This window comes from Anoplolepis gracilipes, chromosome 4 (genome assembly GCF_047496725.1).
Source record: "Anoplolepis gracilipes chromosome 4, ASM4749672v1, whole genome shotgun sequence".
NCBI classification, from domain to species: domain Eukaryota; kingdom Metazoa; phylum Arthropoda; class Insecta; order Hymenoptera; family Formicidae; genus Anoplolepis; species Anoplolepis gracilipes.
Window position 1 is genome coordinate 15,973,543 of NC_132973.1, and position 61,825 is coordinate 16,035,367.

At 35.4% G+C, this 61,825-nt stretch overlaps 4 protein-coding genes and 2 pseudogenes across 5 annotated transcripts; 4 read left to right on the top strand and 2 right to left on the bottom strand.

Annotated features, from left to right (window-relative positions):
- Positions 1-20,770: 20,770 nt before the first annotated feature.
- LOC140665139 (uncharacterized) lies at positions 20,771-25,377 on the top strand. Of its 2 annotated transcripts, XM_072890891.1 has the most exons (9): positions 20,771-20,980; positions 21,112-21,503; positions 23,281-23,423; positions 23,513-23,585; positions 23,668-23,851; positions 24,061-24,347; positions 24,525-24,685; positions 24,743-24,867; positions 24,954-25,377. In XM_072890891.1, the coding sequence occupies exons 3-8, from the start codon at positions 23,404-23,406 to the stop codon at positions 24,840-24,842; spliced, it is 825 nt and encodes a 274-aa protein (XP_072746992.1). In that variant the 5' UTR covers positions 20,771-20,980; positions 21,112-21,503; positions 23,281-23,403; the 3' UTR covers positions 24,843-24,867; positions 24,954-25,377. The 2 variants fall into 2 exon arrangements, with proteins under 2 accessions (XP_072746992.1, XP_072746993.1); XM_072890892.1 differs by lacking the exon at positions 20,771-20,980 and having other exon boundaries at positions 21,064-21,503.
- A 6,171-nt stretch (positions 25,378-31,548) lies between these two features.
- LOC140665138 (uncharacterized) lies at positions 31,549-33,505 on the top strand (annotated as a pseudogene).
- A 1,547-nt stretch (positions 33,506-35,052) lies between these two features.
- LOC140664551 (protein FAM200C-like) lies at positions 35,053-37,452 on the top strand (annotated as a pseudogene).
- A 5,473-nt stretch (positions 37,453-42,925) lies between these two features.
- LOC140664552 (uncharacterized) lies at positions 42,926-43,561 on the bottom strand. Its single transcript, XM_072889726.1, has one exon. It carries the CDS (start codon positions 43,559-43,561, stop codon positions 42,926-42,928), a length of 636 nt encoding a protein of 211 aa, XP_072745827.1.
- A 9,025-nt stretch (positions 43,562-52,586) lies between these two features.
- LOC140665120 (uncharacterized) lies at positions 52,587-53,565 on the top strand. Its single transcript, XM_072890857.1, has one exon. The coding sequence runs from the start codon at positions 52,587-52,589 to the stop codon at positions 53,406-53,408; it is 822 nt and encodes a 273-aa protein (XP_072746958.1). The 3' UTR covers positions 53,409-53,565.
- A 994-nt stretch (positions 53,566-54,559) lies between these two features.
- Positions 54,560-56,669, bottom strand: LOC140664553 (uncharacterized). The gene is made up of 2 exons (XM_072889727.1): positions 56,596-56,669; positions 54,560-56,342 (listed from the first exon to the last, which is right to left on the bottom strand). The coding sequence occupies exons 1-2, from the start codon at positions 56,667-56,669 to the stop codon at positions 55,427-55,429; spliced, it is 990 nt and encodes a 329-aa protein (XP_072745828.1). The 3' UTR covers positions 54,560-55,426.
- Between the last annotated feature and the right edge of the window lie 5,156 nt (positions 56,670-61,825).

Here is a 61,825-nt window from a genome sequence, read left to right on the forward strand (position 1 = left end):
GTCAAGGATTCTAACGTTATCCCAATCAAAATCATGGTCAAATTCTCTTCTGTGGTTAATGATTATCGAAGTTGTGTTAGTATTATGATGTATATGTCTTTTATGCTCTGTAATTCTAGTTTTTAACTTACGGGAAGTTTGACCAACATATGAGACGTCACAATGGCTACACTTAATTTTATATATGACGTTAGTTTTTAATTCTGTTGGAATATTATCTTTGTGAGCTCTAATTAATTTGTTCATTTTGTTAAGACTATGGTGAGCAAGTTTCATTCTTGAATTTTTCGTTAAACCTTGTACATAAGGTATCGTGAAATAAACCGGTTTCACGTCCTTTGGTGTATCATTTGTGAGGGTTTTGTTGTTAATGATATATTTTAAACGCGACCGAATAACATTAAAAATCAGTTTTAATGGGTAATTATTATCTAAAAGAACTCTAATAATCATGTCTAAATTTTTACTGTGATATTTGGAATTTGAGAGGAAAATTGCTCTGTCTACTAACCCGATGATTGTGCCCCGTTTCTGGTGGAGAGGGTGATGTGAGAAATAGTTGAGATATCTCCCTGAAAAGGTAGGTTTATGATACCAATCAAATAGTAAAATATTATTAACAGTCTTAAATGTTATGTCAAGGAAATTGATTGTGTGGTCCTTCTCTACTTCAATAGTGAACTATATTCTGTCATGTTGAGAATTAAAAGTATTAAGTGTGTAATTTATAGAGTCAGAGGGAACCGCCATAATTATGTCATCAACAAATCTAAAATAAAACGAAGGATTAAAATGTAGTGTGTTCAGAGCTTTCTTCTCTAAGTCTTGTAAAACTATGTCAGCTATAATAGGAGATAGTGGTGAGCCCATGGGAGTCCCAAATGTTTGTCTATATGTGACCTTGTTAAATGTGAAATCCATGCAGTTTAAAATTAACCTAATACCGTTTAAAAACTCAGCTTCAGGTATATCACAGTTATTGTTTAAATATTCCCATCTATTTGAAATGCAGTCAATCGCTAAATTCGTAGGAATGTTTGTGAAGAGTGAGATCACATCCAACGAAATAAATTTCATATTCTCATCTAAGTGGGTGTTATTCAGCTTATTAACAATATCAAAGCTATTCTTCACATAACTAGGAAGAGTCGGAAAATTATTAACCATGATCTTATGTAAATAAATGGCTAAAGAGTGTAGTGGGCTATTTATGGAAGATACTATTAGTCTGTACGGTGTATTCGGTTTATGGATTTTAGGTAAAACCTAAACCGTAAGCACGTGGTAATGTGCCATCAGTGAATAATAACGATTTATACGTGGCTGTTGAGATGTGCCCGCTATTCTTCCATCTGACTAATAAGTCTCTAAGATTTGAAATTTCTTTATTGGATCTTTCTTAACGATACTATATGTTGATTCATCCGCAAGTAAATTTTTTACTTTAGTAACATATTCGTTTTTATCGAGGGCCACTGTCACATTTCCCTTATCAGCTCTTGTAAGAATTACATTTTTATTGTTATTTAGGAATTGTATTGTGGAGGAATATGAATTATTTAACCAATCATCAAAATCACTCTTAGGATAAGAATAAGATGGGATAGTTTTTATGATGTCTCTGGAGAAATTTCTCATGTGTATTCTCTCATCTACAGGAAGTTTATTTATGCTATTCTCAACATTTTTTATAAATTCAATCGTTAATGACGTTTTGTTGGTAAAAGGAAAACTGAAATTTGATCCTAGTTGTAAAAAACATTGAATATCATGGGAAATAGGTGTTCCTGAGAGGTTGATGAACCATTTATCTTTGATCTTATTTAAACTAGGTTGTAAGTTTTTATAATTAGTGGATTCAATGTGAACTGTCGTGGTCTTGTTTGTCTGTCTTTTGTTGTAGAGATTATTATGTAAAATTAGGCTATAATCAGGTCGAGTTCTTTGGTAAACATTGTGACGTTGTAGTTTTGAAAACAATAATAATGTATAGGCTCAATATTGTCATTTTTTCGTTGTTTTGTCAACATATACCTAAACTTTTTGTCAAATCTCTTTGTTTGTTTTTTTAAATATGAAAATAATGGTCGACTCTGCATGTTAAAGAAATTATTACATATAACCATTGGTCCTAACCTAACCAAGGCCTCATATATTTTCATTGAGATAAGAAATATTCTATCAATAGATCGTCTTAGGAAAGAGTACGAATCTCTTAGTTCGATGTTTAATATTCTTTTAAAAATTGTGTTTTTTGCCCTATTAAAGTGATGTAATGATCTAATGTTATTTAGGTTACATTTGAATTTCGATAATAACCTTTCAATATGTGGTGGGAATACATTGTGAGTTATACAATTCTTAAAGAATTTTATCCTAATTTTATGTATCATGATGAGTCGTCGAAGACTAATCCATGACTTAAGTAGTTTTACAGTTCTATCATTAAAACTATATTTAATATAAGCGAAGAACGAACAATTATTAACACGCATTTTCAGCCTGCGTACAGATAAATAAATAATTAAAGTCAGTGCTCTCTTAAATATAAAATAAGAATAATATAATCGGCAATAAAGAGCAGGTAAGAGTCATGTAGAATCGGAATGAATAATAAATAATACGAATTAATAATTAACCATTGTTAGGTGTAAATTATAATTAAAAATTACATAATTTTTGAAAAAATATGTTAACCAAATACGTATAGTTGCATGAAATAAAATGCTACAACTTTTAACATAATTAAAACTTAAAGTTATAAATAAGAATACATCTAATTAATTTTAATGCGGACGTTTCGAGCTCAAATCTGAGTCTTCTTCAGCGCGATATTTAAATTATAATAATAAAAATTTTTTACATAAAATCATCAATAATCTATACATAAACTACGCCTTCGACTAACTCGCATAAAAACATCTCCGATGAGTATGTATTAGTGTTTATCAGAGAGCGGAGTCAACATTAGATTGAAATCACTGACCTGGTAATATTGTTAGTGGAAATACAATGTTCGTTTTTATGCGAGTTAGTCGAAGGCGTAGTTATAAGTTTATGTATAGATTACTGATGATTTTATGTAAAAAATTTTTATTATTATAATTGGTTAATTATTAATTCGTATTATTTATTATTCATTCCGATTCTACATGACTCTTACCTGCTCTTTATTGCCGATTATATTATTCTTATTTTATATTTAAGAGAGCACTGACTTTAATTATTTATTAATATATTAGTAAATATAAATAATATATATTATAATATAATATTGTATTATATAATAATAAAAAATTTTAAAAATGGAACGAAATAGTATTTATGAAAATCTATGTCCGGCAAAAAGGTAAATAATAATACAAGAAAAATATAATTTGACTTAAAATTGAAAAAAAATGAAAAAGGAAATTAAAAATTATAATTAATTGTATTAATATGATTAAATCATAAAATAAAATAATTTAATAAAAAATTTTATATAACAGAGGCCAAATTATTGAATTGCATCAAGCTGGACACAATGCTTCTAAAATTGCGCAAATTATGGACATCGATTGGAGAACAGTCTTATTATGGATAAGAAAGTATGAAGAAGGTGGTATAAATAATTTAAAAGATCATCGAAAAAATAACGCTCGTTCACAAAAAAAACAACACTGGAACAAAATGCAGAAATTATTCAAACAATCGATCAAAATCCATTTAAAGCAGCCGATACAGTATTACGTAACATGGATTTAAATATTTTTACAAGCACAGTAAGGCGCCGATTACATGCTGCACATGTCCATGCACGTCCTGCAGTAAAAAAGATAGCATTAATACGGAATATCGAATGCGGAGGATGCGATTCGTAAGAGAACATTTAGATATGCCTCAAGAAGAGTGGAATACTATTGTATAGATGGACGAGAAAGTTTTTTCATCCGCAGAAGATGGCCGATATCTCGTTTGGCGTCCAGATAAACAACGTTTGAATCCGAAATATGTTATTCCATCAGGATATAGTGGAAGAATCACAATCGGATTTTGGGGAAGTATGACTACTAGAGGATTATTAGAACTCACAGAAATAACATCAAGAATAGATGCTGAAGAGTACGTTGAAATATTACAAGAAGTATTAAAACCCGGCATCAGACGCGTTTACCCAGAAGAACAATATCCAGTTATAAGAATAGTACATGATAACAGCGCCGTACATTCTTCAAGATTGATGCAAGAATAGTTCGCTGTGAATCCGGATATTTAGCAGATTCCATGGCTAGCAAAATCTCTGGATTTGAATCCAATAGAGAATGTTTGGAGCCAAATGAAGTCATCATAGATATCTGGTCAATTAAGAACGAGAGAATTGGTAAGAGATCATGTGCATCAAGTTTGGAATCAATTATCGGTGTGACAGGATTATACACAGAATTTAATAAATTCAATGCGAAGACGATGTGAATTAGTTATTCAAAATAATAGATATTGGATACCATATTAGTAAGTATATAAAATATTTTAAAAAATTAATAAAAATAAATATGTCATCTATATATTAATATCTAAATGTTCTCTTGCAAATCACATCCTACGTATTCAATGTTCCAGTGTTAATGCTATCTTTTTTACTGCAGGACGTGCATGGACATGTGCAGCATGTAAGCGGCGCCTTACTGTGCTTGCAGAAATATTTAAATCCATGTTATACTGTATTGGCTTAAATGGATTTTCATCGATTGTTCGAATAATTTCTGCATTTTGTTCCAGTGTTGTTTTTTTTGTGAACGAGCGTTATTTTTTCGGTGATCTTTTAAATTATTTATACCACCTTCTTCATACTTTCTTATCCATAATAAGACTGTTCTCCGATCGATGTCAATAATTCGCGCAATTTAAGCGTTTTATCAAAATATTTAAATCAATGTTACATTCATGTTAATAAATCCATATTAATGTTATATCCATGTTAATAAATAAATTAAAATAAATAAAATAATTATATATATTTATATGTTAAATTAAATTATATCAGAAAAATTATTAAATTATTATCAGAATTAATAATTATTAATAATAATAATTATAAATAATAATATTAAATTATAATAATAATTATAATTATAATAATTATAATTATAATATATAATTATAATATATAATTATATATTTAATAATTATTAATTATTAATTATTATTAATAAATTATTATTAATTAATATTATAAATTAAGTACTATTTGAAAATTTATAATATATTCTTTACTTTTAATCTTATTTTAACATGTCAAACAGATGATGTCGAATATGTTCGGTCGAAATGTGAGCTACCCGTTAGATTCTTTGAGACAACGTGGTCAATTTTCTAATAACCAACAAAATAATGCGTGAATATTTAGAGACTTGTTAAATATATCTCGATATATGATCAAATTCAGTGAGCAGGTATTAATGACGCCCTGTGTAAGTTGCAAGACAAAGCAAACTTCACATGGCTTTGCAACTTTCCACACGAAGCGTGGTGGACGGGGTGGGTGCGGGAGGGGGGCCGAAGGCCTATGTGTGTGTGTGTATGTTATGAAAATATTTCTTGGCCCATATATTTATATTAATCCATGCAAAATTCAAAGCACGCGTTACTTAGGAGTGTACATACCTTCTACAAGATATATCAAGGTTGTCATTGGCGAAGTGTTCCTTAAAGTAATTTTTTTTACATGTATGTAAAATATCACTCCGTTTACGAGATTGATTTAATACACCTAAATAAATAAACCCGCTTTATTAAATATATATGAGGTGTGAAAATTATGTCCTATTTATGAAACTTTCTTTGATAATAACTTTTTAAGAAATAATGAACGACGGCTAAAACCTTTTGAACGTTACTCAGGACAGTGACTTTGACAACATATGTCAAGATCAAGGTCATTGGAGCTGCCTCCCCTATAATAAATAATTACATAAAGTTTAATAAGATTACATTTTTAATCTTTATTAGGCTGTAAATAAATTTGGAGAACTCAAATTATTTTGTCATACTGCAAGCGATGTACCGAATTACGTCCCCAAGAAGATTCTTTTCGGAAACTTTATATAGAAATTTGTTAAAAGAATTTGTACTTACTCGAATTAATTTGAGCCATTTTTTAAATATTGATTAAAACCGATTAATATTGATTGCTGGACAATCTTAGGTATATTTTATTTAGATACATTAAACATACGCATCACCAATTTATGTGAAAAATTGAATTTGGCGTATTATTAATAGTGTAAATAACTAGGCGGATTTGTGTATGATAGCTGAGACGATTTGATTGGCTGACACGGTTTAGTGCACAGTTACGCTAACGTAAGTTACGCCGCATGTGACGGCACCCTAAGGCTCAGTTCCACAACTTACTAATCGGAGTTTATAACGCTATCTTCATTGCTTTCTAATAAGTTCTGAAAAACGAAACAAAAAAGTTTAAACTTCGGTTAAAATAGGTTGTAGAACTGGGCCTAAAAGAAAATAGCTACCGAATCACGGGACGAGTACGGAAGATAGGCAGGGGCGGCATAACTCACCATCCGACATATGTGTGTATGAGAGAGAGGAGCATCCGAAATGGCCACGGTTAAATTTGACCACGTTCGAAACGGCCACGTTCGAAACGACCACGTTCGGAATGGCCACACGTTCGTAATGGCCACGTTCGAAACGGCCACGTTCGTAATGGCCACATTCGGAACAGCCACGTTCGAAACGGCCACATTCGTAATGGCCACGTTCGGAATGGCCACACGTTCGTAATGGCCACGTTCGAAACGGCCATGTTCGTAATAGTCACGTTTGAAACGGCCACGTTCGTAATGGCCACGTTCGAAACGGCCACGTTCGTAATGGCCACGTTCGTAATGGCCACGTTCGTAATGGCCACGTTCGAAACGGCCATGTTCGTAATGGCCATGTTTGAAACGGCCACGTTCGTAATGGCCACGTTCGGAATGGCCACATTCGAAACGGCCACGTTCGGAATGGCCACATGTTCGTAATGGCTACGTTCGAAACGGCCACGTTTGTAATGACCACGTTCGGAATGGCCACGTTCGGAATGGTCACGTTCGGAATGGTCATGTTCGGAATGGCCATACGTTCGGAATGACCACACGTTCGAAACGGCCACGTTTGTAATGGCTACGTTCGGAATGGTCACAGTCCCGATTGACTACGTTAATATTGACGTATGTGCAATGTACGTTGCAAGACAAAGCAAAGTTCACAGGGGTTTGCAACTTTCTAAGCGAAGTGTGGTGGCCGAAGGTCTCCCCTTGGACCCCCCCCCGCGCGTGTGTGTGTGTGTGGTCAATATTTACGTGGTCAATCGGGACCGTGGTCAATATTAATATGATCAATATTAACGTGGTAAATCGGGACTGTGGCCGTTCCGAACGTGTGGTCATTCCGAACGTGTGGCCATTCCGAACGTGATCGTTTCGAACGTGGCCGTTTCGAACGTGGTCAAATTTAACCGTGGCCATTTCGAACGTGGGCAAATTTTATCCAGTCATGAGAGAGAGAAAGAGAGAGAAAATTGTATGTGTGTGTGTATGTATATGTGTAAGAGAGAAACCGTGCATATCATCGCATATATTTAATTGCAACAAACGTTCCTTAATCACCGAATCGGATAGTGAGTTACGTCGCTTTTGTCTACTTTCCGTATTTAGCCCGTGATTCGGTAACTATTTTCTTTTATAATTTAAAAAGTAAGCTTTGGACAAAATTTTTGTAAAAGAAAAATCGTCTCAGAATTAACTCAGGAATACGTCTTTGCAAGGACATCTAGGTGGTTTTGAATTACCCTGTACATATATATGTATATATATCCCGTAAAGGTTGAATCAACGTTCGTAAGCAGGTAGAGCGCATTAAACTGAACAGAAAAGTCCTTTACCATTTTGCGATTTTCGTAATAATTATTAAAATATTAATTAAAAATGCTCAGCGAATGAGTGCGCACTTTTTGCGGCTAGACTATAGGTCGTACGTTTTAGGTGTTCCAGCGGCAAATGTCACGCGGATTGCATGCCAACGAAAAACAACCATAATTTCGTTACTGTGCAACCCGCGTGACACTTTGCCGCTGGAACGCTTAAAATCTTGTTTCCATGCACGCGTTTTCGCGCGTTATTGCGCGCGTTTTCACGTGTTCCACCAAAGTGCGTACTTTTCTTTACAAGCGCAATGACGCGTAACGCGCGTCATGTTGTGTTTTATCGAATTGTGTTTTGTTTTGTGTTTTGTCGGCACGTCACATTATATGAAAGCTAATATTAATAATGTCAATAAGTAACAGTAATAATTCTAGAAAACGACGAATCGATAAATGAACTAATTATAAATTCAGTCTGACTTCGTAGTTCTTTGTGGGATTTAAATAACAAGTTTTACAAAGATAATGCATACAAGAAAAAATTATGGACTGAAATAGCCTATGAATTAAAAGTAAATGGTAAAAAAATAATACATAATTAAAATAAATAATTTATTAAAATTATCTATTAATTATATATATATATTTTAATTATACATTATATATTATATATAATTATATATTAAAAATTGGTTTATATGTGTGTATAACATAACAAGAATCAAGAATATTATTTTATAGAAGATTTTTTAAAAACTCGATGGAAGACTCTTAGAGATATTTCCGGGAGAATAAAAATTTAATAACAAGAAGTGGACAAGCAGCTACAAAAATTTCAATTTGGCCTTTATGGGAGAGCATGACATTTCTAAAACATGTATCGCAACTGTGGCAGTAAGCATATTATTTTTTACATTATTATCTTTAATAATTAAATTGTTACTTTTATTACTTAAAACCTGTAATAAATTTGTAATATAATTCATCTTTTTTTATTAGAATAATACGAATATTTAATATGAGACAGAAAAAATTATACAGTCAACTTTGCCAAATAAAACCAGGGTAAATATGCATAAAAGGTTACATCTCACGGATTTTATCGCTACTTAAATACATTGTAGGGGGGGTCCTGAGTAATTCCCCGCAAGAATTAAGTGGGGGACGGCATTGGTTTAGGAGATATAACAAAATGAAATTTCATATTTTTCATGCTGTTCCTTCGGTTTTATAAACAGATAATACCAACAGTGAGGTTTGTTTACATCCTATTAATGTGTGCGACACGGAAAAAGTTTTTGTTTACATTATTTGAGGGATATCTATACTGTTGAATGAACCACTTGATATTATTTTTAATTAATGATATATATTTTCAATATTTTCATAACATACACACACACACACACACACACACACACAGGGGGGTACAAGATGGAAGACACTCGCCTCGTCCACTTTGCTTCGCGTGGAAAGTTGCAAACCCATGTAAACTTTGCCTTATCTTGCAACGTACATGCGAAGCGAGGTGGACGGGGTGGGTGCAGGAAAGGGGGCCGAAGGCCCTCCCTTGCACGTACGTGCGTGCGTGCGTGTGTACGTGCGTGTGCGTGTGCATGTGCGTGTGCGTGAGCGTGTGCGTGTGCGTGTGTGTGTATTATAAAAATATATATCAAGACAAAGCAACAAATACAATAATTATCGCATTTCGAAATAAAACATTTTTTATTTATAACTTTTATTTATAACTAACAAACAACGAGCGGCGGCTAAAATCTTTTGAACGTTACTCAGAACAGTGACCTTGACAATACATGACTTCTGAAAGGACTGACTTTATGTAAATATTTACCATAAAATATTACTTAATGAATTTTTTCAAGAACATTGTTTGCTCCGCTTTAAATCGTCATAATTTTCCATTTTAAGTCGGAAGAAAGCCCTATGCAAATGTAGAGCGAAATCGCAGGTGACAACCTTAATCTAGAAATTTACCAAATTAAAATCTCTCTAGGTGCAGCTAAAAAATTATCAGAATTAGAATCACAATCTTGTTCGTCAAATTCTTTACAAAAAGAACATGAAGTTAAATCGACAATAAAAAAATCCATTTGGAAAGCGCTCTTCAGAGAAAACTGCGCCTAGTTCATTTAAAAAATCTAAAGGTTATTTATATAAAATATTATTTTGCAAATGCAAAAATATATATATTTAAAAATATAATTTTTGAATATTTTAAATTTAAATTTAGCTAATCATGAATATGATCCAGTGGAAGAAGTTATATTAGATTATGTCAAGAATAAACCGACTGCAAGATCTTCTTTAAATAATGAATATTCTTCTGAAGAATATTTTTATTTATCAATTGCTCGCGATATACAAAATTTTAGTTTATTATCCCGATTACGCATGAGACAAAAAATTTTAAACGCACTTGAAGAAATTTTAGAAAATGAAAATATTAATTAAAGTTAATTTTTACATTGTTAATATTGGGTTGTCCGGAAAGTTCGTGCCGATTTTTGATAGGTAGCGTAAGGACAGGTCTGAATATATCAGAACGATTGAAAACAAATGACATGCGTACATATCGTAAAAGACGGTACTTCAGGCATATTTGGAAAAAAATTTGGTTACGATACGTTAATTTTTGTTAGTTTTATACGCCTTTGAATATGGAAGAAAACAAAGTGCATTTTAGGCATTTAATGCTTTTCTTTTACCGGAAAGGCAAAAATGCCACACAAGCGGCAAACAAGATATGCGCTGTTTATGGTGAAAGTGCTGTAGCTGAAAGAACTGTGCGGAAGTGATTTGCTAGGTTTAAAGCTGGTGATTTCAACCTTAAAGATCAAGAAAGCCCGGGTAGGCCCTCCACCACAGATGAAGATTAGATTAAAACACTGATCAAGAATAACCTACGCTATACGACACGTAAATTAGCACAAATGTTAAATATGTCAAAATCCACCATTCACGAGCATTTTGTGAAGCTTGGCTACATAAACCGTTTTGATGTATGGATTCCCCACGATTTAACGAAGAAAAATCTGATGGATTGCATTTTCATTTGCGACTCGCTCTATAAACGTAACGAGGAGACACCATTTTTGAAGCAAGTAGTGACGGGGGATGAAAAATAGATCATTTATAATAATGTTGAGCGAAAAAGATCTTGGGAAAAGCGGAATGAACCACCTTTAGCCACCCCAAAAGCCGGTCTTCATCCAAAGAAGGTCATGCTCTGTGTCTGGTGGGATTGGAAAGGGATCCTGTATTATGAGCTTTTACCAAACAACGAGACGATAAATTCAGAGAAATATTGCTCCCAATTAGACGAATTAAAGACAGCAATTGAACAAAAACGTCCAGAAATAGCGAATTGGAAGGACGTCGTGTTTCATCAGGACAATGCGCGGCCTCATGTGTCTTTGATAACTCGACAAAAGTTGTTGGAGCTCGGTTGGGATATTCTACCCCATCCACCATATTCACCAGACCTCGCGCCCTCTGATTTCCACCTATTTCGGTCATTACAAAATTCCCTTAATGGAAAAAACTTCAACTCTTTGGTCAAGATAAAAAATCACTAGAAAAGTTTTTCGCTGAAAAACCTGAGAGATTCTGGAAGGACGGAATTTTCAAGTTGCCTGAAAGATGGAGAAAGGTTGTAGAACAGACTGACACCTATATAATTTAATAAATGTATACTAAAATTTAAATCTCCTGCGTTTCAATTTTCCTTCAAAATCGGCACGAACTTTCCGGACAACCCAAATATATAAATTAGATTAATATTTAAATGTTAAAATAAAAAAATATATTAAGTTATATATAAAATTTTTTGAATAATTTATATAATTATAAATACTAAAAAAAACACTAATAAACACTTAAATTAATAAAGTTTATTAAACGTTTTAATTATTTGTTTGCTGTAAATACTAATTTTTTTGATATTCTGGTAATTTGTCCCACTGCCATGAAACACTACCTTCTTTCATAAAATAATTTTTATAAATATTTCAAATATCTTTGGCCATTTGCATTGAATTTCCCTCTTGAATATCTGCGTTTGGATTAAGATTTTGTAGTGCAAGAGAATCATTTTCTACACGCCATTGTCCCCTTTGTATATTTCCATTTTGATCTCTATCAACAAAATATGGTGCAAAATATCTTCTTTGTCCTAATGCCAGCTGAAGCTCATTATTGCGAAGCCAATTGTGAAGAGCACTACAACATTGTACAATATTTTGTACAGTTTCAATAGATGCAATTATTGGTTTTCTGAAAATACGCATTCTTGATGCCATTACTCCAAACGTATTTTTAATACACATTCGAGCTCTGCTCAATTTATAATTAAAAATTATTTGACTTGGTGTTAAATAAACATCGGGATAAGGCTGTATTAAGTTTTTTAATAATAGAAATGCAGCGTCTCCAAAAAATACGAATGGAACTCTAGTATTTGATTTATGAAAAACAGCTGGTGGAGGTAATGGTAATTTTTTTTCAATAATGTCTCTTCCAAATCTGATGATTAAAAAATACCACCATCGTTCTCTTTTCCGGCTGATCCAATGCTTACATATGTAAATCTATATTGCGCATCGCAAACTGTGAGAAGCACGATACTAAATGTTCCTTTATAATTATAAAAAATAGAGCCTGTATTTTTGAAACACTGTACAACTATATGTTTTCCATTGATAGCTCCAACACAATTTTCGAAATTCCAAATATCTCCGAAGTCTTGAGCTATGCTAGCCCATTCTTCTTTTTTTAATATAGGTAATACTTCTGGCTATAGAACATCCCATATTGCTTTTGTAGTTTCCGCAATGATTTTTGATGTAGTTCCAGCAAACACAGACACATAACTGTAACATTGCAACTGTAACAACTGTCACAATATAACAAAAAGTAACAAGTAATATAACGTGTTCGTTACATTTAACATTCACGTTAGTTATAATTTTCCACTCATAGAAATTTGCAGTTATATAACATTGTTACGTCCAGGCCCGTGGAAAGGATGGGTCAGAGGAAGGGCGTAACAGAAACTGTTCTGATGTCAAAAGTCTTACCGACGAGTGACTCGGTCGAGCGAGCTGAAGGTTAGCAAAGCAGGTAAACGACAGAGTGTCATTATTACACTGTTTATGCGAACGCTCGCTCGGTGGTCCCTTTTTAGTCAGAGAATCGAATCTCTTTTACATGGGACGGGACCAAGTGTGATCTTTCGCGGAGAGAGTGAGGAAGTTAAATAAATTTGCCGATCATTTAATATTTCGATTTACATTTATTCGATTAACTCCTAACGTTATACATGATTCTTTTATATTATTTTTCTACTAGCGGTCTTAGATTTAAGTGTGTGCGTGCGTGCGTGCGTGCGTGCGTGCGTGCGTGCGTGCGTGCGTGCGTGCGTGCGTGCGTGCGTGCGTGCGTGCGTGCGTGCGTGCGTGCGTGCGTGCGTGCGTGCGTGCGTGCGTGCGTGCGTGCGTGCGTGCGTGCGTGCGTGCGTGCGTGAGTGCGTGCGTGCGTGCGTGCGTGCGTGCGTGCGTGCGTGCGTGCGTGCGTGCGTGCGTGCGTGCGTGCGTGCGAGCGTGCGTGTATGTGTGGATCGCGGGTGTTACATTGGTACAGAGGGCGCCAACCAGAAGAGAAGGGGAACGAGTGCAATTATAAGATTTTACTCTGGTTAGTATTAATTACAATAGGTTATCAGAAAATAATAAAAATTTGTGAAAGGTGTGAAGAGTGTTACGTTGCGATTTCGAAGTCTTCGAAATCTATTAAGGAAAGGAGAGTGGAAGAAGACATAGAGGAAAGTTCGGATTTTAGAGAGGGGAGCGTGGTGGTATCGGAATCTGCTGGGGAGTACTCAAGAGGAGAGTGGGGAAGTTTGATCGTGTGATTTGATGAACTATCCGAGGATTATTGACGAAGAATTATTTAAGATAAGGGTTGGAGGAGTCGACGGCGTTGAGTCATCGGATATGTCGATGGCCGAAGATGAAAGGGGTACGGGAGAATATGAGAGGGAAAAAAAATCTATTTCGGGGTAGTAGTGTGTCGGAGGAAAATGCGTCTTTAAAGGAGTAGAGTAGCGTGGGTACTGAGGGGAAGAAGGGAGAGAGTCAGAACTACTATTATCGAGCAAGAGTGCTTCGTCCGATCGATGGTCCCGGCGGATTTGCGAAGAACGGCGGGTCGGTGCGACTTTAGGCACTTAATAAAAAAATGAACAATTTTGAATGTATGTACAGGGAAGAAATAACGACGGCAACAGAGAAGAAAGTAGACTTACTACTTAAGTTCAAGTTGAGTAGTCGTTGAGCTGCTGGTTGAGTCGTGGTTCGGCTGCGGCTCCTGTACTTCGTTCGGAGCATGGTCGACATTTCGCACTGACTCTAATTATTTAGGTTTTATGCAGAACTCTTGATATGCGAAGTGAATTGTTAGAATCAGCGAACGACCGAAATGAGTCAAGGTATAATGGAGCGAGAGTTAATGGTGCCGAATGAATCTAATGTTGGACTACGGACTGGATCGAAATTAATGTGTCTGTGCGCGGGTATTTCCTTTTTATATTAAATCTTGAGAGCGTGTTAACAATTTTGGGCGGGAGTACTTTTGAGATTTCGACGTGTGAAAAGCTGTCGTTTGGTGAGATCCTTCTCCTCCTTATTTTTGATTGTTGCTGATTGGTGAGCTTTGTACGGCCTCTTAGGAAAAGAGAACTGGTAAAAAGTGACGATTTTTGCCCATCAACCGGCACCTAAAATTCATATAGATTATCGTTGATAGTGCCCTGCAGAATGCAAAAATAATTTTTTAAAGCCTAAAAACCGATGGGAATTTGGCGAGATTCAAAAACAAAGTACGATATTATACTGTAACAGATGTTCGAATATCTTATGCGATGTTAGAAATGCTATTTCTATAGTTCAAACCGTTCCCGCGCATTCTATGCCGCACGCGGCGAGCAGCGTTATCGTCGGACGCCGTCGGCTGTGATCGGGTTTTTCCGGCGCTTCGATCGCGGAACTTTCGCACTCACGTCTCGCCTGCCAGAACGTTATCAGATACCGCATGGTGAAGATATATAGTTTATATATTGTTAGACTCTTGTGTGTTAAGAAGGAAATAAAATTACATAGTAAACATTTGAGAGGAAAGCAATATTCATTTTCCTCAACCACGCAGCCTTGAAGCAATCTTTCCGCCGCTGAATGTGGAGGGTACAAGACTCGGCGTCTCAAACACGCGCCAATAACATGTGCATAAGATATTCGAACATCTGTTACAGTGTAATATCGTACTTTGTTTTTGAATCTCGCCAAGTTCCCATCGGTTTTCAGACTTTAAAAAAATATTTTTGTATTTTGCAGGGCACTAGCAACGATAATCTATATCAATTTTAGGCGTCGGTTGATGGGCAAAAATCGCCACTTTTTACCGGCCCTCCTTTGGAGATTCTTCATTTGTTTATCTCTTGAGATTATGCAGCTGTGTTTGTTGTTCATTTATTTAGAGGATCTCGCTATCGATCCCTTCCGGTCGTTTCTTTGGACATCAATTTCAATGTTTAAAACATTTTTTCGTCGCGCGACTCTTTTATGACTGGTCGGACGATTATTGTTTCATCTTTATAGGAGGTGAAAACGTGGAGCCGACAGGACGTAGCGGCATCATTTGTTTGTTTCTTAAGATTATGCTGCTGTGTAGTTCTATTTCGTTATTCTAGAGAATTTCGCTATTGATCCCTTCCGGTATTTATTTAGACATCATTTTTAGTATGTTTAAACATTATTTGATAATAACGGTTCTTTTTATTACGTGACCCATTTTTTATGACTGATCGGACGATTATTGCTTCGTTTTCGTGGGACGGAAAAACGTGGAGCCGACAGGACGTAACAACACAAATGTAGCATATTACTAAAATGTTACATAACTATTAAAGTAGTGTTACAGTAGTAACAGAAAGGTTATATAACAATTATATGAATTACTAAAATGTCATATAACAGAAATATTCAAAATTGTGATGCTAAAATATATAGCTTCAGTCTTTTATAATTTGCACTAGATGAGAGTATACATATATTAATATCACATTTTATTTTCTCATCTTCTTTTCACTAAGTCATAAATAATAAACCGCATTTCAATATACAGGGTGAACCATTTTAATCCATCCGAATATCTTGAAAACCAAGCCCGGGAGAGAAAAATGTTTCAGACAAAAGTTGTATGGTTTTGAGAGGGCCATAAGATGGTACCATTGGTTTGACCTTCAAAAGTCATTTGAAGGTCACTTCAAGTTTTTTAAATGGAACACCCTATATATTTTTACATATTCTTGTAGCTCATCTCGAGAGCTTTCCAAAACACTTATGACAAAGTATTTTTCATTAAGTATTTTTTGAGTTATAAGGCTTCAAAGTTGCAGTATTTGCAGTGTCCATCTGCAAATTCAAACCGTTATTTTGTCCCTTTATAAAAAGCATTTCAGAGATAAGTTTTTTAAATATATTACTATCTATTCGGCCAATGAACGAGCAAATTAAACTAGGTGTTCGTCAAAATAGTAAAAATTTATTGTAATAAATTACATTCAAGTGATAAACGTTTCGACTGTACGCAGTCTTTTTCAATACATTATAAAACTAATACCAAATGCTGTTATTCTGTATGACGGGAAACAATTTCAAAAAAACTTATAAAATTACATATCTAAACGTCAATTGTCTAAGACACCGCGATTCGCACGCAAGGACTATAATCTTTTTATCAACATCGCAAGTTATTGATGAATGGTCATTCCCTCGTTGGTTGAAGGCGAAAAATTCAATTCATTCTTCAACTACAGTCTAAGTCTAATTGGTTGTGTAAAAATTGCGAATTCTATAAGATATCAAAATTACGTTAACGTTATTGTATGAAGTCAAAAATTCTTTCAAAAATGACCAATTAATTACCGTTTTTTTTTTTTAAATTCCAGTTTAAAACTTACTTGTATGTTAAATGTATTATCTACACGTTTTCTTGTTAAAAAGAGACATCTCTCCCAACCTAACCTCCAACAAACTCCACGTTATACTGTGTAATAATCTAAAGGTCGAGGTATAACCTTTATTATATTTAGACATAACAACATTAACCGAAATTATTTCTGTGTTACAAACAAGTTGTTATTTGTTTTTTAATTTTTCTAAGATGTCAAAATAAGCTTCGTTTAACAGTTCCGTATCTTTATTTAAATTTACGCCCTTTTGTTGCTCCTTAATATGCAACATCTCCGAAATGAGTCTCTTATGATAATTAGCCTCATAATCCAAAATTTTGATATCATCCCAGTTAAATGTATGTTTTTCATTTAGAATATGTTCTAAAATTACCGAGTGTTTATTTGAAGTCAATTTTATGTTGTTGATATGTTCTTTTATTCATGTCCGTAATTGTCTTTTTGTCTGTCCTACATAAGACGCGTTACATCCATTGCAACTTATCTTATATATGACATTGGAGTTCATCATGCCGAGATTTTTATCTTTTTGTAATTTACTTTTAATTAACTTTTATAATTTTGTCTAATTTATTAAAACATCGGTACCCTATTAATAAATCAGATTTTTTAATCGTGGAAACTAACTTTTCGGAAACATTTTGGACATATGGAATCACAAAAATTTTTTTCGCTATTTCGTCATTGTTATTATCAGGGTGTTTTGTTGGTTTTACTTGGTTTATATTATTAAGTTTGTTGGAAATGAGACTCTCAATTCTTCTATTAGTCATTCTAAATATCATATCTAGAGGGTAACCGTTGCTTAGTAATATATTGATAATCAATTCAATATTCTTTTGATGAAATTGAGGATGTGACAATAACAGGGCTCTATCTACCAAATTATAAATAATGCCTATTTTTTGGCAGAACGGATGACTCGAAAAGAAAGATAAGACTCTGTTTGAAAAAGTTTTTTGTGAAACCAGTCGATGTAGATTGTATCGTTTTTTATCTTAATAGATAGATCCAAAAAACTTAAGCAACGGTCAACCTCACATTCTACTGTGAATTTTAAACGATCGTGATAACTATTGAACGCGTTTCCAATTTCGGAGACCGAATCTGATGGAACGGTCATTATAATGTCATCAACATATCTGTAGTACAAAGATGTGTGTAACTTTAACGAGTTAAATACTGATGTTTCCAAGTTCTGCATGACCAGATCCGCAATCATGGGTGATAATGGGGATCCCATGGGGCTCCCACATGTTTGTTTGTAAATTTTGTTGTTGAAAGTGAAATATGTCGATGTTAAGACAAAATTAACTGTAAAAATGAATTCATCATGTGGCAAGGTAGTGTGGGTTTCTATGTAGTTCCATATTTTGTTGATGCTGTTGATCGCAAGATCCAATGGTACATTTGTAAATAGTGAAACTACATCTAAAGAAATCCAAACATCCTTACTATCAATTATACTGCCTGAAAGTTCACTGTATAATTCAAAACTGTTGTTCACATGGCTTTTTGCTTTCAGCACGCTGTTTAGAAGTATTTTATGTATGAACAAAGCTAATGAATATAATGCTGTATTAATGGACGAGACAATGATCCTAACTGGAATATCTTCTTTGTGTATCTTAGGGAGACCATAGGCTTTTGGTAATAAGGAATCGCTAGAATGTAGCCGATAATATTCCGTTTTTGAGATCAAGTCTTTTTTTAGCCAATTTTTTAACAAATTGTTTAAATCTTTCTCTATTTTTACGCACGGATTGTTTTTAATTACCGAATAACTATTTTTATCTTCTAGAATTGTCTCAACTTTTTTGATATAATCTGTTTTATTTAATGCAACCGTAACATTGCTTTTGTCCGCGCGAGTAAACATAATGTTCGGGTTATCGAAACAAAATTTATTTGCTATTTTTTACATGTCAAGTAATTTCTGTTGTGTTGTCTTTTTTGCTTTTGTTATGCAAAAATTTATTAAATTGAGGAATGGCAATGTTACGTATTGTCGGTAGATTTAATACATTATTTCTTTTTTCCCCGCTTTCAATATCTTTTATGAATTCATGGATAGCTGTTTTTTGTTTTTATGTGGGAATCAAAAATTGCTTCCCAACTGTAGGAGATTGGAAACATTTGGAGGAATTTCTACGTTTGTTCAGATTGATAAACCAGGTATTGTTATAAATAAGTAAATAAGAAAGAGGCAATAGGAGCGAGAAGATGTGAATCAAATTATAAGTTTTTTATATAGGTGATGTGTCGCAGGTATATTGACATTAAGTACATTAGTAACATTCTATAAAAAGACGGAAATTATAATAAAAATCTGAACGTTTCGATTCATGTTTTGAATCCTTTTCAGCATAATATATAAAATAAATAAGTAAGTTATAAATAGATAAAAACGAAATTAATGAGAAAGCATCGCATAATAAAGGCGTTAGCAATGTGTAAACTAAAAATCGTGATCGTATTCGCATGATTAAATGGATCAATGCCTTAGAACCGTTGTACATATTTGTCGCATGTTAGTTGTATAAATTACATATATATAAAACGATCCAACTTGTTCGGCTCTTTTATTGTACGGCTTGCATAATAATTCCGTGAGGCAATTTTCCGAGGTTTCTAGACCGAGGGAGGTGTGCAGTTAGATTGAGGGATTAAGTCTGTATTAATAAAATGAGTATAATAAATACCTGTTTCTAATAAAGTTATTTACCGCTACTTTGTGTATAATGGTGGTGACTCAGAAAAAGCTTACAGGATATGCATTCCGTTTGCGTGTTGTTGAATCTGTGATATATATATCGCGCAACTGATATTTAACGTGTGGTTATGCCGATGGTACAGATGGTAATGAGCTCAAGGGCGAAAAATACATTTAAAATGGAAACCTCGGAGAATTGCGGGATTATTATGCAAGCCGTACAATAAAAGAGCCGAACAAGTTGGATCGTTTTATATATATGTAATTTATACAACTAATATGCGACAAATATGTACAGCGGTTCTAAGGCATTGATCCATTTAATCATGCGAATACGATCACGATTTTTAGTTTACACATTGCTTACGTCTTTTTAATGCGATGCTTTCTCATTAATTTCGTTTTTATCTATTTATAATTTACTTATTTATTTTATATATTATGCTGAAGAGGATTCAAAACATGAATCGAAACGTTCAGATTTTTATTAATTTCCGTCTTTTTATAGAATGTTACTAATGTACTTAATGTCAATATACCTGCGACATATCACCTATATAAAAAACTTATAATTTGATTCACATCTCCTCGCTCCTATTGCCTCTTTCTTATTTACTTATTTACTTATTTATATTTAATAATTCGGAGCTCTTTCTGTAATCTTATTATTTTAACCCAGGGATTGTTAGTTTGTTCTAAAGGATTGTTAGTATTCCTAAAAAAATAAATCTTTTATTGTAAAAGAAAACTCCATCAAGTATTTTTACATTCTTCCAATCAAAGTCGTGATTGTATTGTAGCCTATGATTCGTAATCACTGAGTTGCTAGTAGTATTTCTATTTATATGTAGTTTATGTTCCAAAATTCTAGTTTTTAATATTTTGGACGTTTGTTCTATATATGATGCATCGTAATTAGCGCAATTAATTTTATATACCACATTTTTAAATCGTTCGGGATGTTATCTTTATGTACTTTAATGAATTTATTCATTTTATTTAGATTAACGTAGGACAATTTAACATTCGTATTTTTAATAATGTTTAAATTGTTCAGTTACAGACGGTAAATAAGAGATAGTAAAAAAACAAAATAAAACTCTTGTGCTCTATTGTTAGTGGAATTCTGTTATAAATTAGAGCCTTTAAACGTTGATTGATGACGTTGAAAATTAAACTGAATGAATAGCAGTTGTCCAGAAGAATTCTAACGATGAGATCAAAATTTTTAGAATGGAATCTAGGATATAAAAGAATGAAAGCTCTATCCACGAGTCCAATGATCGTGCCTCTTTTTTGGCAGTGTGATGTTGTGAGTATAATAGTTAAGTGGTATCTCCCAGAGAATGTAGGTTTATGGAACCAGTTAAAGATTATGAAATTATTTTCAACCATGAGTGTTACGTCCAAAAAATTGATTTTGTGATCTTCCACCACCTCTAGAGTAATCTATCGTGAAAAGAATTAAAAGTAAAAAGAGTTAAGTCGATTGAAGGAACTGCCATTAGGATATCGTCAATAAACCTATAATATAATGGGGAAGTAAACCGTAATATGTTTAGAGCTTTCTCCTCTAAATCTTGTAAAACAATATCAGCTATAATTGACACAGAGGAGAACCCATGGGAGTACCAAATGCTTGACGTATATAACGTTATTGAACGTGAAGAAAGTGGAGTTCAGAACTAATTTTATTCCGTTTAAAAATTCCGATTCAGGTAAATCGCAACTGTTACGTAAAAAATCCCATCTATTAAAAATGCTGACAAGTCCAATGGAATATTTATAAATATCGAGATCATATCCAAGGATATCAATTAAATATCGTCATCTATGTAAGTATTTGATAAATTATACTATAAATTATACTTACAAGATCGAAACTATTTTTGATGTGACTAAAAAGAATGGGAAAATTGTTGATCATAACTTTATGTAAATATAAAGCGAGAGAATAAAGGGGGTTATTTATGGAGAATACGAATTTTTTATTCTCTTGTTTCTATAATTACAATCGGTATAGAACGCAGAGAATTGTATACTGAAAAAATTGTATTCTCTATTTTAGAAGAATTTCTTCTAAAGCGTTCTTTTAATAAAATATTCTAAAAAATTCAGAATATTTCCCTCTAATGATCTTTTGTTAAGAATAGTATATGAAATAAAGAAAATATTCTAAAAAAATCAATATATCTCAATATATTGTTAAAGTAATGTGAGGTTTGGAACACGCAACACGCAAATCATTAATAGAGAAGCTCCATATAGCACCAATAGATTGCAAGAATATTTTATTGCAAGATTGCAACATTGCTTATAAGTTGCGAAATGTTACTACAATATTACTGCAAGAATGCGGCAACAGTAAAATGTCCGCTTTAAAAAATATTGCAATGTAATATTATGACAACATTACTATGCAATGTATTTATAATAATATTAGCATAAATAGAACTTCCAACTTGTGCATAAATTAACAATGATTTGAATGCAGATTCAAATTATTCAGTAGTTGAATTATTGCTGTAACCTCCACGGGATCTAATATTTGAAAAAAAAGCTCAAAATGGTCTTGCGACAATTTATAAGTTAATAAGTATTGTAAAGGTGATTCAGTAGTCGACGCAAATTTATCAAATATGGCTACGCAGTTTCGCATTGATACTATGAGACTGTAAATATTTAATTTTCGTTTCGTTTCCAAAATTGATTTATTATCAACACGAAGTGATTTTACGTAATTTTCATATTCCATAACTTTTGCTCGAACTTCAGTAATGTTGCTCCTATAATATTTAGTAGTATCTATTATTCTTTGTGGTCTTTATATCTTACATGTTATAAAAACTTGAATATGAGTTAAGTCTGAGCACACCACGTAGCGGCAAACAAAGGAACATGTATATTATAAAATAGATCTTTTTTGTCTTGTCGAAAAGATGACTAAAAAGATGACTAAAAAGATATTTTTTCGTCGACTAAAATTAATTATGACTTTTAGAAGACATCTTTTAGACATCTTTCAAAAGATGACTTTTTTGTAGGCAAAAAAATATCCTTTTAGACATCTTTTAGTCTTGTCAGAAAGATGACTTAAAAAAGACATCCTCTCGTCATCTTTCAGTATTATGTGCTGTCTGGGCTATACTGTGTTGACATATTATGCGTGCGCCACTATGAACACTGAACATTGAACAGACGACGCACATTATAAAATTTAGCACACGCAGCGCCGCGGTTTACGAAGAAAGTTTCTGCAACATTGCTGGATCATTTCGATGAAATATTGCAATTGTATGTGTCTGTAATATCCATGCACTATTACATTGAAACTTGCAATGTTGCAACGTTCCTGCAATGTAACTGGAAGTTTCGGTGCTGTATGGGCTGTTACTGACACTGATTATGACAGTGAATACTCACATCAGAATCGGATAAAAAAAGAAGCAAATTAAAGTCAAATTGTGAACCAAACAAACATTTGGCTTCTTTTAAGAGCATTGCCCATTTAAAAGAGCTGGCATATATATATATTCTGTATTTTATCTTAGTTACTCTACATATCTTTATTTTTACTGTTTTTAATTTTGTTTTTAATTATTATTGTTTTAGGATCTTGAGACTTATTTAAGGAATTATGACCTGAGGTCAGAGATAGCGGTTGATAATTATAAATTAAAAGGCGTATTAAATGAGAGAAATCGATCTTCTATAACAAATGCTGTAGTCCATGATATGTTAAAAGTGAACTATGTGTAAGCCTCAATAATTATTTTGAAAGAATATTAGAATTAGCAGCTCCAGTAAATATTCTCATATAAGTTAATGTTTATTTTTTATGAAGTTGCAGACCATCTCACTTTGAATACGCAAAAATAGTAAAGAAGATATGTGCTCTTTTCTCTTCTGAGGATCCAGTAAGACATTTGTTTTCTATAAATCTTTTTGTCAATGTACCTAAGCAACTGTAACATTACTGAAAATTTTTTTATCCCACAGGCTATTTATTATATTCCTCCTAATGAAACGCATAAAAATGCCCACGGCAAGCTACCTAATAAGGTAAAGAATCTTGAACATGATTTGCAAAAGGACACTAGAATTTCTCTTTCTTCAGTGAAATGTGTCTTAGAAACACTGTTTGATGAAAAGACAAAGATTATTGACTCCGTTCAGTTAGAAGGTAAAGTTTTCCTCTCATTTGCAATATTTCTAAAATCAAGATAAGCCACGATTATAATATTTTGAGTATTAAGCATTTTCTCATTTATCTTATTGTTAGGAATAAATAGTACTTTCAAGAAGTTGATAAATTTCTAGCTTAATTACAAAAATAAATAAATGCTGGATTAAACTTTATCTTTAAATAGCATTCTTTTCCTATCATTTTAGGAAGCATTAACAGAAAAGACTCTGCCGTAAAAACTGTTATCATATGTTTAAAACATGAAAGCTGGAATTCTTGGCCTCAATTGTTGATGAATTGGTCGGTGACGCAGGCTCTTAGACGTAAAAGATTGTTAGACACAAGATCAAAGTCTCAGACCTTAAGAATTCAGTCTGAGACAAGTAAAACTCAAGAAAAAAACAACGATAAAAGTGAAAATGAGAAAGAGCAACTTGTCGATAAATATATAGAAAAATGGGATATCTTGAAACTTCCCAATGGATACCTTTTAGTAAGTGTATTATGAAGAATTTTCTCATAAATAAAATTAAAAAGATATATATATATATACATATATATATATACAAATAAATTATATAAAATAAATATATAAAAAAAATAAATATATAGATAAAATAAGCTTATTTTATTCTGCAAAGTGCTAATTGATTGTCATATTCTTTTTCAGTTAAATCAAGATTTTAAAGAGCTTTTCTCAGGTAGAGAAGAAGGTCTATTGTCAAAGTGGGAAACTGCAAAAGAATTAATAACTGAATTGGCAGAGATCGAGATTCCTTCCTCGGATATTTATGGAAGACATCTGTTGAAGCGATACTATAGTTTCTGCAGGTAAATACTACTTTTAATTTCTTTTTCTAGTTTTAACATTTCCTAATATTTATACAGACAAACGGGATGTAATCGCATTATATTTATTACCATCTTTGTGCTGCAAACAAGGGCGGAGAAGAAGCACAAGTCACATCCCATCAGTGCAAGAGGCTAGAAAGTTCTTTATTCTCCATGTGACTGTAAATAATTTCTTTTAAATTATATTTATTTTTAACTTTCATGTTTTTAACTTCTTGGAAATTAAATAGATTTTTTCTACTTTTAGATTCCAGGAGACCTGAAGAGAGCTGTTAAAGGGCATTGTGCCCACCTCAATGCCATTGGAACCCGTCTCCAGCCGATTTTCATAGTTGTCGGACAGACGCTAAAAAACATAACTGCAACTTACATTCAAATTGATAGTGTTCGCTACAAACTAAGAACACCAGTGGCAGCCCCGGATGCTTGCTTGAAAGCATACCATGCTCTAGATGCAGCATATCCTCAAGATTGCAAGGCTGTGTGGTATTTTGTGCTGCACTATTTTTATGATTTATATTTAAAAGAGGACGAAAACATTTCTCGAGTTGCAAGTTTGATAAGCTCTCTGAGAGGACTTGTATGAAGAAAGGCATAAAATACAAATTTAATTCTCGTAACATAATAACTCGTAATTTTCTATTTAGTTTTTTAAGCTTTTTTTTAAGTCTTTTATCGGTTGCAAAAAAAGAAATATGTATATTTGTAGTGAATGTCGCGCAGTCCTGCGTTCAATAGGTGCACTTTGCACTCTTTTGCAGATAATTCATTCTTTAAACATTCTTAGCATTTATACTTGTGCTCAAGATGATTGTAGTAGAGAATATGATTCTGTCAAGTCCTTCAGAAAACATTTAAGAAAAAGACATCCCATCACACTTTATCCAGGTATCTAAATGGTAAATAATGCCCTGTTAGCTATGAATGTCATTGATATTAATCGTGAAAACGCTCTTGCAAATAGCAATCCTCTGATGCCTATGAATGAAAATGTACCTAATAACTTGCAACAGAATGATGTGAACATTAGACAATTTCATGAAATAACTATTTTAAATTTTCAAAACATTTTATTTCAGTCATCTTTGGCTCTTGTTTCCAAGTTATACAATAACATTACTCTCAATCGAACTCAGGTACAGAATATTCTTGATTATATTAAAGAATTTGCTTCAAGTGATTTCCTAGAAATGTTAAAGAATAAAACTTTCACTGTGGTTAGGGATAATAATGTACCTCAAGAAGAAATAGAAGATTTAGATGCTATGTTTGCCGCAATGCACAATATATTTTCAGGTTTTAAAACTAAAACTCAACAAGTGAATGCTCTACAGCATAGTCATTGTTATGTAGGTCTCAATTCATATATTATAGGTGTAGGTGAGAAAATGAAAAAAAAGTAAGAGGTAATTTAATTTTGACACCAGTTGAATTGACTGGTCAGTTTATTTCTATAAAACGTACATTAAAACAGTTTTTGGAATTGCCTGGTCTTTAATGCCATAATGAGCATTATCGAAAATCTTAAAAATTCTGAATCCTTTACAAATGTTATATAATGTCCTCTGTAGAAAAACATAGAGTGAAATTATTTTGAAAATCGTATTGTTCTGCCTTTAGATGTATATTTTGATGACGTGGAACCTGACAATCAAACAGGTTCCCATTTAGATGACCATAGCTTGGGAGTAATCTATTATCGCATTCCATGCATCCCACAATATTTGCTTTCTTTATTGAAAAATATTTTTGTTGCCTCTGTTTTTTTAAGTGATCATAGGAGTGGTCGTAATAGAGAGATATTTGCACCTATTATTAATGAATTGAAGGATCTAGAAACAAATGGTATTGTTGTTCAAACTGAATGAGAGCATACTGTTTATTTTGCTTTGTCAAATTCTAGGAGATAATTTAGGGTAACACGTTGTGACTGGTTTTGTAGAATTATTTAATGCAGATTATTACTGTAGATTTTGTAAAAGGCATAAAAATACTATGAGAAGGCAGTTGAGAGAGAATATTCTGATACTTCGTAATAGAATAAATTATGAAAATGATATACTAATTAATAATGTTTCTCGAACAAAAATTAAGAATCGTTGTATACGGCATGTTCTAAACTCTTATCATGTTACTGAGAATCTTGTGTGCGATTTTGTAACGGCACGCCGTTACTAACGGTCTCGGGGCCGAACGCCCACTCAATTATTAAGACTCGGCGCCTATGGGCGCCCCCATCGTGCACATTACTAGAATTCCTCCCTCCCTCCTTCTCTCGCCCTTCCTCACTCCCTTCCCTCCCCTCCCTCCCCCTCTCCATCTCACTCCCTCTTCCCCCTCTCTCTCTCTCTCTCTCCCTCCCTCCCTCTCTCTCTCTCTCTCTCTCTCCAGACGGTGCCGAAGGGGGAGCAGGCTCCCGGATATAAAAGCCCGACCGACCGACGCACAGTGGGTTCAAATCAATATTAGTCGACCAAAATTTCAAACTTTCCAGAAAATTGATATTTGATTATCATAATTAAATTAAATATCTTACATATATGTTTGGCGATGTTTAGTTAGATTTTATTTTTAATTATTTAATCATTTTCACGATAAAATATATTTAAAACACATTAAAAAGGATCAAGTATATGTTTATTTATAATCATTTTTCTTCCCATTAGCATCATCCAGTGCTAACGACAAGGACGTTGGAAGAAATGTAGCCCCATTTTTGTTGTTTTTTTATTCTTTTTTAATGTTTCTTATTTAAAAAAATTTTTTTCGTTTTTTTACTGCCTTTTTTTAATACCTTATTGGATTTTTAATCATAATCATCGTTATCATCGGACTCATCTTCCTGATTAGCAACTTCAGGTTTTAGTAGGTTTAAAACAGCTGTAGAAAAAATTCTATTTTTTTTAGAAAAGTTTCGTCTCAAAGATGTGATGTAAGGATCAGATGAAACAAGCAATCTTTTAAACAAATTTTTATTTGTTGCTACTCTTGCACATTTTCTTGTGTGGTGTTCTCTAAAGTATCGACAGTTTTTATTTCTTGCTTCTTGAGCTTCTTCAGAGAGGAGCCCAAGTGGGAGAATGGCTGTCAATACTGTTATCTCACCGTGATCCAATAGCTTATGTACAATTGGAGGCATAGGGTATCAATTGTAAAGTTTCCTGTATAGATCTGCAGTTTTTTTGCAATATTTGCTGAATTTAATGGAATCGATTTCAAGACCGGAGGAGATGGCTTTCAAAGTAGAAAATCGAACGATAAGACCTTCATCAATGCCAGTAATTTGATTGGACACTGCTGGATTCTCAAAAAATCTACGAACAGTGTTGCCATCATTCGTGTTTCCACTTCCTTACTTTGGGATATCTACAATTAATGCCAGTTTCTGTCGGAGCTAATCTTGAATAATTTTTTTTTCAAATTCTATTTTATCTGTTCCCTTGATGCACCATTTTTTCAATGTGATTCTATAAGCAATATAAATTAGACATTCGAAACATCTTATCAAGCAATGAAGTGGAGCGATGTCAAATGATAAAGCAGATTCATCTATGTGACGATTAGATAGATCAAATTGTTTCTGATCTTTACCCAGCCAAGCGTGATTGATCATTAAAAACAAACTAATGCAATGCATGAGTTGTTATATGTTTGTTGTACGTTTGCTGACATCGAATTAAAATGCGCTACTGAATTCAGCAACATGAGCGCATATTACAAACAATTAATTTACGAAATTTTTAAAGCAAACAATCTGAGATACTGAAACGTTATATTGTCAGCAATATGGTAACATCTGATGATTTGCCATTTCGTCTACAGCTGACTACAGCATTATGATAGCAACAATACATATATAATATTCCCAGACAACATGCATGTCTTAAAGACGTATTAAAGACGTCTTTTTTATGACGTCTTTAAGACTTGACCAAAAGACGTCTTTCTGACGTCTTAAAGACATTTGTAATTTAAGACGTCATTTTTAAGATGTCTTAAAGACGTCTAAAAAACATTTAATTTAAGACGCTATCTGAAAGATGTCTATAATACATTTTTTTGCTTTATCGAAAAGACAACTTAAAAAAGATATCTTTTCATCATCTTTTTATAGTTGTTTTCTCGACAAAGCAAAAAGATGACTAAAAGATGTCTTTTCGGACAAAAAAAAGTTCATTTTCTTATTGCTATGCAGCGCTGCATGAGGTATCTATTTCGTATTTAAAATTGAGTTACCAAAAATATATAAAATCGCGACTAATAAGATTATTGTAACAACCATTTTGATCAATTTCATTTCGGATAGTTTCTATCCAAATAAATAAAATTGTAACATTTCGGGTAGATTGTCCGAATAAGTAAAGATTATTCATCTTAAAGACGTCATAAATACGTGTTTCTGATAATAATCTTTTAAGACGTCTTAGCAATTTTAGGATGTCTTTTAGACGTCTTTAAGACGACATAATGTTAGCTGGGCAGAGACGTAAAGTTAAAATTTCTTATCCTTGAATGCTTAATTAATAAGAATTTTTAACTTTTTTCTGTCTTACTAAAACAAAAATTACATGATTGATCCCTTAAAAAATTATCGTCACATTATCAATGCGGTTAATCACGGATGACAAATCGATGAATATAGATTGTCATCAAGTTGCTGTCAAGTCTCTTGTTTGCTGACAGCAATCGATGTTACCATATTGCTATCAGTTTACTGTTCTGAGAATTAGAAATCACATGAGTTCAACTCGACAAACATAATGCTGTCGCACCTTGTCCCTAGTTTTTCAAAATTAGTTGCTGCAACGGTTATCGGCAACATGATTGCAAAATCGGAACATTTGGTTATCTGGATAGGTGTTGCTTTGCAAATGTAACACGTCATACTGGAAGTGTTTTTTAACGCATTCCAGACTTTTCCGTCAACCATAGTCAATAACATTTTAAAATTCACTGTAATGTTGAATGGTTCTTTCAGTTGCAGCGGAAGCAATTGATTTATCTGCGAAGTTATATATTCTTCTTCAGTTTTAATAACGGCCACAGTTTCTTTCAAAAACTGAAAATGCAAAGGTCTACAATATTTTACTGAAGACGGACGAGGATTGCTCCACAATAAGGATATGTTCCCATTTGAAGACACATATCTGAGCTGTAACGGAACGAGCCATGTCGCGAAAAGGTGATGATTTGAAACTTCCAAACCAAAAGAAGCGTATTGCTTATATTCGGAATGTCCAGATGAACCGTCAAAGCCCCATTTCACGATCAATTTAAGTGTTCGTACTGATATATCCAATTGATTCAAAACTGTCTCGCATGTTTGAAGCAAACGAGAAGCCGTATAATTGAAAAGAGATTGTAAGGATTCTTCTGCAGAATCATCAGTGATTTTAATTCTATCAGGATAACATTGCTTCTTTGTCTATATATTCGTTTATAACTAGGATAACATTGCTTCTTTGTCTAAATATTCGTTTATAACTAGGATACAAATCACTTTCCAATTCCTTTGCTTGCAAACGCATCAAATTATACTGAAATTTCGTAAATTTTCCTTTTATCAGTAACGATAACGATCTTCCGAATATTGACGTTTCTCGGTCTTTTTTTTGGAATAGATGAAGATAATATATCATCTGCGATAAAATTAGCAATCTGCCTTTTACCCACCCTTATGTAAACCCATAGCTGTAGTCGATGCGATTTCTTCAAGAGAATGAGATGATAAGAGTTCCGAATAAGAGTTTCGTCTTTTCGTTTTTTGGCTTGCATTTTGGAATAGAATTTTTGGACGTCCACGCTTAGCTTTATCGAAAAAAGCAGATTCCTTTACTTCAATATCAGAAAGTAATAAATCTGGAATGACAAATTCCTTCTCTAGCCAAGATTTTGATTTTTCGATGAATACATCTGAACTTTTTCGTAATTTCGATTTTCGTTGCATAATTTTATCGAGAAAGAGATAAATACAATTGTTTAGATCTTTGTCAATAGAAGGCAAACATTCTGAAAAGCCTATAAAATAAGGCCTCTAAAAAATTTCGCATGAAAAGACGGTTGAACATTCTTCATTGCCTCATACAGCTGAAGTCACGTAAAAGAAACCATGTTTCAATTTTGTATTATTTTAATATATTAATTCTTAAAACAAATTTTTTTGAATTTAAATTAGTCAATATTTTAAGGATCCGTAAAAAAGTTATTGTAGAAAAAGGAAAATTGAGAAGCAAATAAAACGTTTTCTTCCAAAAATGAAAAATTCGAGTAATAAGAGAATAATAATAAGAAAGAAAAATGTGAGATAATTAATCGGACAAATGTGATTTAGAATATTTAATTATAAAAAAAAACAAAATGCAATATGCAATCGAAAAGCATTTTGTGTGTGGTGAGAAATTGACAAAATACGAAAGTTTCATAAGATATGTAGGTTTACATGAAAGTCGCGTATTTTTCTGTAAAACAGCACGTACACGACTATATATTGTTATATATTGACAAGCGCTGAGAATCGCTTGATCTATTTTTGTACATATGTTTCGAAGGATATACGCTTTAAGATAAGGTAATCCATGGAAGTCGATGGAAGTTTTTTTGTACAACACAATGTGATTTGTTTTGAATTCCAAATAATAGTTGCAGAATCTGCAATACTGAAGTAATCTAGATTGACAAAATAATGAAATAAGCAATTTTTCGGAGACTCATTAGTTGATAGATTATAGGAAAAAATGTTTTATAGATCACGTTAACGTTATGTTTAAATAATCATTGTATGTTTGGATTATTAATTTGAATTGTTTAAGCGATGTTAAATTATAAATTGAGTTTGATCGTCGGTATTTCTCTCGGATAATTACATATTTCATTAAAACTTATATTTTTATGTTTATTCACTTATTAGGAAACATGAAAAACATATGTTCAATCAAAATTCAAATTTTTATCTTTTTAAATTTTGGCCGGTTAATATTGATTTGAGCCCATTGTGCGACGACTCGACACCTGTCCCGATCTTGAATCCGACCGGGCAAGGGGTACGCTCTGAAGCGAAGTCGGCAGCTGGATTCGATCCTCTCCTCGAGTTTTCCTGACCGTCGATCCGGAAGAGAGGTGTTCCCTTCTTCTATCGGGTGCTCCCGGTGACCGATTTCACTCCCGACCCTGCGATCCGGAAGGAGGGTGTTCCCTTCTTCTGTCGGGTGTTCCCGGCGACCGTGACTCCGACGAACCGTCGATCCAGGAGAAAGGTGTTCCCTTCTGCGACTGGGTGTTCTCGGCGATCGACGCGCGCCCGAAAGTCGCACCGCGATTTTGCCCCGACCGCACGCGCTTGCGCTAACGCACAAAGCCACATTACGATCTTCGCATGCCTACGCGCCTGCGTTGCCCGAACCTGTATCTACGCCTTCATGTACGCCTACGCTAGTAAACCGCTTGCCTACTTGTATTGCTTTGTAAATAACTTGCTTGCGACCTGCCTCTACTGCGAATCACTCGCAATCCGCTTGCGCATGTAAATAGCCGTACACACTCGTCTGCGACACCCACACACACACACACACGCACACCATTGTAAGCAACACATACTCACAAACACTTTTGCATATAAAACACACTAGCACCTGTAAATATAACGCCTGAATAAACGCTTGTTAACCCGACCGAGTTCTCGTCAATTGGAGTCTTCCCTTTCTCCCGAACCCTGGAACCGACAAGCTTGTCCGAGATGTTGGGAAAGGTGTACCGTTACAATTTAATGCATGATTTTTTCGAAGAAGTATGTCATTATGACTTATGTGCTATATTAGACTATCTCATCAATCATATGGAATTTTTCAACCTTGAAACTCTCAATAATCGTGTTCAGAACTTTGATTATAGTGATTCTGGTGACAAACCCTCACTTATTACTGCAGATCACATTTGCAATCAAAAATTAAAAATGTCTTCATCCGAAATGATGTTTTTTGTACACCACTTTGGTTTAATGATTGGGGATTTGGTGCCAGAACGTGATGAAGCTTGGAAACTGTACATAGTTCTTACTGAAATATTAGGCATTATAACAGCTCCATATGTTAGACAGCAGTTAATTGAATATCTTTCAACTTTAATTGCCGAACATAATGAGATGTATTGTAGATTTTTTAATAAAATCTTAAAACCTAAACATCATTTCATGGTGCACTATCCCCGTATTATGAATTTGATAGGACCAATGATAAATACCTGGTCAATGAGGTTAAAAGGGAAGCATCGCCCTGTCATAAAGAGAGTAGCAGACAATACGTGAGTTGCCGTAAAAATCTACCTCTTTCAATTACAAGAAGATACGCACTTGCATGTTGTGCAAGGATCCTGAATAAGCGAGGCATCTCAAATGACGTTAAGTACCATTCAAAGGAGCGCAGATTAGCAAATTGTGATAACTTTGAAATGTTTCAAAATATTTTACCTGATAGATTAGAACAATCTCTTGCAGTCAAAGAAGCAGTCATTTGTGGTACCTGTTACAGATCTAATATGGCCCTTGTTATTAATTACGGGGAAGACTTGCCTATTTTTGGAAAGTTGTGTTGGATAATGAGGTCACAAAATGCACAAAAACGTCCCTTTTTTCTTTTGTCAGGATTACGGACTGTTAGTTTCAATGAACACTTGCACTCCTATAAAATTAGGACCATTCCGGAGTGGTTCCTAGTTAAGTATGGAGGCCTTATATCTTTTTATCCTTCCACTGTTTACATAGGATCTGATGGGAACAGTTACGTTACTTTTAGGCATATATTATAATTATAAGTATACATTATATAAGTATAATTATTTGTATAAGTATTTTATGTACTTTTTCTTTAAGCAGCATTTATCTGTAGTTTTATATTATTTGATAAATATTTTGTAGCGGGTTATATAAAATATATTATTCGTATTTCATTTGTCTACTTAACAATTGTCTACATTTTGTAGTTTTTTCCTGATCTGGTTTAAATACAATAAAAAGAATAAGAAATTACACAGGAATTAGAAGTAAAGACTTAAGTAGAATAAAAATAAGGAATGTTCTTATTTTTATCCTATTTAAGGGGATACCGAACTCATTTTTTTTATCGACCGAACCGATTATTTTTTGGGCACCGAAATATTTATTTGGTTGCAAAGAATAAAAAATCCTTTTCCACGATTAAAGTACACATAGAAATAATGCATGAACATTCCGATTTTTACGTAAAAGACAAAAAAAATTAAAAAATTAAAATTTTGTTATCGACTTTTGACGTCACCTCATAACATTTATTTAATATAAAAGTTTAGCAGCTTATATGTACAAACTAAGAAATGTTCATGCTAGAAATTGCATAAAAGAAAATAAATGAACCTTTAAAAATGAATTTAGAAGTCTAGTATAACGAATTTCGATGTCCAAAAATTTTCGTGCATTTACACGTGCGAGATCGAGGCAAAAGGATAAAATAGAGTCGTAAATTAATTGCCTCATTTCGTGATGGCGCTACGATCTGATTCTTGTCGCGTGTAGAATATTATACGTCAGCATACATGTGTGTGTGTGTGTGTGTGTGTGTGTGTGTGTGTGTGTGTGTGTGTGTGTGTGTGTGCGTGCGTGCGTGCGTGCGTGCGTGCGTGCGTGCGTGCGTGCGTGCGTGCGTGCGTGCGTGCGTGCGTGCGTGCGTGCGTGCGTGCGTGCGTGCGTGTGCGTGCGTGTGTGTGTGTGTGTGTGTGTGTGTGTGTGTGTGTGCGTGCGTGCGTGCGCGCGCGCGCGCGCGTGTGTGTGTGTGTGTGTGTGTGTGTGTGTGTGTGTGTGCGCGTGTGCGAGTGTGTGTGTGTGTGTGTGTACATATACTGATATACATAGCCTAAAAGTATAGACCGAGCAATTATCTTTATTTGAAGAGTAGGGGTAGGACTTACGTAGAAAAAGACAGATTGAAAAGTGTGACCGTGCGTTCTCTCTCACTTGTTTGCTGGATGAGAGAGAAACGCACGATATCAGTACATGTGTACCGCCGAGTAAGTCGAGTCGTACGCTCATGCGTATACGGTGATGTCGAACCAGCTCACGGCCAGTGTGGCGATACGGACCGGGTTTTTCGCGCATGCGCAACTGAAATGGCGGCTAAACAGTGGCGTATCAATGTAGCGGCATATGGGCGCGAAAGTCTTGGCGGGCGGGCTCAGCGGGTTAGGCTAGTAAACACCAATTGATATGAATAATTCGTCGGTGTTAGTGAGTCGTCGTCGGTATCGGTGCTATTACGAAGAGGAAGAGGTAAGAAGTAAGAAGTAAGAGGTAAGAGGTAATATTATTTTTAGAACATATTAATATGGATTCGGACGTAGCAAAAGGAGCAACTAAAAAACATAGGATTAGAAACTTTTAAATTTTATGGCTAGATGAAAATATTTTTAAAGGATGGTTCACTCCTCATCCTATCGAAAATAAAGCTTTGCACTGCTGTTGGGTAGAAAAGGTTGTAATAAAAAGAAAATGAAAAAGAATAAAAAATAAAACAACAATTGAGAATTTGAAACTGTATTTACTTACTTTGAAACTCAGTAATTAAAATAAAATATTAATGAACAGGCGAACAAAAGTAATAAATTCTATATTATATAAAAAAAGAACAAAGATAAACTGGCTTGATAGAAATTAAAAACTGTAAATATAACAGTAATATACGCGAATATAAATTATAATGTCTAATCTTAATCACTAATAAAATAAATGCTTTAGCAAATAACAGATTGTTACCATATATTATATGTAAATTACTTAATAGCTGAAGAATTATATTTCTCTAGAAAATAGTTAAATCTTAAAAGAAAATGCTATAATTGTTTGTGTTGTCTTCAGACAAGTAAAGCAAAAAAAATAAGGAATAAAGAAGAGTACAAAAGAAAAGAAATTATCAGCTTGAACTCGATCGAAGGTGTACTTGTATAATATAATCATTAACATTCACACTATGTAGGTTCGAATGCACTGCTATGATAGTGAGCCTTACAAGCGTGAGAGAGACAGTGTACTCTATTGTAACAAGAGAGAGTCCGGTTGAAAAGTCAAAATGAGAGTCCACCCTTGTAAGCTCGAATGCAATTAACTATGAAATGAGCCTTACAAGAGTGAAAGAGATGGTAGGCTCGAGCGCAATCGAGAAGGTGAGCCTTACTCCGAGAGTGAGAGAGATGGTAGACTCGAGCACAGTCGAGATGGTGAGCCTTACCCGGTTAGAGCGAGAGAGAGCAGAATATCCTTAGCGGATATCGTCAGTCTTGCGATAAAGCAATGAACTTTGAGTAATTGTCACACTTATCTCGTAAATCTCATCCAGAGAGTGTCCGTAAGGTCTGTCTAGCAGCCGTAAGCTGGGCTAGGAGAGCTCCCCTGACCTTCGGACGAACAAAAGTTCTCACAATTTTCTGTGTAGACCGCCGCCGGGTGTGGTCACGAACAATCACTATATACAGAATTCGGAAAGAATTCCTCCTTCTCCTTCCGAAATGTTTCGTGGTGGTAGCAAAGAAGAATCTTCAACAAAGCTGTATCTTGATTCGCATTCACTTACATAAGAATATCATTATATACGAATATACGCAGAAAACTCAGACGAATTCTAAAAATGGCGATCTCTCGGGTTAAAGACTAAACTCGGTCTAACTGCAAAGTCGGAAGCGTCAGTGAGGCGAGGTGGGGGCGAAAGCTCTCAGAAGGACGAGGACTGCGCGCGCAACGGTGCAAGGCCCCGCTGCATTTTGAAGTGGTGGCGCAGATTTTAAACAACTGCATGCAACAAGACCATCAGGTGTTGCAAAACGGATTTAATTAAACATTCAGAAACACTTAAACATATCGAAAAAATAAATTATGGAAAACATAATGCGACTAAAAATACACCTACATTAACTCATAAAGATAAAGTTAAACGCGCAGAAATTAAGTTAGCATCTTTTTTTGCCGAACATAACGTTGCTTTTCGAACTGTTAATCATTTCATTCCATTATTAAAGGATATTTTCTCAGATTCTGAAATTGCACAAGACATTTCACTTGCTCGACATAAGGGCGCAAATATTGTTACAAAAGTAATTTCAAAACACGAAACCAAAAAATTTGTTCAAAATTTGAAACATCGTAAATTTTTTGTTTTACTTGATGAAAGCACAGATATTTCGGACACTAAAGTAATGTGCGTTCTTGTATGCTATGTTTCACCGTTAAATAAAAAAGTTGTAATGCAATTATTAGAATTATTATGTTTAGATGCTACAGATTGCTCCGCGGATAAAATTTTTGAAATGTTTAAAGTCTTTAAAAAAAAAAAAAAATTCCCATCGCAAATATTGTCGGAATGGCATCTGATAATGCATCAGTAATGATAGGATGTAATAACTCTTTTATGTATCGCTTAAAATTAGAAGTACCGGGACTAGTAACATTAAATTGCATTTATCATTCCTCCGCGTTGATAGCAATTAAAACTTGCGAAAAATTGCCTTCATGTTGCGAAAATTTGATTAGAGGGGTTGCTACTTATATTTCGGGCAGTGCAAAAAGATCTGCAATTTTAAAAGAATTTCAGGATTTTTTTAATGTACAACATAATAAAATATTAAAACTATCTAATACTAGATGGCTTAGCTTACACAATTGTATTGTTCGACTTCTCGAGAATTGGGAAGTTTTAAAAAATTATTTTCTTTTAGCTACAATAGAAGATAAATAAAATCTGCGGAAGTCATTTTAGCTCTATTAAGTGACAATTCAATTAAAGCTTATTTATTGTTCCTAAAATATTCATTAAATTTTTTTAATAGCTTTAATGCTTTATTTCAGTCGTGTGATGTTTTAATTCATAAATTATATGAAAGTAGTCAAAAATTAATCCGACAATTTGCTCAAAATTTCATGCATTTAGATGCTCTTAAAGATATTTCTAATTTGAATGTAGATGATCAAAATAATATAAAACTTGTAGAAGATATTTATCTTGGAACCGAATGTAATAAATTTTTAAAAACATTATCTTTGGAATGCGCAAAACAAATTAAATTACAATGTTTAAATTTTTATATAACGGCAGTTCAAGAAGCGTTTACCATATAAAAATAGTCTTTTTGAACAATTAACTTTTTTGGAACCAAAAATTGCTCTTTATAAAGAAGGTCGAGATAAAATAAAAGATTTATCTTATATTGCTGTGCGAGTAGAAAATATCGACGTAACAAAGTTAGCTTTTGAATGGCAAATTTTGCCATCAAGTTTTACCATTAAACAAAAAAAAGAGTTAGCTTCTTTACAAATAGATATAATGTGGAAGAAAATAGTAGAATGTATAGATATATCTGGGAAAAAGATGATTCCAAATTTAGAATCTTTAGTCGAAGTAATTCTTTCTTTTCCTCATTCAAATGCTTAGGCCGAACGAATTTTTTCAATAGTAACCGATGTAAAAAATAAAAAAAGGAAAAAAAACGAATATCTAATAATACTCTTTCCGCGATTTGTGTGGTTCGGTCTTATTTTCAAGCCGAAAATATTAATTGTGTAAACTTTAAGGTAGACGCTAGACATTTAGAACTGCATAACGCACAAAATTTATATGGAGAACAATGCACACCTAACCTGATGGTACTTAATAGCTTTTATTTTATTTTTAAATATTATTATTTAATGTAACATCGAGTCACACATCTAGCCGATATCTTCTTGATGCATGTTAGTCATATATTTTTATTAACATGTTTTACTTTTCAGAGTTTATTATTATTACGTTACAATATATTGTACCTGCATTAATGTACCTAATGTAAAAACTAAAAACCAAAGTTTAATGTGCAATACTATTTTTAGGTTTGTAAATATATAATTATTAGTAATTTTTGTTATTTAAATAATTATAATTATTTGCGTTTTAATTTTATTTAGTTTTATTTGTAAAATTACTTATTAAAACATGTTATTTTAGTTTATTATTGATTTAGTTTATTAGTTTATTATAATATTTATATATTATTACAATTTTCAATATTTTATTTATACAAGAAATGTTGTAATTTTGTTATATTTTTACTTGTGAGAATACTAGTAAGGTTTTTGGCAGTTTTCCTTACTCTTGCAACAAATGTTAGTATTCTATGTAAGATTTCTGCCTAATAAAGTATTTTATTTTGAGTTAATTAAAATGTGTTCTATGTTTTAAAGTTATTTCAGCACTCTTCTTTCTTTTGCAGCTTTTCTTTATTTTATTCTACAATAAAAACATATTTTGTTAATTATATTTATATGTATATGTGTATATATACAGGGTGGACCATTTTAATCCATCCAGTCGAATATCTCGAAAACCAAGCCCGGGAGAGAAAAATGTTTCAGACAAAAGTTGTATGGTTTCGAAGAGGCCATAAGATGGTACCATTGGTTTGACCTTGAAAAGTCATTTGAAGGTCACGTGAAGGTCACTTCAAGTTTTTTAAATGGAACACCCTATATATTTTTACATATTCTTGTAGCTCATCTCGAGAGCTTTCCAAAACACTTATGACAAAGTATTTTTCATTAAGTATTTTTTGAGTTATAAGGCTTCAAAGTTGCAGTATTTTGACATAAAATACAAGATATTTCGTAAAATATTCATTTTTTGATTATCTTACTCTAATACTTTTATGCACCGAATAACGAGATGAATCAATTGGCATTACAAGAATATGTAAAAATATATAGGGTATTTCATTTAAAAAACTTGAAGTGATCTTCACGTGACCTTCAAATGACTTTTCAAGGTCAAACCAATGATACCATCTTATGGCCTCCTCGAAACCATACTTTTGTCTGAAACATTTTTCTCTCCCGGGCTTGGTTTTCGAGATATTCGACTGGATGGATTAAAATGGTCCACCCTGTATATATATATATAATATACAATACCAATTAGTTTTAAGGCAACACGTCGTTTTAGTCGGAAATGATCTTTAAATTCTTCATCAGTTAAAGAATCGACCACATCTAAGTAGTTTTCAATACGATGTCTTTTTCGACCAGCTGTTAAATATTTTAATAATGGAAATAATATATTTTCTTCTTCACTACTAGATGAAAGGTTGGTTGTATCATCACTGCTTGACTCTTGAAAATCATCATCACTTGTTGAACTGCTACTTGTATATAAATTTACAGTCTTCAACAATTCTAAAACAATTCTATTGTCCTTATTCATCTATGAAATATTACCCACACAGCACATGTACATTCTGAGAATGTTCGGAGAATATCGTAAAAGTATATTACGTATATTCTGAGAACGTTCGAAATACGTACTGCGATATCCTGAGTACCCAGATAGCCAAATGTTCCGATTTTGCAATCATGTTGCCGATAACCGTTGCAGCAACTAATTTTGAAAAACTAGGGACAAGGTGCGACAGCATTATGTTTGTCGGGTTGAACTCATGTGATTTCTAATTCTCAGAACAGCAAACTGATAGCAATATGGTAATATCAATTGCTGTCAGCAAACAAGAGATTTGACAGCAACTTGATGACAACCTATATTCATCGATTTGTCATTTGTGGTTAACCGCATTGATAATTTGGCGATAATTTTTCAGGGGATCAATCATGTAATTTTTGTTTTAGTAAGACAAAAACAAAAAAGTTAAAAATTCATATTAATTAAACATTAAAGGATAAGAAATTTTAACTTTTCGTTTCTACCCAGACAACATTATGTCGTCTTAAAGACGTCTAAAAGACATCCTGAAATTGCTAAGACATCTTAAAAGATTATCAGAAACACGTAATATCAATTGCTGTCAGCAAACAAGAGATTTGACAGCAACTTGATGACAACCTATATTCATCGATTTGTCATTTGTGGTTAACCGCATTGATAATTTGGCGATAATTTTTCAGGGGATCAATCATGTAATTTTTGTTTTAGTAAGACAAAAACAAAAAAGTTAAAAATTCATATTAATTAAACATTAAAGGATAAGAAATTTTAACTTTTCGTTTCTACCCAGACAACATTATGTCGTCTTAAAGACGTCTAAAAGACATCCTGAAATTGCTAAAACATCTTAAAAGATTATCAGAAACACGTATTTATGACGTCTTTAAGACGAATAATCTTTACTTATTCGGGCAATCTACCCGAAATGTTACAATTTTATTTATTTGGATAGAAACTATCCGAAATGAAATTGATCGAAATGGTTGTTACAATAATCTTATTAGTCGCGATTTTATATATTTTTAATAATTTGAAAATATATTCGGCTCCAATATTACAAACATGATAAGATATACTCGGCAATGTGAGCCCATGCGCGGATGTTGATGCGTAAAGAAACTGTGTAAAGAAACTGCGTAAAGAAATTAATTCTTTTCACGAAAGAATTTTAATTAGTGCACAGAGCACATATTTAGATTCTCATTTTTGAGAATTCTAAAAACCCCTCTATACCCCCGTAAAGAGATGTAGACGAGAAAAAATATCAGGGCGAAGTCGCTGAATCGGGAATTGAATCCGAGTCTTTCGCTTGCCGGGCGACTGCTCTTACCACTGAGCTATTCTGAATAGAATCTAAATATGTGCTCTGTGCACTAATTAAAATTCTTTCGTGAAAAGAATTAATTTCTTTACGCAGTTTCTTTACACAGTTTCTTTACGCATCAACATCCGCGCATGGGCTCACATTGCCGAGTATATCTTATCATGTTTATATATTTTTGGTAACTCAATTTTAAATACGAGATAGATACTTCATGCAGCGCTGCATAGCGGTAAGAAAATGAACATTTTTTGTCCGAAAAGACATTTTTTAGTCATCTTTTTACTTTGTTGGGAAAACAATTATAAAAAGATAATGAAAAGATATCTTTTTTAAGTTGTCTTTTCGATAAAGCAAAAAATGTATTATAGACATTTTTCAGATATATTATAGACATCTTTCAGATGGCGTCTTAAATTAAATGTTTTTAGACGTCTTTAAGACATCTTAAAAATGGCGTCTTAAATTACAATGTCTTTAAGACGTCAGAAAGACGTGTTTTGGTCAAGTCTTAAAGGCGTCATAAGAAAGACGTCTTTAATACGTCTTTAAGGGTCGACAGGACCGACGAGCAAACTCCGAATTGATATTGGAGATCTCGCGCGGTGGCAATGCGAAATTCTGGTTTCAAGATTGCCAACGCTTAAAAATGAAATCTGAGTTTCATGTGGAGGTGTGTGTACGTATACGTACAAACACCACTGTATTGCTCGCACGGACACATATAAGATAGAAAAGGATCGCGCAATCGCGCTGTTCTTGTTCCTCCTCAAATATATCGAATTATCGAGATATGGCCTGAAAATCCTTTCTGGCCTTTCGTAGCAGAAAGCAGTAATGCAACAAGACTAACGGGCGCCCAGTTTTTGTAAATTTTATATTTACATATGTAAATACCTGTATATATCTGTCCAAATTGTAGTTAAAATTACATGTATGATAAAATATTGTATGATGATAAATAGTAAGAGTAGGATAATAGGTAACAAAATGAATTAATATACAATACGTAAAACACGGGTCCCTATTAGACTTGGCAATTTACTGCTTTCTTGCTATCAATATACTTTATGTCAATATACTTTATTATCTGCACGATAGAAAGACAAGAATAATACCTATATTTCATATTTACTTTTGATTATAATGATATTGTGTGCCAATATTTACTCCACTAATAGCGTTAAAATATTTATGAATAAAATATATATATAAATATATTATTGAGTACAATACATTACCTTTTTTTTTTTAGGGGAAAATGCTTTATGCATACCCCACCGGCCGTTCCGGCAGGGTTATGTGGGACTCGCACCCACTAAAAACCCTTTTTAGCGCTTATCTAAGAAAATTTTTTGCGCCACTACTTCCCAAGTGATTCAGGATGTCATTGACCAATATAAATAAAAATTATAATTTAAAAAAATAAACTATTTTTAATTTAATTATAAAATACATTTATATAAAAATTTTTTATATAACAATTTCATTTATTATCGCTCAATGACACTCTTTCTTTTTCTGAGCCGCTTTCTGTGCTTCGATGACATACTGTGGTTCCCGAATTGACATATTTCTTTTCGCTCTACTATCAATTATTTCAGGAACCAGGCAGTCCTCGTAAAATCGCTTAAGCAGTGGTAACATTTATGATTCCCAAAATCTGTCATCACGCTCGATAAATGTATACTTCAATCCAAAGGGTGTCCACACAGCAAAAATACAATATTTTCTTTGCGTTATGTGGAGCTGCCCTTGTACTTGGAAGTAGTACGTGTGTCTTTGATTCATACGAGTGTCATCCATTTTATCAAATATTCGATGAACATCTGCAATCTTATTGAGCATTGCATCGGTGAGGGACACTTGCCGCGCTGCATAAGGACATTTAATCTCAACGATAGTATCGTCTCCGATAATGCCGTCAGGCGTTGCAGCAAGATATGGAATTTCTTCATCAATAAATAATCCACAATCATTTATTTCTATTCCCAACTCCACCTGCAATTGCTCTTGTGCCAATATTTCTTTCTCTTTACCCCTTTCAACAGCCGCATTCGTCAGTCGAAGAGGATAAAGAATTGCTTTAACAAGATTTTGGCACGAAGTTGTTTCTCTCCTGCTGCAAACTTTTCCAAAGTTTGAAGCAGTGAGGAGATTTCGCCGTATGTTGTGCCACTCCGGGTTTTCATGCTGACCCCGTATAGCACATTCCAATACAGCACGATTGCATTGTTGATCTTTTAATATTTGATAATGATTAGATCTCAGCTGTTCGTACATATGATCTTCTATATCTGGTCGTTCCGCGTTTGGTCCGTAATCTTTATCGGCCGTAAAAGTTTTAGCAAAATATTTTGATGTACGAATAGAGAGACCTAATTCTTTTGACGCATGCGCGCGTTGCTGATAATTTTTATTTTTTAAAATATTTCTATTTTCTATTATTAGCGTTCATGCAGGTGATTCTTTACCTATTGCGTGACAGTAGAACTCAATGCTTGCCAAGTATTGAATTGTACCACGGATGCTTTCACGCGGGTTTCATAAGAACCTCTTCTTGCAAAATGAATACGTTTGCTGCCAATGAATATACTAATAATTCCATTGCAACTTTCCACGAAATTACTAGTAAATTGATATAGCAAACTATCAGCATTCTCTATAACACGTTTCATCGCAAATTCAATTTTTAATAATAATCCAGCCTTTTGTAATTGGGGCACAAGATTTTCTTCACCTTCTTTTCATTCTCCAGTACAAAAATATTTAAGGGAAAAACAACCTTTTTATGCTCACCAAATACATGGCTGGGTATATTTATTAAATCTTTAATTAATCCTGCGACCTTTTGGCCCCGGGATCCTTTGCAATTTCGACGAAACGTTACAGCCTTTACTACAGCATTCCGAATTTTCATCACGCTGTTTGTAACTACTTTTTTTAATTTAGAGATATTTCTACCACCACTACTACCCGCTTCGCGTATTTTATTACACATATTGCGGAGAAGATGATTTGTGCATTCAATCTTCTCCACAACAATATTCGGGTACGGTGGAAAATCTCTCAATTTTTTCAATACATTACTATCTCCATCACCAATATATTTACTATAAATTAACCCATGCATGTCTGTACTATGTCGGAAGCCTTCAAGTATTATGTCACTTTCCATACTGGTAGAACTCTGATTACTTCTCTAGTTTTTATAACATTTATGATCTTTAGACTTTAAACAAAGTTTTGATGCTCTTGCGCAAATAATACAATATTTATTTCTGACACCGACAAATAAAACTTTTTTGGAATAGTACCTTGTAATAATAGTTGCTTCGGATGGAGAATCATAACTACCTGTGATAGGATCTCTTCATCCATGAGCCGTCTGTTATTGCAGGTATATGTGGAATACCATCTATGACATCTCCTCTTTCAATTGCTAATTGTCTCTCCTCTTCACCAGCTAAGCGCATTTCTTCTTCTGCGGCGAAGGTTTCCGACATTTCATTATGATATTTAACATACGTTTTACTACTCATGCATGGAACGTTCACAGCAGCAAGAAGTTCTTCAAGCTGCTTATGACCAGTCCCTGTCAATATAGTACCGCATACAGCACCTCTATTGACATCCAATATTCTATCGTCTGTCGGTTCACTCCAGAAGTTATCTCTAAAGTGACACATTCGACATTCGACAAAAAATTGGGTTTTCAGACCGTGATGCATCGTTTTAGTTATTATAAGATCAGTAAAACGACATTCGCCGATCCAATGAGTGGACAATTTCGGCAATTCAGCAAAAACATGCCCGAAATCGACGATACGTCGTCCACTAATCTCTGCAGGACACAAACGACCCGCGTCGATGTTCTGATCAACATGCAAAGCAATATTTTCGATATCTTCGATATCATCCATATTATTTTGCAAAGCAATATTTTCGATATCTTCGATATCATCCATATTATTTTGCAAAGCAATATTTTCGATATCTTCGATATTATTCATATTACTTTGCATTGTATTTTCTGATTCCATCATTGTGCATGCATCTACAGAATTTTCAGAAAATGTATTTAATAACTGTGTCGGATCATTATCTATCGCATTTCTATTATCCATATATACATGCATTTCGTTCGACAAATTTACATTTTCACAAAATTCGCGAACGTCTGACACAGATTCGACAGAATCATCATCAAAAATATCAATGATTTTTTCTGATTGAATTTCCTGTGTCGCGCATACATCGACAGATAACTAAGAAAACGTGTCTGCAACAGATAATGATTGTGTTGTCAACACATTATTATGTGTCACATTTTTCCCATCTGTATCCTCGCATACATGCAATTGATGTGACGTACCTGGAATTTCGTCAACTCCTGATCTTTCAATGTTTTCTTCATTAAAGAAAGACTTATTTATTATTATATTAGTCATACATCGGATACGATGCATTCTTTTTGACAAAGAAATGCGTCTCTCCGATATGACTTTTTTCTTATTAGTATATTTAGGCATAGCTTCAATGTAAAAACTAACAATACCATGATGCAAACTACACTCAACAATACTCGATACAATAGTGTACATACGATGCTATGATTGTTTCATTATAGAAACGCATCAATCGTGACAAAACATTTTTATTGGTTGCGGAATACATATTTCTAAACGATGTGTTGCACTCGAATTGTACTTATCGATATTACCTTAATGTTTACATGATGGCGAATCGCGAGTATGGTAAGTAATTATTCTCTTTATTTATATATATGTATATGTATATATATGCATTAATATACAAATATGTATGATTTGTTGTGCCCGTGCCGTGAGGATAGGGTCTTCCGGGATATTTGCCCAAAGAGTTGGAACTCATGCAGCAAATAAACGCACTCCGTACTTGTTTAGTAAAAGAATATATTTCGGTCGTACTGTTACACTATTCTCACACTTCTGTTAACTCGCGTATTCGGTCGTCGTGTGGACGAACCGTGTAGATAGGTCGATAACTTATTTACGCGCGGCTCTCTTATTAACTACTTTCTTACGAGCGACCGCGATGGGTCTCGCGATCGGTTTATATATCGCTTTAATTTCGAGGGTGGAAGGATGAGGTTTTCTGGCTCGGAGCGTGGGACGTGCTCCGTGCTCAGGTATCGTAATGCTTATTCAGCTTGACCGTGACTTGCTTTCTTTTTAGTCACGTTTTATTTTTCTTTCTTAATCTTTCTATTTAATTCTTTTAATACTTTGCTTTGCTTGCTTGATTTTAATTTCTTATTTCTTAATTTTATGTATTTACTTTTCCTTTCCAGGTAAGTGTCTCGGGTTACGACAGATTATAATTGTTGAAATATTGCAATGAAGCATATTAACATATGTATAAATGATGTATGTATGAAATACTTTTATATATGAAATTTTTCTATTTTATAATCTCTATTTTTTGTCAACTATTATATACATATGCGTACATTAATATATGCATATATATAATAACACATCATGTATAATTATATATATTGTTATAGCCCCAGAAAAGGCTACAGATTTAATGAATATATATACATATAATTATATTGATGCAGGAATGCATCGCGAGCGAAGCGATAATCGCGCGAGCCGCTGACGCGAGCCACGCGCGCCCGAGACCGAGCGCGAACGCGAAACCGGAAAGCGCTCTCGGAGACGCACCGGAAAGGTGTCGCCGAATTGCTAAAAGTACAAGCGAGGAAATTCAACTTTGAACTTCCTCGCCTGCACTAAAACGCGAATTCAGCAACATAACCATATTTGGTCATGTTGCTAAGGGACCCCCTTCGAAAAACCATGCAGTTCGGAGGGAAACTCAGCACCCGCCGCGATGAAGCGAGGGGCACTCGTTGATCAGATCCTAAAGAGGAATAATCGTCACGGACAGTTATTAAATAGAACGAGATACGCGAATAACTAAGAGATATACGCGCGCCTGAGATAAGCCGACGCGTATCAGACTACCTGTACGACAGAGTATACGAGAGATACCGCTCTCTCCCTTTAACCGATAATACACACGAGTGTAAATACGTACGCTGGGAGTAGTGACAAAATACCAACCCATTGATTTTATTTAACTGTTATTTATTATAAAAAAACGAAGAAAGTAAGCAATTAAAAATATTATTAAAATAAACGGAGGCCACTGTCCGCCGTTTCCCCGGCCTTCCCTGAACGAATCCCGAAAAATCCTGTGCCCCCCTCCTGGAGGCACAACAATATATATATATATATATATATAATTAAATATTTTTTTATTTGCAGAGCATGTACTTCAAGTGCCACCGCCCGGCCATGTGCCGGTCAACGTGCCCCCCGGCTATGTGCCGGTCGACGTGCCCCCCGACTACGTGCCGGTCGACGTGCCGCCCGGCTATGTGCCGGTCGACGTGCCCCCCGGCTATGTGCCGTTAAACGTGCCGGGTCGCGTGCCGCCTGACCACGTGTCACAGCCCCTATTTGGGGGCCAAATACCGGCCATGATAATGGGCAATGTGCCACAGCCTCCCTGCATTTTTATAATACAGGCCCAACACTAGGCATCGCTAATTATAAGTGTAAATACATTTAACGTAGTCAACATTAATTTATATATGTGCGCATATCCAATTAACTCTCTTTTTGTTTATGACAATTATATATATATAAGTTTTTATTGCATTTAAATATTAATGAGTGCAACATTTATAAATTACACAGAATATTTTTTTCAATGATAATTAAAAGCTAGAGAGAGATAAAAAATGTTTTTTTTATAAAATGTAAATTTTTATAATTAAAAAAAAATGAAAATTAATTTTCTTTTCTAATTTTTTCAGAGGGAACGGCAGCGGCGTTATCGACAACGTCGCCGTGAACGGTGGCAGCAACAACAACCGCAGCCGCCACAGCAACAACGGCAACGGCCGCCACAGCAACAACCGCAACAGCCACCACCACCACCAACAATCTCGGCCCTGCCGCCACTGCCACCAACACCCCTGATTTTCCCTCCTTATCAGAGACGAAGGAGGGGACACAAAATAAGTAGTGTTTCGCGAAGAGGAAGGAAAAGGGGGGCCAAAACACAGATAATAAATTTAAATTTTTATTAAATTTATATAAATATAACTGTAAGAAACAAAAGTAGATATAATAAGAGAGTTCTAATCCAGGGATCTGAGGGGGGGTGAGGTAAGCGGGGGGACGAGGCGAGGTACCTCGGCCACCCCGCACTGACGGGGGGGGGGAGTCCCCCTCAATCGCGGGGAAGGGGCAAATGCCTCCCCCTAGACTGAGGGGGAAGGGGGAGGTACCAAATGCCCCACCCCCCAGATTAAGGGGGGAGGGTGGTACCAAACATCCCCTGATTTAGAGGGGGAGGGAGGGGCCCATACATATGGTTCCGCACGTGGAGGGAGTGTCCTCTCCGACTGACTGCGGAGGTCTGACGGTGAGAGAGAGGAATGTCAACTGTTATAGATAAAATAATCACCCCACTCTGTTTATTCATAATGTATATTTGCAATAAATAATTACGTTCGCAACGCGGTAGAGGGAAACGATGCGATAGACGTCCGCAACGTGGTAGAGGGAGACGGTGCTATAGACGTTTGCAACGCGGTAGAGGGAGACGATGCGATAGACGTTCGCAACGCGGTAGAGGGAGAAGGTGCTATAGGTGTTCGCAACGCGGTAGAGGGAGACGGTGCTATAGGCGTTCGCAACGCGGTAGAGGGAGATTTGTAATATCGCAAAACGTAATGAGGAGGGGAGTATTTGTGACGTAATTTTGCAAGCGCCAATGTAAGGCTGCTAGAAATTATTAAAAATCGCGTCCCCACGTGCTTTCTCGAGCGCCGTGTGTGGCCACCGTATGATGAAATCTAATCAAATGTATACGACGATTGAAATATTCGGTTACAAATGTATAAGACAAAGCGTGAGATAAAATTTTTGGCTAAATGATAACATAAACAGACCGTCGACGGTACGGATGTTTGCGCTAAAGAATAACGCACCGACAGTACGAATGTTTGCGCTAAAGAATAACGTGTCGCATAGTGGGTGGGCATTATCATGTATATTTAATTTGATTATAAATAATAAATATAATCCTATGCGTAGAGGATGTCATATTATATTACATTACCACGAAATATGCGTGAGATAAAGAGACGTGATATTATAGAAATGACGGATGTTTATACGAAAGAATAACGTTTTCGCAACGTGAAAAGAATATAATGATTAGATATAAATCAGAACGGAGAGTCACATCTCGCCATTATTGTCGAAGCTTGCACGAGTGTACCTTATATGTAAAAAAAATGGAGCAGGTTTTAACGCATCAATCCACCTTGATAAATTCGGTGGAGGAGTACTTTGCGTGGGAGGTGCGATGCGATGATTATATCAAGTCGTTGGAAGAGCAGAGTCGAATTAAACGACCGCGAATATCGATCGGATATCGACAATTGTTGATCGCAAAGATCGCGCGACTCGAAGGACTGAAAAATGCGTTGCGCAAACGTTTCGTACACGCGGGTGCCGGACACAGCGCGCATCAAGCTGCACTATTTTGGCGAGAAATTGATACAGCGTTCGAGAACCGTATATCGACTGGTGCGATAATCAATAGCAATTATATCGAACCTCGCCAGTTTCTCGAAGACGCGAGTGATATCGTGCTCGAACATGTGCGAGACGCTATCGAAACACACTGCAGTGTGAAAGTGAATACTATGTTTAACGGTGAGTTTGTGGCGGGTGAAAAGCACAACGATAAAAGTGTAAGTACAAAAAACTGTGAACTATTTCGTACATCTGATTTACGCGAATGGTACGAGCAACGTGTTATCGAGCCCACTTTAGCATCTCTCGAAGAATTTCAAGAACGTGATAGTGGGTGGGCATTATCGCGTATACTTAATTTGACTGTAAATATAAATAAATATAATCCTATGCGTGCGGGATGTCATATTATATTACCGCGAAAGATAATGATGAAGCGAGCGATAGTTAACGTGCGATCCAAAGACGATGCATGTTTCGCATGGGCAGTGATTGCTGCTATGTATCCCGCTGAAAGAAGGGTTGAACGAGAATTATCGTACCCGCGTTACACGGATGTGCTAAATCTTCGAGACATTGAGTTTCCAGTGACTCTTAATCAAATTAAAAAGTTTGAAATTAACAACAATATTTCAATCAATGTGTATACCATCGAAAACGAAAATATTGTTCCTATTCGTCTTTCGGAGCAAAAGAGGGACAAGCACGCCAATTTGCTCTACATTCAAGATGCGCACATTTCAAGATATCGGACATTTCGCGTGGATCAAGAATTTATCGCGACTCGTGAGTTCGCAACTCAATAAACACAATGGACAAAAATATATCTGTGATCGGTATGTATATTTAATATTATTGATTTTTTTCAAAATAAATATATAATTATTATTTCTATTTTTTATAAATGTTAAAATATATATATATATATATATAATTATTATTTCTTTTTTATAGATGTCTACATTATTTTTATTCGAATGAGAAACTACAGTCACATACTGTAGACTGCGGGAAGATGAATGATTGCGCTATTCGATTACCGAGCGATAAAGATAAGTGGCTCGCTTTTAACAACTATAACAGGAAGGAGCAGGTTCCTTTCGTCGTGTATGCCGACCTGGAATGTGTTTTGAGAAAGACGTACAAAGAAGAAGAAGCAGAAAAAAATTTATACCAGCATCATCAAGTGTTTAGTATCGCTTATTATGTACATTGCTCGTACGATAATTCGTTGTCCGCGTATCATTCTCGTCGCGAAGCCAATTGCGTCGCATGGTTTGCTGAAGAATTAAAAAATTTAGCAACGAGCGTGAAAACAATTTTATCTACAAATCTTCCCATGATAAATTTGACGCGTGAAGAATTGGAAAAGTTTAACAGCGCTACTCAATGTCATATATGTGAGAAATCATTCGTGGAAGACGATACGCGCGTACACGATCATTGCCACCTCACTGGACGGTACAGAGGTCCCGCGCATTCAAATTGCAATCTAAATTATAAGGGATCCTTTTATATTCCAATTATTTTCCACAATTTATCCGGTTACGATTCACATTTTATAATCGAGGAAATAGCTACAGCGTTCGAAGGAAGAATCGATCTACTTCCGATAACTAAAGAAAAATAGCGTTTCATTTACGAAAGATGTTAAACTTACGGAAGACAATTCGCGAAATCACATTAAATTACGTTTCATCGATTCTTTTAAATTTCTCACAACAAGTCTCAACAAATTAGCATCTTTTCTCAGTAAAGATAAATTAAAAATTTTACAATCTGAATATCAAAATTTGCGGGTAGAAGACTTTGATCTGTTAACGCGAAAAGGTGTCTTTCCGTACGAATATATCGATTGTGTAGATAAATTGCACGATACATGTTTACCTCCGCGCGAATTATTTTACAGTTCCTTGACCGATGACACAGTATCCGAAAGCGATTACGCGCACGCCAAGACTGTTTGGAACTGATTCTCCATTAGAACGCTAGGCGAATATAGCGATCTATATTTAAAAATCGATGTCTTGTTATTAGGCGATGTTTTTGAAAATTTTCGTGACAATTGTATCAAGAGTTACGGGCTCGACCCTGCGCATTATTATACTCTGCCCGGATACACGTGGGATGCCATGTTGAAGCATACAAATATTAAGTTTGAATTGCTCACTGACATCGATATGGTAATGTTTATAGAACGAGGTATACGCGGTGGTTTGAGTCAATGTTCCAACAGATACGCGCATGCTAATAACAAGTACATGCAGTCATACGAGCCATTGAAATCGTCATCGTATCTAATGTATTTCGATGTAAATAATTTATACGGATGGGCAATGTGTCAACCTTTGCCTTACGCTAGTTTTCAATGGGTCGACAATATATACAATTTTGATCTATCATCGATCGCGTCCGATTCGCCTACAGGCTATATCCTCGAAGTCGATCTCGAGTACCCGCAACATCTTCACGACGCGCATACTGACTTACCGTTTTGTCCGACGCGTGACAAACCACCCGACAAGAGAGAGAACAAGTTGCTCGCGACCTTATACGATAAGAAACGATACGTAATACACTACCGCAATCTGCAGCAATGTACGCGACACGGTCTTCGCGTTACAAAAATTCATCGCATATTACAATTCGCGCAATCTCCATGGTTACGTACATATATTGAATTAAACACGCAATTTAGAACAATGGCGAAAAATGATTTTGAAAAGAATTTATACAAATTAATGAATAATGCAGTTTTCGGCAAAACGATGGAAAATGTGCGCAATCGCGTAGATGTAAAACTTATAACAAAATGGGACGATAGGTACGGCGCAGAGGCAATGATCGCGAAACCAAATTTTCATAGCAGGAGCGTTTTTTCGGAAAATTTAATCGCTGTGGAATTGCGTAGACTCGAGGTGAAGTTTTACAAACCAATCTATGTAGGTATGTGTATACTTGATGTATCCAAGATGTGTTTGTACGAATTTCATCACGATTACATGATTCCAATGTATAAAGAAAAATGTAAAGTCATGTACACCGACACGGATAGTCTCATATATCACATTGAGTGCGAAGACGTGTACGAGAATATAAAACGCGACATCGGCAAGTTCGACACGAGCGACTATGCGATAGACAATGCGTACGGTATACCGCTCGTGAATAAAAAGGTACCGGGTCTGATGAAGGATGAAAACAACGGTATGATAATGACAGAATTTGTCGGGCTTAGAGCAAAAATGTATGCGCTAAAAATAGATGGTAAAAAGGATACAAAAAAGGTAAAAGGTGTCAAGAATAGCGTCGTCGCGAAAACGATAACATTTGACGATTACATGCAGTGTTTGAACGAAGGAATTGAAATGACGCGACAGCAATCGAGTATAAGATCAAAAATGCATAAAGTATATACCATGCGGCAGAAAAAAATTGCTCTAAGTCCACACGATGATAAACGGTATATAATACCTAAAAGTATCGATACGCTACCATGGGGGCATTACAGAATACCGTTGTAAAAAAGAAAAAAAGTGTATATATTTGAATATTATATATATTTATATATGTAAACTTTATATAATATTTGTTATATTTTTACAATACATTATTTTTATGTATCCAAGAATTCCGTGAACTATCGAATCCCAACCATTTCACAAAAACTTCATCCCCTCTCTTCTTCAATATCTTTTCCACAAGATATATATCGGGATTAGCAACGCGTTGTAGTTCGTATTCGTAAAATCCACCGGCGACGGGATTTCCGCGCGAATCTTTTAATATATATGTCACGGGATTAGTTTTCTGTATCTTAACAATTTCAAACACTTCGGTGGTCCAATTTGGTGTGTAGCCTTTTTCGAATAAAGTCTTGAATTTACTCACGCGCACCGAATCGCCTATTTTAAATTTCGCCAGCGCCGCAATCTTTACGTTGCTGTACACCGTATGTAAAAGTTTCTCCGCGACGGCTGGAGTAACATCGACAGGTCTCATACCGATAGTGCGATGTTTTTGCATGTTGTACTCTTCAACGAGTCTCGATAGTTCGTCGATCCACTTGTAGTTTCCATTGAGCGTAAACATTTTCCACATTTTATTCTTCAAAGTACGATTGAAGCGTTCCACGATCGAGGCTTTCATGACGGAATATGTCGAATAATGATTAATATCGTGTTTCTTCATGAGGTTTTGTACATTTGCATTGTAAAATTCTTTTCCTTGATCGGTTTGAAAATTTTTCGGGCATCTCGCATCGTCTCGAATTATCTCTGCAATCGCATCGGCCGTCTCGTTTCCACCTTTACTCTTGAGCGGTACGACCCACGCATACTTGCTCAACACATCGATAACAGTGAGTATGTAATTGTATCCTTTGTTGACTCGAGCATACGGACGCATCTCGACGATGTCGGCTTGCCACAGATCATCGTATCCCCGCACTATGACGTGTCTTCGGGGAAAATTTTTTCTCGCTGGCGCGTGCAGCTCGTTTACCAACTGCCGTCTCTCCAAACTATGTTGATTCTTTGCTTTGCCAGTTTTTCTCGATGGTTGTTTGTTGTTTGCTTTTTTATCACTCATTTTTCGTTTATCGTCCTTTAAGAGCCGTTCTTTAAGTTCCGTTTTTTCTATGTTTTTTTTATTTTTTCACGTTTTCTAATCCGTTCTTAATCCGTTCTTGCGTTGTTCACCGCCGTCCTTCACCCATTCGAAAATCGTTCTTGACCCGTTCGCAGCCTTTTTCACAGTCGTTTTTTACTCGTTCGTAGCCGCTTTTGACCCGTTCGTAGCCTCGTTCACAGACGTCTTTCGAACGATCGTAGGAGTTCTTGAGTTGTTTGTAACCTTGAGTGTAGCCGTGAAGAACGTGTTCGTAGCCTCGTTCACAGCCCTGCTTGAGATGTTGATAGCCTCGTTCGAGGCTGTTGTTGTTGTTGCTGCTGCTGCTGCTGCTGCTGCTAGGTCGTGCACTATCACTGCCACTCATTGTAGTTAGATAGCAGTTCGGTAATTCTTCGTAGCGGTTCGATAATTGTTCGCAGCCGTTCGATAATCCTTCGTAGCTGTTAGATAGCCGTTCGATAGCCGCTCCTAACCCGTTCACTGATGCTCATTCGGGTTGATAGCCGTCTCTGAGTTAGCGTTAGCCGCGCGTTGAAGATTGTTTAGCGCAATCTGTAATGCTCGCACGTCCTTCTCAAGCGAAGTAAGCTTCTCGTCTGATTCTTTCTGTCGATTCATTAATCTTTTAACGCAGGACTGCACGTACAATTTGTTGACGGCATCGGTTTCAGCCTCAGGTTGCGCTACACGACGAATCTTACGCGACCTCGCATCGAAGTCTGTAACGACGCGACACAGAGCGTTTTCGTGCACATAACTTTTTACCAATCTATCCCAAGAGCCGTTTGTACCGGTTGCATCATTTCTTGAATCGAATAAGCCAAACTTGTTGATAGGCATTTTTTTTTTCCGACGCTTCGTAAAGTGTCACGCGACGCTGATCGACTGATTAGTTTTGTCGATACATCATTCAATTTATAATAAGACCATCTTCGCGAAGTTCTTCGATAATCGACATGATTTCATTGTCGTGAGCATTGTTACCGGCTCGACGCGAAGCATCCAGTAATCGCAGACGATCTACCAACTCGTTTGGATCGTTCCAATGCACGTAGTCGATCTTATTGTCGTTTAGAGTCATAGCGCGCGGTAGTATACCCTTTCCAGCTTTTCTGCTAGACAATAACGGCGCAATTACATTTTTATACTTATATCCTTTAGTCCCTAATACTGGATTATGTGCTTTGTTCCCACATTTATGCGCATTCGTCGCTAATAATATACTTTTATATTTAAGCAAATCATCTTCGGTGTATATTTCATCGTCGGGGATTTTTTTGAAAATTAATTCATAGAGACCAGGCGTTCCCGTATATTTTACTTCATTGATAATTATATTATCATTTTTGTCTACGTCAAAATGTTTATCACCGAGCATTATTCCATCGTTAGAAAACTTAATGCCGTACACATAATCCATAGCTTTATCTTTATCTTGATTCATAACAGTTAATATATATTTTTGTCCGAGTGGACCTAAATGCTCTCGAAATATGTTTACACCTGCGGACGTTTGCAATTCACGTTGTACCGTCGTAACCAACAAATCGGGTGTGGTTTCAAAAATTTCGTCGACGGGTGGTTGCTCGTACGATAATTGACGCGGTTGCGCAATTTCTATCTGAGTAGATGTGTCCGGTATCGTTCGTCTTTGATTAGGTGTAGAAGTTATCGGCAAATCATTTAATGAGACGTTTAATCGTTTTTGCTTTGAGCTCAAATCATTCAATAAGATTCTTGGTCGTTTTTTAACTTTAATAATTTTCTTTTCCACATGGTCTTTTTCGAGTATATATCGAACAGCTCGATTTTCGATACGTCGGATTCTACATCGATGGTATTTTGAACAAGCTGTTTTAGAGGCTCGCTAATCGGTTTAAACTGTTTCTCCAACGCTACATCTTCCTCAATTTTACCAGTTTTTAACGCGCGATATTTTTTGCGAATTGACTCGCTCGTCTGTACAATTTTTCGCGCAATCTTTTCACGATCACTCATGTTTTTTTTTTATGTAGACGTTGCTCTGTCAATGTTTCGATAGCAACTGATCATTTTACGGTACCGCAAATTCATTAAAACCTCTTCTGTAACGTCCATTGTTCATTGAACTGTCTTTGCCAATTACTAGAAATCCATACTTGTGCTGCCAACATTTTTGGCATAACGCGCAAAAATCATCGTACGACATATCAGTATTTACATGATCGTTTTACACATGTCGCAAGTTTGTACCGTCTTGTTTAAATAAAATCAACAGATTAGCATTGTCGCGTATAAGATGCTTGGGTATCTTAGCATACGTTTGACAGAGATAGAAACAATCGACGCTTGAGTGTCGACCCATTGAGAAGTACTCTCTTATCGTATCTTGCTTGTCGCATGCCACGTCATCGAAGATAAAAACCGAATTCGGAAGCGCCTCTCTCGATGAAATGACATCGCTGTTATTAGAGAACGTAAAGTAACCAATTTCATCTATCGATGATAGTAAATTTTCCAAATATTGATATTTTGGTTGTTGAAGAGATTTTGAATATATGTATAAATTTTCAAAGCGTATGCCGTTTGGACTTTCTATCAAGCTTATCAACAAGTTAGTTTTACCGCAATTCGAAGGGCCGCAAATGAGACCGCGTATTGTATTCGGTAACATTTTTCCATGTTTGTGTATTTCTTTTTCAGGCATTAGTCTATTGTCAAAATTTGTTACTTTAATTACCGTTGGTTGTAGCACGAATCGCATGACTTGTCTAATCAGACTTAACGATACTTTATGAGGAGGAGGAGGGTGAGGAGAGCCTATTTATAGATGCGCATCAAATCGAAACCGCTCAGTGTCAAACATGTTTCTTTCACTGTCGGATGACTGTGATATTCTCAACCTTACCTCAGAACAGTTGCAATATATACCGAAGATTATTTTATTGAAACAGTTTGGTCGTTACGTGGAACGTCTGTGGAACAAACTTCCGGAATATATAAAGGCTGATTCGGAGGTTCAGACCTATCGTCGCTGTTTCGAACATTACAATCGACCGTGGCAACGAACGCACATTGACGGTCCAGCGCCGATGATAAAAGATTGTTACGAATGTCAGCGAAAACCGTAAGAGGCTGTGGTCTGTTGAATCGCGCGATAAACGCATTCCCTATCGAATTACATATTCCTGGATATCAGTTTTGCGGACCGGGAACTCGTTTACAAGAACGATTGGTTAGAGGCGATCGAGGCATCAACCCATTGGACGTCGCGTGTCGCGAACACGATTTAGCTTACTCGCGAAGCAACCTCGGCGAACGACACGTAGCGGATAGTATACTAGCTGCGAGGGCGCGAGAACGTATTACCGCGAAAGATTCGAATTTTGGCGAAAGAGCAGCCGCCACGGCCGTTTGGACAGTCATGAAAGCAAAGACGAAAATGAGTATGGGGATGAAAAAGTCGTCGACAAAGAAAAAGATTACGAAAAAGATTACGAAAAAACGAATATTTCCGGTAGCGAAACGCGGAGGCGTATTACCGATTCTACCAGTGTTGGGTGCTCTCGGATCTCTGATTGGTGGAGCGGCTGGTGTAGCGAAGATGGTAAACGACGGAAAATCTACGCAACGTCAGTTTCAAGAGATGCTACGTCACAATCGCGCCATGGAAGGTCGCGGATTGTATCTCGCGCCATACAAATATGGACAAGGAATCTCAATGAGAAAGAAGAAGAAAAAAAAAAAAACGTCAAAGAGACACTAAAAATGCCAGAGGGTGCAACTACCAACGTACAACTGCTGCAACTAGCAAAACGTATGCGCATTCCGTATTTTAGAGGCGTTTTTATGCGTGACTCATTACCGATCGGTGGTGTATATCGAAACGAGAGCGGTATCATAAATTTGGATAACGCTAAAGGCTCGGGTACTCACTGGGTAGCGTATGCAAAGAGAGGGAATCGCGCTATATATTTTGACAGTTTTGGCAATCTTCGCCCGCCGAATGAATTGATACGATATTTAAATGTGTCAAAAATAGATTATAATCATACATCCTATCAAACTTATAATCAAAGCATCTGCGGACAATTGTGCTTGCAGTTTCTCCGAACGGTCGATGCATGTGAATTTAAATAAAAATTATATATTAAACATATATATCGCTATGTATCTTCTTTATAAAATCCTATCCTTCTTCCTGTATATTATATAATAATAATAATAATAATAATAATAATATGTTACATTGATATATTTTTTATCGAAAATGTATAGTTTATTGGAAATGTGTCAAGAATACTTTTAATATCTTAATAAGTTACGTTTATATTTCTTTTACTGCAGCCTTCTCCTTTGCTCTCTCTCTCTCTCTCCTTTCCTTACACATCATACTCTCCTTATGCTACGTCTATAGCGCTGCCCTTTTCCCACCATTATGCTCTCCTTGTCCTACGTCTATAGCGCCTTCCTTCTTACACCACGTCGTACTCTCCTTGTCATACGCTCTATTGTACTCGCAGTTTTTCCGAGCGGTCGATGCACGCGAATTTAAAGACATACATTCCGCTATTTAATTTAGTATTCGTTAAACAGTTTGGTCAACATGTCTATGACATTCACGCTGACTGGGAAGAGCAGCGTTCTCGCGGCAAATTACTCGCCCACCGTAGATTTAAGCGATGGTGAATACGAACTCGGTCTAGCGGATTTTGAGAGTTATCACACGATATCGAACGTGAATTCCTCGAATAATAAATTTTACTTTGGCAAAGACGATGCGGAAATTACGATTCCCGAGGGATCGTACGAGCTGCAAGCGATACATGAATTTTTGAAAAAAACAATTTCACGAAAACGTTCGCAACACGCAGTTCGTGATGGTGATAAAAAACAAACTGACGACGATGACTTCGAGGCTGGAGAATGGCCGATAGTGCTCCGCGCTAATTACAATACGATGCGGAGCGAGATCAAATGCGCTTACAGAATAAATTTTAGCAAGCCTAACAACATTGGATCGCTGCTAGGATTCTCGAACCGTATACTGCAGCCGCGAAAATGGTACGAGTCGGACGTGCCGATTAACATTATCAACGTGAACATTATCCGCGTCGAATGTAATGTCACCGCGGGTGCGTACAACAACGGTAAACTCGTTCATACGATACATGAATTTTCACCGAGGGTACCACCAGGATATAAGATATCGGAAACACCGGCGCACATCATTTACCTACCGATCATCGTACGGAGCATTACGGATTTAACGTTACGCGTTGTCGATCAGGAAGGACGATTACTCGATTTTCGAGGAGAAGAGATCACCATTAGAGTGCATGTACGACGGCGACAAAATTAGCGTGTGATGCTCGTGCTGAACGGATCGAAAGACGTGAGAGACAACACAATTTTTACGACGCCCGTGACGACAACAACAACAACAACAACATCGAGATTTGCTAATACGCAATCATCTTGCGCTAAGAAAAAGAAATTGAACGCATCAAACGTTGCGTTTTTACAATCTTTGGGATTCGCGGTGCGAAACATTTGAACGACATTCTCAACATCGCGGACGAACCGATCTTTGACGATCGCATCGTCAAGATTGAGACTCACGCATACAACCCATTCGCCAACACAACGTTCGGACACAGTGACGAGATAAGAATACCCATACAACAACAGGATCTGTATACATTACCGTACGAGAGTTTCTTATACATCGAGGGAGAATTGAAGATAAACAATCCAACTGACGGATCTAATGTGGTACTGCAAAATAATTGCGTAGCATTCATGTTTGACGAGATTCGATACGAACTCAATGGTGTGGAGATTGATCGCAACAGAAACGTGGGAATAACGAGTATGCTCAAAAACTATGTAACAATATCATCCGATAAAAACGTGATTATGAGAAATGCTGGCTGGAGTGATCCAACTACTGTAAATGGACATTTTAATTTTTGCGTACCGCTCTACATGTTATTGGGATTTTGCGAGGATTACAGACGCATAGTAATTAACGCTCGTCACGAGTTGATCTTAATACGATCGCGCAATGACAACAATTGTCTGGTTGGAGCTTCGGTGGTGGAGCCTGTGATCAACATATTCAAGATACAATGGCGAATGCCACATGTGCTGTTGAGTGAAATTAAGAAGTTGTCTATGCTGCGCGCTCTGGAAAGCGGACGCTACCTCAGCATGGGTTTTCGCTCGTGGGATTTGTACGAGTTTCCGCTGTTGCAGCGTACAACCAAGCATTCGTGGGCCATTAAGACCGCGACTCAGCTGGAGAAACCACGATACGTTATCTTTGCTCTGCAGACAGGTCGGAAGAATGTTATGCTCGAGGATATGAGTAAATTCGACGACTGCAAATTAACAAACGTGAAACTTTATCTGAACTCGGAATGTTATCCGTACGACGATATGAATCTGGATTTCGATAAAAACAGATGGTCGATTCTATACGACACGTACGCGCGTTTCTGCAAAAACTATTACGGATACGAGTACCTCGAACCGAGCCTCACCGTCTCACTGTTTCTACTTTACGGTCCGTTTGTAATCATCGATTGTTCTCGACAAAACGAATCGGTGAAAAATGCTACCGTAGACGTAAGAATAGAATTTGATTGTAAAGAAAATGTGCCGGCAAACACTACCGCTTATTGTCTCATTTTGCATGATCGCGTTGTCGAATACAATCCTCTAACGAACGTAGTACGTAAAATTACATGAATCAACACTGGCAGGAACGCTCGTCTTATCAGCCAACCAACCAACGTTCGATTCTTCTGTAAACAAAATTGGAGAATCGCATACCGGATCATATAACATAAAAACTTGCGATACTCGATGATTAACGTCAGCCGTTCGTCGTCGTAGTTCTCGCTAATATCTCTTCATTATGGTTGTGCCAACGTTTGTGGATCTTCAAGGATTTATTATCGATAAAAAATTTATCGTGAAAGAAGTTGCGATTTTGACGAAGGGATCTGTACTCTCTCATTATATTTTTACGAGTCTTACACCATTCGGTTTGCTCACAAGGTCTGAGAGATCTCAGGTTGCATGGTTGGTTGGAAAACATCACAATCTGCAATGGGAAGATGGAAACGTTCCATACTACATGGCTAAACGTTTAATCACTGAGGCTGTGACGTTGAAAGATACATCTTCTCGAGTGTATGTCAAAGGACATGAAAAACGAGAATGGTTGGCAAATTTACTGGAAGACGATGCGAGAATCGGTCTTATTATCGAGACATTGGATAACGACTATGACGACGTTCCTGCTTTAGATAAATTAGATGCT

Excerpts from the sequence above, each read along its gene's own strand:
- LOC140665139 (XM_072890891.1), top strand. The coding sequence starts at position 23,404 with ATGTTAAAAGTGAACTATGT. Across the intron at positions 23,852-24,060 it reads TGACTCCGTTCAGTTAGAAG|GAAGCATTAACAGAAAAGAC; the intron begins GTAAAGTTTTCC and ends CTATCATTTTAG. Across the intron at positions 24,348-24,524 it reads TTCCCAATGGATACCTTTTA|TTAAATCAAGATTTTAAAGA; the intron begins GTAAGTGTATTA and ends ATTCTTTTTCAG.
- LOC140664552 (XM_072889726.1), bottom strand. The coding sequence starts at position 43,561 with ATGTACGAACAGCTGAGATCTAATCATTATCAAATATTAAAAGATCAA.
- LOC140665120 (XM_072890857.1), top strand. The coding sequence starts at position 52,587 with ATGGCGAAAAATGATTTTGAAAAGAATTTATACAAATTAATGAATAAT.
- LOC140664553 (XM_072889727.1), bottom strand. The coding sequence starts at position 56,669 with ATGTTGGCAGCACAAGTATGGATTTCTAGTAATTGGCAAAGACAGTTC. Across the intron at positions 56,343-56,595 it reads CAATGGACGTTACAGAAGAG|AATCCGACGTATCGAAAATC; the intron begins GTTTTAATGAAT and ends CCATCGATGTAG.